General features: G+C 42.9%; 4 protein-coding genes and 1 long non-coding RNA gene across 7 annotated transcripts in view; 3 read left to right on the plus strand and 2 right to left on the minus strand.

Moving 5' to 3' along the window:
- The first annotated feature begins 2514 nt into the window (after positions 1–2514).
- Positions 2515–12142, plus strand: LOC308313272 (uncharacterized protein). The gene is made up of 7 exons (XM_080760309.1): positions 2515–2981; positions 7287–7583; positions 7752–8036; positions 8132–8287; positions 9162–9223; positions 9544–9724; positions 9871–12142. Exons 1-6 carry the CDS (start codon positions 2942–2944, stop codon positions 9682–9684), a joined length of 981 nt encoding a protein of 326 aa, XP_080616435.1. The 5' UTR covers positions 2515–2941; the 3' UTR covers positions 9685–9724; positions 9871–12142.
- A 5030-nt stretch (positions 12143–17172) lies between these two features.
- LOC308312577 lies at positions 17173–20623 on the minus strand. The gene is made up of 3 exons (XR_013963783.1): positions 20484–20623; positions 18192–18328; positions 17173–17347 (listed from the first exon to the last, which is right to left on the minus strand). It is a non-coding gene; the product is annotated as an uncharacterized lncRNA (long non-coding RNA).
- A 1660-nt stretch (positions 20624–22283) lies between these two features.
- On the minus strand, positions 22284–26287 carry LOC308310109 (uncharacterized protein). Of its 2 annotated transcripts, none has more exons than XM_080756219.1 (5): positions 26057–26287; positions 25087–25247; positions 24445–24546; positions 23613–24348; positions 22284–23389 (listed from the first exon to the last, which is right to left on the minus strand). In XM_080756219.1, the coding sequence occupies exons 2-5, from the start codon at positions 25237–25239 to the stop codon at positions 23199–23201; spliced, it is 1182 nt and encodes a 393-aa protein (XP_080612345.1). In that variant the 5' UTR covers positions 25240–25247; positions 26057–26287; the 3' UTR covers positions 22284–23198. The 2 variants fall into 2 exon arrangements, with proteins under 2 accessions (XP_080612345.1, XP_080612344.1); XM_080756218.1 differs by having other exon boundaries at positions 25087–25334.
- A 357-nt stretch (positions 26288–26644) lies between these two features.
- Positions 26645–48169, plus strand: patl1 (PAT1 homolog 1, processing body mRNA decay factor). Of its 2 annotated transcripts, XM_080794024.1 has the most exons (21): positions 26645–26780; positions 28082–28291; positions 29713–29818; positions 32171–32389; positions 33857–34102; positions 34637–34725; positions 35409–35489; positions 36087–36296; positions 36739–36843; positions 38263–38349; positions 39434–39663; positions 40494–40638; positions 40759–40876; positions 42165–42262; positions 42501–42560; positions 42697–42842; positions 43759–43918; positions 44140–44265; positions 45265–45356; positions 46314–46463; positions 47630–48169. In XM_080794024.1, exons 2-21 carry the CDS (start codon positions 28262–28264, stop codon positions 47649–47651), a joined length of 2520 nt encoding a protein of 839 aa, XP_080650150.1. In that variant the 5' UTR covers positions 26645–26780; positions 28082–28261; the 3' UTR covers positions 47652–48169. The 2 variants fall into 2 exon arrangements, with proteins under 2 accessions (XP_080650150.1, XP_080650151.1); XM_080794025.1 differs by lacking the exon at positions 28082–28291 and having other exon boundaries at positions 26652–26780.
- An 18134-nt stretch (positions 48170–66303) lies between these two features.
- LOC308309865 (uncharacterized protein) overlaps positions 66304–71845 on the plus strand; it is a 117725-nt gene continuing 112183 nt past the window's right edge. Inside the window, exon 1 of the mRNA XM_080755808.1 lies at positions 66304–66443. The gene's annotated coding sequence lies outside the window, so the exon portion shown is untranslated. The remainder of the gene's footprint in view (positions 66444–71845) is intronic.

Genomic DNA, 71845 nt, shown 5'->3' on the forward strand with positions numbered 1-71845 from the left:
CTGGCTGTTTGCACAGTCCAAATATTTCCTAATTCATCTCAAAGTTATGTAACACCACATTGACCACAACGAAAAGAAATATGCGTTCCGAACATCTGCTCTGGTCTTCAGAATATATGACATGCATTCACTGTTTACAGTGTGGCTGAACAGTTCACCCACAGCTGTAGGTGAACTCTGACCCTTTTTGTATAAATTGACTTGAATTCACTTGATGTGAATGCTCTGATGAAGGCTGCATAGCCAAAACGCCTGGTTCAAACAGCCTGGTTCAAATATTAGTTTGCATTTGGACAGCCTGGTTCAATGACAGATGTGGTGTGGTGAGGACCCATAGAGTGACAGTTTGATTATAATAAAATAAAATCTTTTGTCTCTGGGACCACTCTTATATATATTTCAGTCAAATAATGCCTGGGCTTGATCTGTTCGTGCAATGAATGAAATCAACCCCTTAACAGTCATTATTTAATTTCAATCATTTTATTGGCTATTAATTCAAATATTTTCTTGCATTTGATGGACTTTTCATTTAATTTGCGGGCCTAGCTAGCCATGGACGACTAGTAGTATGTGGACCATCGGTTGAGAAACAGTGGTATGTATAGACATGGGATGCATTGCATAGCAAGTGTTACGAAAGCAATAATCTTAGCCCATCCCTACACAACAGTGGTCCCCAGGTTCATTCATAAGCCCAAACCACATCAGTTGCAACTCCTTGGAACAAAACCGTTTTAAGGTCAACCACACCAATGAAACTCCTTGAGTTGCAAGGCGATGCATTGGTGTGGTTGACCTTAAAATGATATAACCTTAACCAATTTAAACCTTAAATTGAGTTCCTTACTATATGTTCTCTGAAAGGCCACATTCGCTGTACCTGCTGTGTTAGCACTCATTTAGCATGTGATTTGAATATACTGACTAGGGCATATAAAAAATATCTTACGCTTAGGCTACATGTAAGATAGAGGAAACCCACCACAGCTGATTTCACATAATGTGGCTGTATAACATTATTAGTTTATTTGAGAGAGAGAGAGAGAGAGAGAGAGAGAGAGAGAGAGAGAGAGAGAGAGAGAGAGAGAGAGAGAGAGAGAGAGAGAGAGACTAACATTAATGTTAGTAACAGTTCTGGGCCGTGGCTCAGCGGTGTGTGGCAGGATCAGAAATGACGCCTCAGGCGTGCTACGGGCGTAGGGCGGGGCCCTACTAGTAGCCGGCAGAGTAAAGTGAATAGGCCTACTAGTTAGTAACAGTTCATGAATTTCAGATCATGGCACCTATAGTGTGACACTTAATATAATAGTGGAGACATGCCTCTTTCTGCAGTATAAATCATTCTAGATATTGGTAGTTATGAGAACTAAAATACACTGTCATTTGCATCACAGACCTGTGTCTGTGGTCTTTGGGATCCTTTCCTCTTGAGAAAACTGTTCTTTTGAATACACTTATTAGGCCTATCATATTTGCATGTTAAAACTTCAAACTTCATGCCTCCCCTTTGACTCCCAAATATCTTGCCAAGCTATATCAGTTGTTGTACATCAGTTTATGTATACAGCATAGACATTAAGGGTTGCTCTGTTCCGTTGGCACCACTGAACCTTATATGCAAACACAACTGAACTTTATGCAAACAACAAGCTAATCTGTCTTGGTGACATCTGGCGTATAGGCCAGATGTTATCTTGTTTTTCAGCAGGTGTTTCAAACGGCAGTTTGTCAGACTGAGTCATTCCACCCTTTCCACATTAACACAGCATTATGTTAATGTGGAAAAAGGAAGTAGTTATACGGTATTTAGGCCACCCCCAGCCCCAAGCTGGAACTGCTCAAGCCCGCAAGCACAAATCAAGCAGGGGCGGAGGGGGGTTATGGGGGGTTGGGTCAAGTTCACGTGACATTTTGCCAAACCAGTGGAAGTTTCAGTTGTAAGTACATGAGTAGGCCTATTGCAGTCATATTTGTGACTATTATTACAATACATACTATTAATAACGTTTAAGATAATTCCTCAAATGATGAAGTGGCAATAAAAAGACACATGCGAGTACAGTAAATACATTTAAGCATACAGTACATGTTGAATAGAAGGGTTGTTCAATAGACTAAAATACCGTTTTCATAAACAATAGAAAATTGGATAGACGAAAAGGGAAGTTGGGACAATTTCTGACATAAAACTGAAATCTTCCACCATGTATTATTAATGTTTAAAATGCTTAGCAGATTATAGGACCATTGGCATTAATCAACACCCCACCTCTCTCTCCCCCCCCCCTCTCTCTCTCTCTCACTCTCTCTCTCTCTCTCTCTCTCTCTCTCTCTCTCTCTCCCCCCTCTCTCTCTCTCTCTCTCTCTCCCCCCCCCCTCTCTCTCTCTCTCTCTCTCTCTTGGATAAATGTTAACAACAGTGTAAACACATAATACAAACAACACATTCAGATCCTGGCTGTGTAAACATAATTATGGTGAGAGCAGGTGGAGCCTGTATAATGTCACTGTATACAAAGAAAGGCACCAGGATGGATGATCCACCATCCTGGGATAACATATAGGACTCATATTATTACACATAGCAGCAGAGCAGGTCGTCAGATTTTGAGATACCCCTACCCGAGATAGAACTATAAAGACAAGCATGTTTTCTTTAGGGTCTCCGATTAATTCAATGGATTGTTGTGACATTTTATTTTGGGAAAAATTAGTTAATTTTTTGCTATTCTTTAGACCTATACTAGGCATATTAGGTTTTTTGAGGACTTGCTGCAGTTTTTTCCAGGTGAAGAGTTGGATGACTGAAGTTGCCAGGTACCGGAGGGCTGTACCTTTCGGTATACAACATTCGAGTGGGTGGGTGTGTCACTCAACTGACACATGATGTGTAGACGTGTGTTTTTATGATTAGTTAGAATAATGTGTGAGGACTACGATGTTGATTCCAAACCTGACGATTTTGGTCTTCTTCCTAGGTAAATTACTGTTTATTCTTAACTTTCCTGTTGCATAACCTGCATGGTATCAAGTTGATTTATTAGACAGTCTTATTCTATGGGCTAGGCTATTAGACTTATTTGTCCTGGTCTTAGCAAATTGTTGATTATTGTTAACCTACACTACAGTCGATTGCCGTCTTTTTCAGAAAATAGAAAACAATAACCTGTGTTCATTGAATCCAATATGTAGTTTTTTTTGTCACAAGCTCTTGTTATATATTTTTTGGTTATATTTATAAAACTCACTGACGTAACCACTTTCACGTGTACTTTCACAGTAGGTACTTGTACAAAATGGTGAAAATACAAGATCAACAAGGTCACAATGTGATGTGATGTGATGTGATGTATTGTGAGCTTGTAGTTTGTCTATTGTCGCTACTTTTGTGCAGTTTTCTGCTCGACATCGACAGTGATGCGCTGTTAGTTCAAAAGGTTATCTGATAGTCCAATAAACAGGCTGTAAACATAAGTCATGGACTAAGAACTGGCATATTTTATTTTTATATTAAATATTTCTGTCTCTCTGTGACCTTGCTTGAGCACAGCTAGGGTGCACACTCTTAAAAGTAATGGTAACTGCTTAAAAGGTCTATTTTATACAGCAACAATATGTTAAGCAAACAGTGATCCAAACTAACAATATACTATACTGTATATCTTGGATTGAAATGGAATTGGTGGCAAAAGTATTTCATAGATAAAATACAGAAAGGTATAGCCTACTGTGGCCAAAATGGCGTGGGTAATGTTTCATTGACCCATATGTGATTTGGAAAATATGAATAAAGAAACTTTTCTTTTTTTAATAAGTTTGTACTAAAGTATTTCCACTTAGAAGACCTCTGTGTCATGAAACCTGGCACGTACTGTATGTGGCTTTCTGTTCCGTTCAACTTTCAGGAACACGGTATCGTGTGTGTGTGTGTGTGTGTGTGTGTGTGTGTGTGTGTGTGTGTGTGTGCGCGTGCGTGTGCGTGTGCGTGTGTGTGTGCGTGTGTGTGTGCGTGCGTGCGCGACCATAGCTTGCTAGGAAATACAAGCTGATGTGTTTGATTACAAAACCAACATGATGAAGCCTTTATCAGAAGTGTGATAAAGAACATGCACAATCAATCATCATGGTTCCTGTTTTCAGTGATGAAACGGGAACCAAAATGCTTCACTTCCGCTTTAGACTTCCGTAATTAGTAAATTACAGTATAGGAGCAAGAAGAGTATATTATTTCACATCCACTTTAAACTCTCAGTTCTATATATGACAGTACTCAAGTATTGTACTTAAGTACAATTTTGAGGTATTTGTACTTTACTTAACTTGGTATTTCCTATTTCCAGTACTTTTACTTATACTCCACTATACACTACGCCACTCGGAGGCAAATATTGTACTTTTACTCCACTACATTAATTTGAAAACTTGAATTTTCTTTACTTTGTAGATTGTATATCACACTAAACCCAAGCGTTTAGGTTTTAAACAGTTTTAAACACATCATTTGTAACACTTTTTAAACGTGTCACAGTGTTTAGATTATAAACAGAAGAACATGTTTAATTCCTGTAACACTTTTTAAACACATAAACGTGTTTAGTTTTTACAATCAAAGTCAGTCATATAGGTGTTTAGAATTTGAACACTAGGGGCTGTATTTTGCGTGTCTTAAGTACCAGGTCTTATTCCCTAACTTGAGTAAACTAAAGACCTGGAGGCGTGATCAATGCTCTTTGGCCACTCAGAATAGCCAAATGGCATTGAACACACCTCCAGGTCTTTAGTTTACTCAAGTTAGGGAATAAGACCTGGTACTTAAGACACGCAAAATACAGCCCTAGGTGTTCTCGTGAGGTGTTTGAGTGAACTCGTGTTCTACTGTATTGTATGAATATTAATAAACACTTGGCATTTTATTATTAAACACCTGGTGTGTTTAGGTTTAACCGCGTCACATGTTCCAGGGATTTACAGTGTATGTATTATTACAAAACATACATTAATCACTTCAGCCCTATATACATTTTGTCAATTTGAATTATTGTCTAAAGATCATTATACATTTTGAAAACTTGAAATGCATGGGACATTCTGTACATTGTACCTTTGGTACTTTAGTTCAAGTACATTTTGATACCAATATTTTTGTACTTACTATTTTGAATTCCATTTTATTTCTATTTCTGCACTATTGATACTTTTACTAAAGTAGAGAATTAGAGTACTTTTTCCACCACTGTCTTTTTATATAGTTTTATGTCATAGAAGTAGCCAGTGAAACTTACTGACCCATGACCCCCCCCCCCCCCCCCCCTAGCTCTGGTCCATAGCCTTCTACTGCTTCGATTCTGCCCTGCGCAGTAAGGCTATGGGACTATCAGTTTTAAATCTCAAATCGAAATCAGACCAGCCTCTCCTCTTTTGTGGAAATCTCCCGAACGTTTGACCTACTCACCAATACAAAGACGGGTTGTGTCAATAGAAAGACTACTTTCCTTAGTGGACGCACTCTGAGCCCCCCCACCACACGTATAAACGGTACATTTTGGCCAAAAAGGGATTTCGTTTCCACCGGGAAAAATATAGAGTTAAATTTAGTTACTCCGCTGCGCCCTCTACCGATATTGCCTCATAGAGAATATTTTTCCTCTGGTGAAAATTTCTGGCCAAAAAGTACCGTTTATACGTGTGGTGGGGGGCTCAGTGCGTCCACTAAGGAAAGTAGTCTTTCTATTGACACAACCCGTCTTTGTATTGGTGAGTAGGTCAAACGTTTGTGAGATTTCCACAAAAGAGGAGAGGCTGGTCTGATTTCGATTTGAGATTTAAAACTGATAGTCCCATAGCCTTACTGCAGGGCAAAATCGAAGCAGTAGAAGGCTATGGACCAGAGCTACCCCCCCCCCCTCCTCTTCTTTGCGTAGTGGAAGGTTAATTGTTTCCTCTGTGTCGTAAAAGATATCATTTGAATCTATGTGGTTTTCTGTTATGTTCCATTTCACTGGAACATCCATGTAAATAGGATGTTTTCTGTGATGTGTGTTTGTGGCATTTCATGTTTGTGTTAGCGACTAAACAAACATTAAACTCTGTCCATTGCCAATGGCATTTTTAATGTTTGTTTAACTAAAAACAAACATTAAACCTGTATCGGGGCTAGACGAAAGCTTGCCATCCTTAGCAACGGTTGCTAAACTATTTGGATTGGCGTTGGACAATTGCTTTTTGGGGTGGGCCGGGTTTAGCGAAGGGCATATTTCCTGGCTGGCAGTTCTTGACGTATTTGGCAGTGTGACTCCTGCTAGTCTCATTCTCCTGGCTGTTATTGTCTGGCTCACCCTTGGTGTTCCCTCATACAGAATCTACATGTACTCTACACTCTTGCTGATGTTAACTACTGCACGCATGCATTCTGGTGTAACACCCATTTAGAGACTTCTGCAGGGTTGGCTTCAGGGTCCAGCATTCAGAGAACAGACTCTGCTATACTGTTGCATAGAATAAGTTGAGTTTGATTTGACAAGAGGACAAGGCTTTCTTTTGTGTTCCATTTCACTGGAACATGCACATGTCTAAATAGGACATTTCTTATCAGGGGGTTTCATACCAGTGGGAAGTGGTTTTTAATAGGTTACTATAAATAATTCTGTAGTTACAAATCCAAGATAGGGGAAACATTTCTGTCAAGAGTGTGGGAATTAAGGTACCCTTTGTTCCAGATTGATTGCAGGTGCGGTGGTCTGAAAAACATAAAGGAAAACTGGCAGAGACTAAGAAAATATTATTTAATTCATTTTTACATGCTTCAATATAATATGAGTGGACAACAGACAGACAATTTACTCTTATAGTGCTCTAGATCAGCTCAGGTGCGGAGGGTCAGGGTTATCAAGGCCACTAAAGGACATCACCATGGCAATGGTGAGGAGTGGACATAACACTACAGAACAAAAAGGACCTAAGTCTCCTTTCACCTTATAGTCTCTGATGCTTTGACAGTGTGAGAAAGGAAATAGTGTCGGTCATGTCTTGATGTCCAGACATTTTACTCATACAGCTGTGCAAGACCTGCTGCAAGAAAACTACTAATTTACTAATCTGAAAATACAAGGCTGGAGAGGGTTCATCACATTCAAAAATTATCATTATTCATATATCCAAAGGGACAACACTTGACTTGTTAAATTGTGTGGTGTCTCATTTAATTGTCACTTTGATCTACATTGTATTATTGCATGTTTGTTGTATTAATCTTAACTGACAGTCATATCACCTCATGTTTACAGTGATGAACACATCTGATATGACGGTGGTGAAGGAGGACCTGACTGTTGGAGGATCCATCACATTACCTACCCCAGAAATTTCTATATCGGGATTTCTATATTTAAATAATTCAGTTATTGCTTTGGTGTTGGAGAGTAAAACAACGATTACCGACAAATATTTCAGAGACCAACTTCACTGGAATAAAGACTCTGGACAGTTTACAATCACAGGACTGCAGAGAAAGAATTCAGGGATTTATAGAGTACAAGATACACCTACAAAAAAAAGTACATCATATAATCTCACTGTTTATGGTAAGACAACTTTGTAACATGTTTTGTAAATAATTCTAATTAGATTTACATAGAGACGTATAAACAATATAGAACAGCCTGTTGGTATAATTCTGACTCTGCACTGAATCAAATGTGGTTTAGGGTTTACAAATAAAGATAATTCCATGTCTTGATTGTCCACTTCAGATCCTGCACCGATGCCTGTTGTGGAGGTCTCTGCCTGGAGCAGTGAGAGCTGCAGCCTGGTGTGTTTTGTAGAGAAGGTTGATGAGACCGTTCTCTACTTGTACAAAGGAGAGAGACTTCTGAACAAGACCAGCACTGTTCCCTCTCTTCCTCTCACTGTAGATAAGGAGGCATTGAACTCCTCTTACAGCTGTGTGGCTGCCAACCCTGCTAATAACAACACACTGTCACTCAACATCACAGCACTCTGCAGTGGCAACAACCTTATTATTATTACTACGGACAGTAAGGCAGTTCCACCACTGTTCATAACAACATGTTTTCTGTCATCGTGTTTTCTGTTGTTGTTTTTTATCATGTTGATTTGAAATGTTCCCCAGTCCCCACAGCCACAGGTGAAGACAGCCGGACAGGATATTGGTGGTTGTGTTTTGTGGTGCTTGCAGTTATCATCGCCCTTTTAGTGATGATGATAATAATGAAGAGGAAGAGGGACAGTTACAGAACACGTCAAGGCATCATCTCAACTTCTCGTGGTAATCCAAACAAGCTCAGTTTGAATACCGTAGTCTATTTGTTTGGCGCAAAGTCCTAAAGATACAGCACTGTTAAATTATATAAGGAAAATTATAGCCAAGTAGATGAAGTTCCTTCTGTTTAAATTCAATGTAAAAGCAACAGTTATAGAGAGACATGAAGGCAGACAGAGAGCAGGGGAAGAATGGCACACAGGAATCCACCCAGGGACACGATCAATATCCCCTAAACCCAGGGACACGATCAATATCCCCTAAAACGCCCCCATCCCCTAAAACAAGTCCCTTTAACTCTTTAACTTACTGTAACTTATGGAAATCCCCAGTCTTTCCAGACGGGGCTTTCCGTCTTTGTTTTGTTTTTAGTACTTTTCTTTGTCATTTGTAATAATAATTAACTTGAAACAGTCATTAGCCAGTGATGTCTTTTAACGTTTCACACACTTCGGCTCACTGCAGAGAGCACACTGTTTTACACAGAGCAGAGCTTGGCTTCCCCGAAAGCCAAACAGAGACATAGATAAGGTTGCCGATGAGGGTGCAATTTATCATTTTACTGTATGTACATACAGTAAATGATGTTCTGGGAAGTGTGTGTGTGTGTGTGTGTGTGTGTGTGTGTGTGTGTGTGTGTGTGTGTGTGTGACGTGTGTGTGTGTGTGTGCGTGTGCGTGTGCGCGCACAAGCGCAAGTGTACATTTATTATGTTCATTTATTCAGTGGTTTTCCTAAAATTGTGACACCTTTTAAAAATAGTAACAAGAAAAGAATTACATACTTGGCCATTAGCCATCAGGCTAATTGTAATATTCAATTACAATTATATACAGCATATTTTCCAAGTTTAGATTGTTTTTTTAACTGTCATTTCTAGATTCAACCAAAAGAGAGGAAACTATTTATACTGAAGTAACTGTTAAAAGGACTAACAGACAGGTTAGTAATATTAGTTAATAATAACTGAAGCTGATGCACGCACACACGCGCGCACACACACACACACACACACACACACACACACACACACACACACACACACACACACACACGCGCGCGCATCTCCCTAACTACCGTCATCACTGCTGTGTGTTCTATATCTATGTGTAATAAAAAAACAAACCTTGACCTTTCATGAAGCTATACAGTAGAAGACAATCTGTCATCATCTCTTATCCCCCAAGCTGCAGATTTATTTTTTATACACTTTCATTGTCCCATATGTCTTTCTTACATCCATGTTTTCTTGTCCCCCCCAGGAAAGGAATTCACTGGAATTGTCTGAAATAAGCCCTGTCTCCAATCTCACCACAGTCTCACCACCTCACCACAATCTCACCACAGTCTATGACACACTGCGTCTGAATAGAACAGATGCAGTGAGTGCAGATGATGCATGAGTTTTGAGTGTTTGTATAAACACAGACATTGAAGACAAAAGTGAGGACGCAAATTGTGATTAACTGGAATGATGTATGATGATGTATACTGTATGATGATAAGAGCTCCCTTCACACAGGAGTGATTTTTAATTTTAACATACAGCTTTTTCCCCATTCCCCCCCCCCCCCCTTTTCCTATCCTAGGTCTGTCCAATCAATGGGGCATTGGGCCTTTAGAAGGATCAGAGACATTTCAGCAGGAAAATAATCTAATAATGGGGCCCACACCACCTGAAAGGAAGCGTCGTTGCCTCTTTGCACTGCACAGAGTCTTTCATGGGGTAGCACACCGAAGATCTCTTTATACCACATTTGTACCATTGGAGGCTTATCCTTAATCCAGTTTATCCTTGATCCTTCTTTATTTCCACCTTAAAGATGTCTCTTAACTCACGTGCCACTTGACCCCAGAACCTGGATATACACTTACATTCCCAAAAGTTGTGATGTGTAATCTCTAATCTGTGAAGAATTTTATATTGTGTTTCTCTTAGTCTGTTACAGGTGCCTTTTTTAACTGAGTCAATATGTCCTCTTGCCAGTCATCCTCAATATACTCATTGTTAAAATCCCTCTCCCATTTACGGAGAGATGGTATCTCCTAGTCCAGTGAGTACAGCAGTGAGTAAAACGATGAAATTAAATGTGATACCTTTTTTTCAGTTCAGTTCAGTTCAGTTTATTTTCGGAAGGAGGACATACATTCATATGTACATTGCACACAGTTTCCAACAATTTTCATTTTCATTTTTTTCATTATTATTATAATTTTTTTACATGTTTTTTCTAGTGTCCATAGGCCCTGTCCGTTCCGAAGAAGGGTTAGGGAGAAGCCATAGGCTTGTCGGGCCCTACCCCTGGAGTCCATTAGTGCACGTGTAGCAGACCGTGCCTGCTTACACAGTGCATACATACATTCATGCTGTCCTTATGTATGTACATTTGTCTACACACATTCATATATACATATATATGTACATATACATACTCACATATATATACTAATAACAACTGTAAATAATAATAATGACAGTAGCAACAATAACGACAATAATAATAATGGTATAATATATATATAATATATATAACACACATGCAGCATATAATAATATATTATATACATAATATGTGGTGTGGTTTACCAATAGTGGTCTACCAATAATATGTAATAACTTATATAATACTAATAATACTAATAACTTATATATTTCATAATGTATGGTGTACTATAGTAATAAGAATATATAATTATACAGTACAGTACGTCATAGTTCCCCTTTTGTAATGCCATTAGTGCTCTTCGCTTCTGTATTTATCGAAGATAGTTTTTTTTAGTTTTGAATTGGTTTATGTTTCCACAGTGCTTTAGTTCATCCTCCAGCTCTTTCCACAGTGTAACTCCGTAAGAGGAGATGCTCCTTGTTTTTAAGTTTGTGCGCATCACAGGTTTCTTGAAGTTCAGTGGTCCTCTAAGGTTGTATCCCCCTTCCTTCCTAGAAATTTGTCCTGTACATTTACCGGTAGTTGTTTATATCTTGCTTTGTACATGATTTGTAGAATTTTTACATTGACCATATCTGTGAACTTCAGGAGGTGTGATTGTATGAATAGTGGGTGTGTGTGGTCCCGGTATCCTGCATTGTTTATTACTCTCAGTGCTCTCTTTTGTAATATAATCAGTGGATTTATGGTTGATTGGTACTGTAGGTGTTTCCCCATACCTCAGAGCAGTAGTTCAGGTATGGTAGGATAATTTTACCTTACTACAGTGACATAGGAAATTCTCTGTTTTACTGTAAATGGAAGCCCAGTGGCTTTGGCAGCTGTAGTGAGTTAATGAAATGTCGTATTTGCAAGAAACCAAAAAAATGTTCTCTTGGGAGGTTAAACTCTGTCTGCAATTGTTGAAACGACATCAGAACACCATCTCTAAACAGATCCCCCAATACACGAAGCCCTAGTGACTGCCAGGTCTTAAAGATGGCCTACTGTAACTGCGCCCTGGTCCAAATTCATGGTTGCTAGAGATTGGTAAAACCCATCTTAACCCATTTAGGCCTACGGCCGATTCTAAAAACGCCTTCTAAAGCCTGACCTAAGTTTTCTGAAAAACTTCAAATATGTATATAGCAGCATCAGTTTTTTGTCATTTTTGAATACTGTACATACTGTACAGAACCCAAATATGGGTTCCCGGCCTGAGGGGGTAAGACACCAAAAGGGGTTCCCGCCCAGAATGGGTTCATTTTTATTCTTTGGCTTTTATACCCTTGATTGATTTTGTACTTATTTGTAGGCTATTGTATATACATATATGTTCTCCTTGTGTTGCATTATGTTTTTATTTACTGTTATGCCTACTGTACGGTCAACATTTTTTTAATGTGCTTTATAAATAAAGTTGGATTGGATTGGATTGGAAGATTGTTCTTCTAGTTTTAGATTGGCTATTTTTGAGCGGCACTAGCCCCTCCTATATATACAGCTTTTGTCCCGGCCCACACATCTCAATATTTGCCATTGACAATGAAAAGAGAAATTAGGTCAAATGTCTGCCAAATATGATGTCAATTTGTTTCAACACAAACATGAAATGCCATTGACAATGAAGGGAAAATGTACGTCATATGTAGATCAGCAAATCAGCTAACCAATCACATACATTCAGTTGTTCATGAGATGATGTATTGTGATGTATAATGATAAGAGCGCCCCTCACTTTACACAGGTGTGATTTATATTAGTATATAGCAGCCTAATGTAGTGTCAAAGTTTATGATGATTGGCACATACAGCTTCTATTGAGCAGCTTTTTGTGAAGCGTCTAGTAGGCCTACTCAGTCAGCCACTGAGTGCAGGCGTCTTCAATTTGGCATAATCACATTTGAATTTATTTAAAATTGATGTTCAGAATAAGAGAACAGACACATTTCAAACACCTCCAATATAGGGACTGATAGGGAATAATTATATTCTCTGTCTGTTCATATACAATCCCCCTTACTTTTCATTTTAACATGTTACATTGTGAGAGGCCTGCACAGGCTTGCGCAGCTGTGTGCACTCCTCTGCTTTCCACTCCCATGCCCCACTCCCACCTTCTCCAAGGTCTCGCTATATCTTGCCACAGTCATCAAATGGGCCAGTCAACGTAACTGGTTGAAACCAGTTGCTGCCCAGTATCTCAGAACTTGCCATGTCAGGCCACACCCCCTTTGCTGATTTCATGTCTTTATATATGCAATGAAAGTCCATCTTTCCTCATGTTTCCCCGATCTCTCCTTAAGAGTGTCACATTCTCTCTCCCCCTCAGTCTGTGACTCCACCATGGCCACTCCCACATTCATTTCCACCACACTGCAGTCCCATTTACACACCTGTCTTCAACTCCCTCGTCAGCCCACCTGTGAACACTTTTCCAATCATCCTGCTCCTATAAGACTGGACTCTTCACAAACACTCATTGTCAGTTCATAGTTTGTTGTCATGGTTGCTTGTCTGTGGATTCCTGTTTTGACTGCATTGTCATTCTGCCATTCCCTGATTCCTGCCTACTACTTCCGTGTAAGATCTGCCTTATTCTTTATTAAATACTTTATTATCTACTTATCTACTACTTGTTTGTTGTTACTCTGCACTTGGGTTCGACTCTGTCTACATCCATGACAGTATGAACTGACCATAAAAATGAACCCAGCAGAGTTACAGCATTTTAAGAAGAAGGTGGTGGATTTTGAAATTGTGGTTAATCAGCTCATTGCCTCACCACCTAACCAGCGTGCTGAACTTCAATGGCAGATTTCTACCCACCAGCAGTGGTTCAAAGAGAAGCCATGGGTTAGCCATTTTGTTCCTCATTTGAATGTTGTCCGTGGGAGGCTTAATGACTTTGAGACCGGATTGCTTCCTGCTCCCCAGCCAGCTCCCCACTATACGGGTTGGAGTTGTGAGTCTGCAACCCAGCAGCCCTGTTGAGCAGAATACTGCGGAGTCTGAGTATGTGGACTTGTTTACATATTTTCGCAGCCGTGTGAAGATACCTGTTTATCCCGAGCCTGTTCATGTCAAGGAACCATTTCTGGGCACCCGCCTAGCTCTGGGAGGTCCCCGTAGTGCCAACAAATGGGGCAGGGTCTCCCTGGATCGCCAAGGCACCAAGCCCACCCGGCCAGCCATCTCCAGGCAGCCCCCAGCTTTTGCAGCCCCAGCTCCGGCCGCTGCAGACCTGTTTCCTGCAGCACCGCCTGCAGCTCCGCCTGCAGACCTGTTTCCTGCAGCACCGCCTGCAGCACCGCCTGCAGCCCCGCCTGCAGCACCGCCTGCAGCACCGCCTGCAGCACCGCCTGCAGCTCCGCCTGCAGCCCCAGCGCCTGCAGCACCGCCTGCAGCTCCGCCTGCAGCCCCAGCGCCTGCAGCACCGCCTGCAGCACCGCCTGCAGCACCGCCTGCAGCACCGCCTGCAGCCCCAGCGCCTGCAGCAGCGCCTGCAGCCCCAGCGCCTGCAGCACCGCCTGCAGCACCGCCTGCAGCTCCGCCTGCAGCACCGCCTGCAGCACCGCCTGCAGCTCCGCCTACAGCACCGCCTGCAGCTCCGCCTGCAGCCTCGTCTCCTACGCCTGCAGTTCCGCCTGCAGCCTCGTCTCCTCTGCCTGTAGTCCTGCCTGCAGCTTCGTCTCCTCCTCCTGCAGCCCTTGTTCCTGCGGCTCCGCCCGCTTCAGCCCGGCTCCTGCAGCTCCTTCTGCAGCCCCGGCTCCTGCTGCAGCCCAGCTCCAGCTCCTGCTGCGTCCCGGCTCCTGTTTCCGCTGCAGCCCTGGTTCCTGCAACATCGCCTCCCGAGCCTGCAGCACCTTCTGCGTCGCCTCTGCCTGCAGCACCTCCGGCATCGCCTCCAGAACCTGCAGCACCTCCGGCGTTACCTCTGCCTGCAGCACCTCCGGCATCGCCTCCAGAGCCTGCAGCACCTCCTGCGTCGCCTGCAGCACCTCCAGCGTCGCCTCCTGAGCCTGTGACATCCCTGCCTTCGGCCAAAGTCTCTCCTGCCTCGTCTCGGCCTCCCGCTTGTCCGCCAGACGACCACTACGCCTCGTCTCGGCCTCCCGGTCGTCCACCAGACGACCACTACGCCTCGTCTCTGCCTCCCGGTCGTCCCCCAGACAACACCTCTGCCTCGTCTCGGCCTCCAGGACGCCTTCCAGATGACGTCCTGTCAGCCTCGTCTCGACCTCCACGCCGTCCCCCTGAAGTCAGCAGCTCTGCCTCTGGCCATCGTCCCGGCCGTCCTCCAGAGGTCGCCTGTTCTGCCACGACCCGGCCTCCCGCCCGTCCTCCAGACATCACCCGCTCAGCCCTGGTCCATCATTCTGGCCGCCCCCCTGAGACCACCTGCCCGGCCCCGGTGTCCCTCCTCCAGACCCCCTCCACCCACCCTGCTCATCCCTCATTAAGGTTGTGGGACGTCTGGAATCCGTCCCTTGAGAGGGGGGTACTGTCACATTATCTCTCCCCCTCAGTCTGTGACTCCACCATGGCCACTCCCACATTCATTTCCACCACACTGCAGTCCCATTTACACACCTGTCTTCAACTCCCTCGTCAGCCCACCTGTGAACACTTTTCCAATCATCCTGCTCCTATAAGACTGGACTCTTCACAAACACTCATTGTCAGTTCATAGTTTGTTGTCATGGTTGCTTGTCTGTGGATTCCTGTTTTGACTGCATTGTCATTCTGCCATTCCCTGATTCCTGCCTACTACTTCCGTGTAAGATCTGCCTTATTCTTTATTAAATACTTTATTATCTACTTATCTACTACTTGTTTGTTGTTACTCTGCACTTGGGTTCGACTCTGTCTACATCCATGACAAAGAGAGGTCGTGATCTCATCACTCGTGCACGTTTTAATTACTTTATAATAAATTGAACATCTTCAGACCAGACTTCTCTCTTCTTGACTTTATTTCACACTGTGCTGAATAATTCTAAAACAGGACATGTTCACAATCTAGTGTCGCCAAAATGGCCTCTGGCCCTCCTATAACTAAAAATACATCGTATGGATGCACCTGGGACGTATCCTCAGTGATGTATCCTGAGGTCAACGGGGTTTCAGGTCTTCCAACATCATACCCCTCACTCAGGCGACCCAGCGGGGGTGATCAAGTCCCGATACGTCCCAGTAGCTACCCTCAATTAGTCCCACTAGGCAATAGGTCAAAACCAGGGCCACACAATCCGTTGGAACTGCTCCGCTTGCTGCTTGCATGGCCCTCCCAAAGGCCTCACCGAGGGCTGTTGGGCTTCCTCCTCACAGAGGACACAGGCTGAGGCGCTAACCCATACTGCTCACCCGGGTGCCCTCTACATTCTGGCTGCCACCCGTCTCTCCGGTGGTCACCAGAATATACCGGACTATATTTTAATTTTGTATTTTTTTTTAAACAAATTGTATTTGTGTCATATCATGTATTGTTGAATCTCATCGAGTCACTTATTGTTTGTTAGGTAACTTTGGTTGATTAACATTTCAGGCACCTAAGGCCCTTTAGTGCCCTGCATTCATATAGAGCTGGCTCTGTGTGATTTTGTACATTTTACCTAATGTATACTATTTACTATTAGGGTACTATATTTAACATGGCATTGTCTTTTCCTGGTACTGGAACATTCATTTTGAGCCTTTGAGATCTGAGATCTTTCAAGGTGATGACAGTTGACAGGTCTGCATTAAATTGTATTTGATTTAATTGTATCATGAATAAATCATTAATTTCATGTGAAATACTGATTTAAAAAAGTATTGTTTTCTTAGCTAACATAACAATGTAAACCAAGACAGAACAGGGGTCTGCTATTCAGAAATAACAGGCTGCAGAATGTCTTGATTGACCAATTAGAATCAAGTACTTTATACCACACTACATCATACCATACAACATTACATGACATTACACAACACTATGCACTGCAGTATAGCAAAGCAATGCAAAACAACGTAACACACGCAGGACATTACTTGTACTGCAGCTGTGTATATCAGTTATTTCAAATACATACAGTACTTTTTCATTACAGTACAGCAACACACCAGTGACACCACATAGTGTTTTCTTCTAAGCTCACATACTGTATCACACATACCAGGTCCAGAATTCACTGGCAAAAAAATAATAATAGTAAAAACAATCTGGATTATTTCACGGACCCACTGGCTTGACCCCACTTTGAGAACCGTAGAGCATTGTAACTGCTCTGTATCCTGTCTTTCTCTCTGACTAGAGCATTGTAACTGCTCTGTAGCCTGTCTTTCTCTCTGACTAGATAACTGCTCTGTAGCCTGTCTTTCTCTCTGACTAGAACATTGTAACTGCTCTGTAGCCTGTCTTTCTCTCTGACTAGAGCATTGTAACTGCTCTGTAGCCTGTCTTTCTCTCTGGAAACAGTGCTGTAGCTAGTCTGTAAATGGCTGTAACTGGTCTGTAACTGTCTGTAACTGTCTAGTAGCAGGTCTCTCTCTTTAGTCAGGTTGTTGTACTGGGACAGGATCTGGTCTCTCTCTTTGGACAGGTGTGGGTTCATCTCTGAGGTGTGGTTGACCCGCAAGCCAGTGTCCTCTTTATTATCTGTGAAAATTACAATTGCGTTTCAATATCAGGTTTATCCTTTTTGACAGATAGGCTTTGTACAAATGTACAAAATATGTTGCTGTGCAATTTTCAATTAATCAACCTTATTTTGGTCATTACAGGGAAGAATGACCACATGGTGATCCGACTCAGCGTATGATAGTAGCATATACAGTAAGTACTGGGACCTGATAGGTGTTACGTTCCACCCTATTTTTTACAGTCATGGTTCCACATCAGCAATCCATCTCCAGACTCATGCGCTGGCTGATACCGACAACAAGCCTCTCTGACCTACTATACAGTACTTACTGACAAGCTCGCAATGTGCTGCATGACATCATCGGCTATTTTGTTGTTGGACAGTGTAAATGAAATAGGGCTTACAGCAAGTGGTTAAAGGGACACTTCACCCTTTTTGCAAAAAAATATATGTTAATGACGTTTAGAAGCTTTAGAACACTTTCCACAATACTTTTGTGTGTGTAATATGTGGTTTTAGATATTTTAGATTGTAGCAGTGAGCCTGTTGTCTCTGATGTCATGGACACTGGGCTCACTTCCTTCCTGGACTACAGGTTTGTCTCAGTAAGACAGCTCTCCCCCCTATCCACAAGGAGGAGCAGTGCACCAAATAATTATGGGAATTGTAGTCCAGGAAGGTAGTGAGACCAGTGTCCATGACATCAGAGACAACAGGCTCACTGCTATAATCTAAAATATCTAAAACCACATATTACACACATAAATACCCCCAGGAAAGTGATCTAAAGCTTCTAAACGTCATTAACATATATTTTTTTGCAAAAAGGGTGAAGTGTCCCTTTAATGAATTACTCACAGCGTGTGGAGATTGTAATGGCTGTAATGAACAGGACAACACACACAGTGGTACGAGACACATCGTAGCCAGTTTGAATCTGTGGCTGGGTGCTGTTCCATCTGGCCCCATGGCGCTCATTCTCACTGGTTTGGTTTCTGTATGTGGACACACATACTTGCTGTTACTAATTCCAAGGACACATGTGTGCAACAGGTGACTGAAACTCTCCAAGCACTAAAATGACCACTCTCTATCTCTGCAGGTGTGTATAGGCCGGTAACCTCTGTCATTAAATGTGGACTGTCTGTCTGGCTCTGGTCAGCCTTGGTTTCTGCAGCTGTACACGTGCACAGTGGTTATTTTAGCTCACATCCTGTTGTTTCAACTTCATCGTATCTTTTTGGTTTCCGATGGCGAACTGACCCCGTAGATCAGAGCTACAGTATTCAACTTAAGATGGCTCATGAGGGGTTGTTGTATCTGGTCCATACCATACTGTTAAAACTAAAAGCTGGGGCACGGTGGCACAGTTGGTAGTGCTGTCGCCTCACAGCTAGAAGGTCCTGGGTTCGATTCCCACTGGGGACACTGTGGGCACTGGCGGCGTGTTCCCTCCTCCGTGTCATCAGTGCCCATACCCGAGGTGGGGGTTGGTGATAGGGCCTTTCTGTGTGGAGTTTGCATGTTCTCCCCGTGTCCCCTAGGGTAGATACCCTCACAAAAACATGCCGTAATCCTGGTCTCTAAAACTACCTCCCCCTGGCCAGCCGGGGCGCCTGATGGAGGGGAAAGGAACTGGTCGGAATAACGTGTCCCTTCCACGCGCTACGTCCGGCCGGGGAAATTCCCCTCTGTCAGGTGAAAAGAAGCAGCTTGGACTCCTCATGCATAGAAGGAGGCATGAGGTCAGTCCGCTGCCCCCCCAGGTTGGCAGAGGAAGTGTAGCGCCCAGGATTACATTAGATAATTGGCACTGGGTGAAAAAGAAAACTGGGTTACAAAATTGTGGGATAAAAATTATAAAAAAAAAAAAAAAAAAAAAAAACTAAAAGCTGGGAGAGCACCGAAGAAACAACTTTCATCCATCTGTCGGTCGTCGACTTCATTCTCCGTATTTTTGCCTGAGTATTTTAGTCTAAGTCTTTAAGTCTGTTCATGGGCTCTATAGAGAGAGCTTAAAAACAGTTATTTACGCTATTATGAATGTGAATTGTGGTTCCAAATACCACAGGGTCACTCAGCAAAATTCCAAAAGTCCTCCGCAAACTAAATATGCCAGTATTATTGGCATAATTATAATTATTGAGCAATGGCACTGGGCCTTAGAGATGGAACTGGTCCAGAATGGCAGCCCACTCCCTAAAAATAAATAATTTTGGAATTGCAGTGTTTTGAAATCTTTCTGTCCAACTGTCACTTTGCTTATAATAATGATATTATAAACTTTATTTGTATGGCGCTTTTGAAAACAATATGACAATTTGAAAAGTGCTTCGCTGAAATAACACAAGATTACAGCAACATAACATGGAAGACAAATAATAAATAAAGTAATCAATTAACAAGGGTATAAAATGGCAATGAGAAGACAAAATAAAGAAGCTGCTTTGGACTCCTCATGCATTGAAGGAAGCATGAGGTTAGTCCATGGCAGAGTTTATAGCGCCTATAGGATTACATTAGACAATTGACACTGGATGAAACAAATGGGTTACAAACATTGTGGGATAAAAATGTAAAAGAAAAAGAAGACTTCAACATAAATAAACATTATGAAAAGGCCTCGACATAAAGTACATTTCCATAAGTGATTTTAAATTCGACTCAATCAATCAATCAATCAATCAATCAATCAATCAATCAATTGACTTAGCTATAAGTCTTATAGACGCTCAGACAGGGCTCATATATACTGCTGTAGATCGGCTCTACAAGGGGTTACATTTTTTCTCCTGCTATGCCACCAAAATGTGGAATGCCCTACCAACAGTCATCCTTACCCTCCTACAGGTATCTGGAATTTGAAACTGGTCCCTGTAAAAAGTATGAGCTTATCACAAGAAATGACCGCCCCCTCCACCCCCCAAATGTTTACTGTTCACATTTTTCATTTGTATTAGCATAGATGACGTTTTGCTTATTATTGTAAATTATTGTTTGTTTAAATGTCTCGAGGAATTGAATACACAGGACCACAATGGAATTTTGTGTTATCCTTTTAGCACCTTTTGCATAGTTCGTATACCACTGTACCTTTTTTTTGCAAACTGTTAATAAAGTATTCAATCAATCAAAACAATCTAGACATACCAGTAGTGTCCTGGGGTCGTCTGTGTAGCGTATGGTAGATGGATGATGTGGGCCTGTCTGTCTCGACCAGCTCCTCCACGTTGGCATAGATCTCTTCCACAGGATCCATAGTGTGTCTTCAGCAGATTTGTTTCAATGGTCGGTGTGATTAGCTTTCTACTGCCTTTATCTGTTTGAGTGATCTGTCTGTCTGTCTGTCTGTCTACTGTCTGTCTGTCTGTCTGTATCTGCATGAGGACAGAGGGAGGAGGCAGAGAGTGATACCAGATTCATACTTTATATGTAGGAATAATGGCGTACAATTCATACAAATTATAGATTTTCATGTTTGTTTTTATAAATTATTAATATTTCCCATTAATAATCACCCATTAGCCCTACAAAAAAAACATAAAACAATGCCAGACCAGGCACTCCTGAGGGTGTAAAGTTAGGAAACACAAAAGGAGTATCACATATGGCCACGAACGATCCTAAATATTCAATCTACACATGATCTATTTAAAGATGGAGTGCCGTGATTTTTTCCACCCTGAAAGTTCAGGTGATCCACCTGAACTGAAGCCACACCCACAGTGTGATGCCACTATATCACAGTTTTTGTTCATTGGCACGTGTGACTGTCAAGGTTTCAGCCTCCAGGAAGAAACCCTAAATATAAAGGGAAGACATCATTGCACATAATTAACAACCACACCAAGGGGTCTAATGAAGTATACTGTCACCTCTTAAACACGTGAAAAACAGGAAGAAATACAAAAAGCACTCCATCTTTAACGACTGTAGTTCATTGACCAGGGGTCTATACTGGCCCCTCCTGTTTCCCTCTACACCAAATCTCTTGAAAATAGCCAATCGACTAGCTCACAACGCATCTTGGTAGATAATGTTTTATATTTGTTGATGTATTTTGGTGTTATTTTTATGCTACTGTATGTTGCTGAATTGAAAGAAACAAGTCAAGGTGCCCGCTGGCAAAGTGGTCCAGGCGCATACCACATGCCACAGGCTTTGGCCTGATAGCGCGCTGCATGTTCGAGTCCCGTTCATGACGACCTTTGCTGCATGTCTCTCCCCTTCTCTCTTTCCTGTCAGTCTTCACTTGATACTGTACATATTCCCCTGGGCTTTGTGTTATCCTATGTCTAACTGTATCGAATTTATTTCTAATAAAGTATTCAATCACTCAATCAAAAACAATGTGATACGTTGTGAGCTGGTTGATCGTCGATCGGCCAGAGAAAGTATAGTATTAGGCTATAATAATAATAATGAATTGCATTTTTATAGCGCTTTTCCAAGTGCTTAAAGCACTTTACAATGGTTCATTCATTCATAAATTGGGAGGTGCCCACATTCACACACCAATGGTGGCAAGCTCACACCGACCAACTCATTGGAGGCAAGGCAATGTAGGGTTCACTGTCTTGCCCAAGGACACTTGACATGTGGACAGGAGGAGCCGGGATTCAAACTGCCAACCCAGGGATCATTGGACGACCTGCTCTACCTCCTGAGCCACAGCCGTCACAGCCGCTATAGTGTTGATGTGGTTGATGACCACATTGACTCAACATCTCTCACTCCTGGTTTCATGCATTCATGTAGTTTAATTTCTGAATTCTTTACTTTCTGCGATATATGCATACACAGTATGTCTGTCCAAGTAAAAACTATCTTTGTGATCTCAGTTGATCAATCAATCAATCAATCAAACTTTGTTGTCACATCACAATTACAATTAAAAGTAGGGAGGATACAAAAATTGAAGGAACACAAAATGCATAAAAAGTTTAAAAACAGTGTCCATTAAGTCATAGATAAATGTATAATTGTCCCCAAGGGGGCAACGGAGGGTAAGAGTTAACATGTTAATTTGTCAATCGGTTTTCATAATATAAAATAAAGTGTCCAGAGCATTAGGTATGTCTAGTTTGTCAACCTGTGGATATTTATAACAGGATAATACATTTCTAAGAGTCAATAACACAATCATAATATCCTGTTCTTCCACAAATAAGGTTCATTAATAATTTCTTTACCTGGAAATACATTTTCGGTTGTTGTTGTGATGTCATCATGATGACTCTGTCTATACAGAACATAGTATACTGTACACAAACTGTATTTGCAGAGTCTACAAAAATGAGATGACATGAATGACCCCTGTGAGGCCTGGGAAAACACTGGCCTTCAAGGTGTGGATATGTTTCTTTCTCTTGTCCCCACTATAGCTAGCGTCCAGGCAAACATGCTCTGTCCCCAAAACTGTTAAAAGTATGGTCTCTGCCATGTCCAGCTTTCAGATATACTGTCCAGACTACAGCCATTAAATAGTTGAGGTTCTTTTTGGAATGTAATGTCATAGCAGTGATCTGCCATCCTGTCTCTGTCTCCTTTTTGTGAGGCTTAAATAAAAACAACTCCTGGATTTAAACCACATAAAAAAGCCTACAAGCTCACAATGCATTGTAGTGATTGGCTCCTGACCAACGAGCCTGTGTCTAAAGGTTCTACTGTACGTGTCAAGTGTAAGTTTTCCTAATATGTGTGCGTGCGTGCGTGCTTGCACGTGTGTGCATGCGTACGACGTACGTGCAAGTCCCAAATGTTTTCAAATGCTACCCACTCTTCTGTATGTGTTGTGCTGTCCTGGATCATAATTAGGCCTATGTTTTGTTGAAAATGTAGCCCACATGTTACGTCTAAAGCTCTCTAGAACACGTAAGACAGCATGATGGGAGTGTCGTGGAACACATATGGTCTTCTGGTAGGAATCACAGTCCTGACAGGTGTACTCAGCCAGCTGAAACACTTGGCACCCAGATACAGGGCCCCAGCAGCGAGGAGCACTTTTCCCAAGACCATGGCACGTTTTCTCCATTTCTTGTCGTCATCCTCAGACCCTAAGAAAACACGTTTGTAAACATTGTGTTAAAGACATTTAGCAGGCAAATACAGTACAGTACAAATACAGTACATAGTAGGTTTTGACATGACCAATTCTCTCACACACACACACGTGTGTGTGTGTGTGTGTGTGTGTGTGTGTGTGTGTGTGTGTGTGTGTGTGTGCGCGCGCGCGTGCGCTCGCACAGACAGAGAGCATTCTGTGTTCCATCTTATTACCTCTCTCAGATCCTCTCTCCCTTGCAGGAAAGCCCCATGAGAAACCTCTTCCCTTCCTCTTCCCCGCAAAGCCTCTTGTTCCCATGATGGCTGGCGATCTTATATAGTCATCATGCCGTTGGCTGTAGACTGAGGATCCGTAGATTTGTTCCAAGGCAGCGGCATGCTGGCTATTGCCCAATGACCTGATGAAGTTTGAGGTCATTATACCGCCAAGAAAGTAATTTAGTTTCTCTCTGTAACTCAAGGGACTTATGTTGGAGTTAGCTATTGGTTGCTCGTATTCAGACAAAGCTGGATAGTAGAAGTTATCTGTTTGTTGGCTTTGGATTGAGGATCCGTATATATAGTCGCTACCTATGTACGGCACTGCTGTACAGGGTTGTTGTTGGTGCAATGTTTGCACTATATTTCCACCATGACCCAGGTTGTAGTAGCCAGCCAGATTGAGAAAGACATGCAAGTCCAACTGTGTGTCCTGTAAAGTTCTGATCAGTTCAGGACTGATCATATAGGTCCTCTCAGGACTGAACTTCCCTGAGATGGCGGTGTCGTGTTCCGTGACATACACCATGTCCACAATCTTAGTTCTGGTGTCGTAACAGATGATGATGCGGTCCACATTGTTGTTGCGATGGCGACGACGCAGCCCGTGATTCTCTTTCACGTAGTCCGGTAGGTTGTCGGCAGCCGGGTAGGTCTGCGTGTTTATGTTGCCAACTCCAAAGTAGGCACTCTGGATAGAGAAATACGTGGTTGAAATTAGGAATGACAGCAAGGAAGAAAAGGAAAGTGCTAGGAATGAAAGAAAGCAAGAAAGAAAATAACTTACTTTTTTCTTTTTCTTACACCTGCCTCTCAGCAGTGTTTTCTCAATTTTCCAAAATGGATGGAAGCCAAAGTCCCCTCTCTCTGGTTGGCACTCTGCTGCCAACTATAATGAACAATCAAGACATAGATTGCATTTTTTACTTTTATACTAGAAGCACTTTTCCATTCTTGTGTGACTGTACCGACAATTACCTTTTATTGATCATGAGCTCTTTGATATTTCAGTTATAATACCCAGGACAAAGTTATTTGATAGTCAGCAATTTAATCACAGAAAAGCAAGCCGTCAACATAATTATATTATGAAACAACAGTTACCAATCAATGTTACCCTTTGTTACCCTTTATTATGTATTATCAGGACTAACTTCTATAACGAAATATATCACTTAGAAAATAAAAAATAAATGTGTGTGTGTGTGTGTTGTGATGATGATCTGTGTAATTGTTTCTCTGTTGATGATGCTTTATATTACAGTATTGAACTAATAACCAGCTAGAAGCTTAATGATGTTCCACTTGGTCAGTATTTTCGAGACACACAAGCAAACATTTTTTTGACTTTAATACATGGAAAAACACAGGAAAGTAAAACTGCTTTAATTTAGTTTTCTTCTAATTGTAATGTCATATATAGTCTTACCTCGATAACAACCCCCTGGCCCTGGTTGTCGTCATGTAATATGCACTCATTAGCGAACCAGAAGAGGAGCTGGAGGCCATGTCGTGGAGGAGGACAGCCGAAACACGAGGACTTCAGGTCGTCCAGAGTGATGAGCTCCAATTGAACGACCATAGTGAAGCCTTTTACAACATAAAAACACACTTGACATCACAGGACAGGGAAGGGCAGGACAGGGCAGGTTGGGACGGGACAGGGACAGGACCAGCCTGGGACCGAGGACAGGACAGGACAGGACAGGACAGGACAGGACAGGACAGGACAGGACAGGACAGGACAGGACAGGACAGGACAGGACAGGACAGGACAGGACATGCAGGACAGTACAGGACAGGACATGCAGGACAGGACAATTAATAAAGGCTATATTAAGACAATTGATTTTCATTAACAGCCTAGCCTCCGTCCTTCCTAGACATACTGAGACTGGCGGAGGAGTTGATCCCTAATAATTAATCAATGTCGCCCCCATCTGGCGGAGTCAGGTTTAAACACGCACTGCAAGTCTGCAACAGGAAATAAACTAAACTTCGATCCATTTCGAATGTTTACTTGTCTTTATGTTATTGCTATCATCAATATCAAGTGTGAAAAGGTCTATTTTCAACACCTTTTGCATTGACATGCTCGTCTAGGATATAAATTGAGCTTGATCTGCTAATACTTTCGCTGTTTTTATTTTCTTTTAATAGCCTAATGTCTTTCTTGACTTCATAGCTATTATGTCATGTGCCGATCGAGGATGAAGTACTGAAGTTTGACTTTGTCACTAAAAAAATAAGCGCACAAGCAAAACGGTAAATTAAACTACTGCAGCGTGCCAGCGTGTTAGATGCAACGATGATGATAGTACAAGACTACAAAGTAGGCTACTTATTATTTTATTTCGGCATGGGCTACTGACTATTATTCGGGTCATGATATCCCTCACCAGTTCTGCAGGGTCACCGGTCACATGATGGGCTGCTGGTTCCCTTTTACGAAACAATGCGCCTCATTTTGAACATCTTCTCATCTTCTTTTCCTGTTTTTGAATTAAATGTTATTCCAGTCATGGTGGTCTATAGGCCTATATGGACCGGTCGATCCAGCAGGGGCGATGCACTGAAGACAATCAGACATGAGGGTGACACTATAGGGCTGTAACGGTAGCTTATTAAAGATATTTCTGATCTCGTCGTTCAAAGTTCGCTATGCGACCTACGCCCCATTCTCCCCCGTCATAACATTGGACACAAACATGTCATAACATTGGACATGATCGGATGATCCTGTCTGTGTCCAATGTTTGTGTCCAATGTTATGACGGGAGAGGGATTTTAAGGAGCATTTTAAATTCCAAATAGCGATTTTTGTTGTTGTTGTTTGTTTGTGAATAAATAATTATAATAAAAATAATAAAATTTAAAAAAAACATCTTCTGGAAGAATCACGTAACACCTCAGTGCGTGCGTGCGTGCTCGCGTGCTCGTCCACGTATAGTTAATGACGTAGTAGTGTCGCTGCGCGTTCCCGTCAACGCTGCCCGCCAGCTCGCGCGCCGCGCCGCCGCCTCCTTGGCTTGCTCCTGTAGAGAGACCTGGGAGGAGTGGGATAGTTACAGTGGGATACCAGTGTTTTCCCTGCAAACCTAAACATAGATGTTCCGATACCAGGTGAGAGAAACGCCGTACAAAACGCCCACATATGTCTGCTATTCATCTTTCGCGTCACGTATGAGACGCGTGGGATTAAGACGAGACAAGCGAGAGTGTGGTTCGTGTGTGTGTTTTTTTACGCTGTATTGTGGCCATTGTTTATGCGTGTTTGTGTACGGCGGCCTGTGCGAAGCAGCGGGCTTTCCTGGGTCACATGGGCCGCGGAGAGTCCCCCAGTTCGCAGCTATAGTGCTCTCGCAGTGCGGCCTTCTTCTGTCTGGCGCCGTGTTTTTATTCGGAGCGGACAGACTATAGGGTCATTTTTTGGAGTGTATTGTTTGCGTTTTGTCTGGTCGGTCTCGCTGAGGCGGGACGGCTTTCTATCGACGCGGAGAGAGAGAGTCGGACACAGTGCGTGATGTAACGTCAGCATTAGCTTAGCTAGCTACTAGTAGAGAACTAGCCCGAGGAGGACGTTAGTTGATGGTGGGTCACTCACTGTAACTAATGTTACCGTAGTTGCCAGCTATCTTTAGAGTTTAGACGCTGTTTTTTGTATTACACGCCATTCAAAGCTCCTTTTTAAGAATACTGGGAGTGGGACTGAATAATATGGTGGCTATTGCTTGGCGTTAGTTGGCATCAGTAGCAACAGATTTGCAGCCAGGAAAGATGTTGTAAGCCTTGACCCCCAGGGGACCAATTGTTTTTGGTGTGATTTGAGTCCATGCATACTCATAGTTATGTGATCTTACAGTCTAATGAAAGAGGCAAGAGGCATGTTGGTAACCATGTGTGGTGACTCAGCCATTATGACACTGTTATCAAACAGTTCTAACCCATTGATTTAGAAACGCCACCAAAGTCGGTTATACCTGTTTATACTGTGAGTAAGTTGGGTGGATAATATGCTTGGCAGTGGGCATAAACCAGAGGTGCAGCCGCCCTGCTGTGTCACACAGGGTCAAAACATTTTCTATATGCAGTAGGAAAACAAAGTCCCAAACACACTGACACTGTCTGCTTTATTAATCTTTCTAGAGATGTCGGAAACTTTCTGTTTCTAAGATTAACTCAAACAACTCGCCCCTGTAGTCCACTGTGGCGTGCACTGTGCAATAATGCAAGTTTGTTCGTTCTTGTTGTATCTTCCTACATGCCCAACTTCTGTCATATGCCGCAGCCTAATTGATGCTCTGAAAATAGCAGATCTGCAAACACACAATGCATTGTTGTTGAATTTCAGTGTGCTACGAAATCTAAATCAAGCTGATGGATGAATTATGACTTTTTTTTCTCCCCCTCCTCTGATCTCTTAGCCTCACAAAGCCAGCTCACACATTTCACTTCATTCATTGTGGTGGTGTCACTGATGTGGTGATTAAAACGCATCATTCACTTTGGTTGTGAACGTCGTCAATGGAAGTAGACTACACAGATACCTTTGAGGGCGTTTGGATCAGCCGTTGACCACCAGTCAGAAAGAACTGCAGGCCATCATGATGGCGTACACCCAGCGGAGTTATTTGGTAAATAAAACCCTTGCTAAACCCATTTGGGAGAAGATCAATAACACCTCCCTGAAGAGTCTTTCCCCCCCCCCCCCTCCTTGCATCAATGTTCAAATGCTTTCTATAGCAGCGGCGCATAGACTGAACCACTTCCAAGTGCAAACATTTTTGTCAATCTCAAATTCGCCACTGCTCCTGTATTTAAACTCTAAAGTTTTGATTCTAAACCAAGCGTTCACAACCTGGGTTCCAGGGCACACTTACTGGTGGTCCGCAACGCCAGTCAGTCCACACTAAAAGTAGTTATTTTATTTTCATGACCATTATGTAGAACAGTCCAGTCCTCAGTCCAATCTCCCGCTGTTGTCTTTCACTGCTGTTTTGGGTAGCCTAGCTTACTTAACAAAACTAAAGACTGTACTTATCAACCCATTGGAATCCATTGTGTGCTGCCTGCTGCTACTAGTCAACTCCCACAGTCTGACAAGCGTCTCATTGAGATGTTAATAAATTAACATGCATGTCCACAACAAACTTGTTACAGAATGCTACGGAAAAACCGTAGTGGCATGTCAACGATGCAATTTTCTGTCTCATAGAATTACAATTTGATATATACAATCTAACCACTGCAAAAATATTGACTACATGATGGTGGTGTTCGGTGCAAAACTGACCAGGACCCTGATCTAAACCACTAGATGTGGACAGTACACTAAGGTTTGACTACCTGCCCCTGGCAGGTAAATTAAACTTTCGGCAGGTGGAGTTTATTTATTTATCTTTTCAGGTTCAAGTTCTTTGAGAGGGGACGCAGCAGTCTATATAAACACCTGAACATGGCCAGAGCGCTCTGTCTTCTAGTCTGTGGAATGTAAAATATGAGCACTGTTTACCTAATGTGCTGTTTTCACTGTTGCTACACTAAAGAATGTAAAATAACAAGTGTGAACCAATAGCCCTATATTCATAGCTACTGTATGTAGTTTTTTGGCATACAAATTGAGATGTGTCATTCTTTTATCGCAAAGCCCGAAAAAGTGTTAATTGAACGTTAATTCCATTTTATAATGGAAGATTTACATTTCGGGCAAGTGGGCATGACCTTTGGGCAAGTAGAACATGACCTGTCCTGTACTTGCCCACCTGTCAACCCCTGAAATGTCTGCTGATTGGTCCGGCTGGCTGAATCCGTCTGTGAAAAGTGAAATTGCAAGATGTAGGCTTGTTATGCAGGGTTATTTCTCTCTACTTTATGTCCTGCTGATCTCTATCTCCTATAATCCCCCTCTTCCCTATCTGTCCATCCTTTCCTCCATTCTTCCTGCCCTTATCTCTCCCTATATCTCCCTACTGCTCACTTAACATTCCTTCCCCCCTCGCTCCTTTCCATGGGGTCTTTTCATTCTTCGCTCATCCTCTCTGTCTCTTTTCTCTAGTCGCTGGATGAAGACTGTACATTGGAGGAGGAAGAGGAGGCACCGGTAGAGGAGGAAGATGACATTGATCAGTTTAATGACGACACCTTTGGAGCCGGGGCCAACGGTAAGACACTCTGGATGCAAACATAACACTACTTTAAAGGGAACGTTTTTAAGGAGCTAGTGAAATTGTTCCTAAACTCCTCAATCCAAAAGTAAACGACCCCTGCACTGCACACTTAAATACTGTGCCTGCAATTACATGATTTATTAGAGAAATGACAATCTTTCGGTTTGAAGACTTTTACCAGTCACATACTTTTTGACAGTATGACCGTCTTACATGGCTAGTACCAGTTCAGGCAGTGGCCTTGTGGTTAGAGTGTTCGACCTCAAAGACTCAACCCTTACTCGAGTCATAACAAATTCTAATTGCAAATTCCCAATGCCTCCCTGCTTGGAACTTGTCTAGTGTTGGATTGAAGTGAAAATAAGTTAAATGGTAAATGGTGCATTTATATAGTGCCTTTATCCAAGGCGCTTTACATAGATTGTGCATTACATTCACCCATTCACACACACATTCATACACCGATTGCGGTGGAAGCCATGCAAGGTACCAACCAGCACATCGCGAGCAATTTGGGGTTCAGTCAGTGTCTTGCCCAAGGACACTTCGACATGTAGATAGGAGGAGCCGGGATTCGAACCGCCGACCCATTGATCATTGGACTACCTGCTCTACCTCTTGAGCCACAGTCAATAACCTGGCCTTAATAATCCTATCATGAGGACTAATGAATGATGCATCTTATTAACGGGACCATCAACGGGAACAACTGTGTACATGAATCTGTAGAGTGGAGTGAAGTTGGATTTGGGGGTTGGATTTAGGGTTATCCATCACTGTAACATACTAGCATCATGTCCAGGCGGTGTACTTCTACATCAAGCTGCCGTCATGCTAAGAAAATCGGGAGATATTGTCTCCTGACCTAATGGGACCACATGGCTTGAGATCCATTGGATCCCAAGGTAATTGTATACTAGGGATTGGCTCCCGATGAATAACAAATTATATAGTATAGTCGGGCATCTCCCAAGTTTACCGGTATTTAGTGTTCTACCAGGCCCTCTCTTATGTAACTTGGATGCTATAATGCTACTATGTGCATATTTGTTGCAATACCGTCCCTTGACAGCTGACAGTCTGATTCTAATAAACGACAATAAACTCCTCAATATTACACCTGTACGTACAGCTTGGGTTTTCTTTCCATAAAAATCCTGACAACTTTTTGCCTATAAATTCCATGCAGTGATTATTTTTTACGGAAGCACTGTTGTAAATCACTCATCGTCCTGCATAGTTTGTACTTTGTACACCACCTGCTTCAAAATTTCACATATGCAGGAGGCAGCAGGATGTTATTAAAAACTAGTGCTTTCAAACTTTAACATTCCTTCAGAATACTGATTGGCTCAGCTGGCCATCAATAAATGAAAACCTACTTACAGGTCATGGTGACATAATATTCAGTGGTGAGTGCCATCCATGTGCATGTGATTGGAGGTAAAAGGTCCACAAACATGGAACTTGTAATGCAGCTTGGCAATGCTGTGTGTTGCCCTCTTGTGTGGAAGTGTCCGTGACACGTGCATGTGTGAGAGCGAGAGTGGCTGTGCTACAGTGCCCTCTCTTCCAGTTTGTATTCAATATCCAAAATCTGGCGGTTGGAGAACAATAAATCAGTGGCCATTTACTGTACAGTAGTATTGCCCTAAATTGTAAACTTGGGCAGCTGTGGCTCAGGAGGTAGAGCAGGTCGTCCAATGATCCATGGGTCGGCGGTTCGAATCCCGGCTCCTCCTGTCTACATGTCGAAGTGTCCTTGGGCTAGACACTGAACCCTACATTGCCTCCAATGAGTTGGTCGGTGTGAGCTTGCCGGTCGGTGTGAGCTTGCCGGTCGGTGTGAGCTTGCCATTGGTGTGTGAACTGTGAATGTGGGAAGTGAGGACGCTGGCGGCAACTGTTCGCCGCTTCACCTCCCAATGTATGAATGAATGAATCATTGTAAGCACTTTGAGTAGGCACGTAGTGCATAGAAAAGCGCTATAAAAATTCAATTCATTATTATTATTATTAAACTGTTAAATAAATAGCCTTTATAACAGGCAGAGTTAAATATAACTTGTGTGTATATAAGCACACTGTACACAGTTTTTGGATAAAAAGCAGTCTGGCTCTAGAGCAAAGTTTGTCAGTGGCTAAACATCCCCAAAGATGCCTGGGAGATTCTCGTGACAGCCGCAGACAAAACCAATATAAATACTGGGCTTTTTGGTCTTCATAGTGAGAGCAAAACTGTGTACAGTTCCAGCTGAAAATGATTATAGTAGTTAAAATAAAATGGACGATACATCGCCATGACAAATCCATATTTGGGTGTGTGTTTTCTCTCTTTCCCATTAGATGATGACTGGCAGGAGGAGCATAAACGACTGGCCGGGCTCGGGCTCGGGCTCGATGTGTTGGGACCATTAATACCAGGCCTGGGGTTCGGAGGAGGAGGTTTGGGTGGTGATGCAGACTTGTTAGGCCCTATCGATGCATCCTCCATCCAGCTCCCTCCTCCCGCCAGCCGCCTCCCTCCACACATCATCTCCTCCTCAGCTGGTCTACCTCCACCAGGTACAATTACAGCATAAAACATGTTGAAGATGTTTCCGCTGGCTGAAATGGCAATGACTGTGATGTTTGTCTTTTTATATAGGTACCAGACTTTCTTAGATTATCAGAACTAATTTAAGGAGCATTCCAGTGCGGTTAAGTGATTTCCGTTTCCTATTCAAACTCCGGTGTTTACATTTCTCAGGGAAACGGCAAGGAGTGAAAGTCAAACAAAAACTAGTATTGTCTCTACACTTCCTGTTGACATATCGATTGACAACTTGACAGTTCAATGATTAGTATGCCAGGACGGGTGGATGTTACTAGTTCGCTCCCTATTGACACAGGAATAAAATACCTTGTTCTAACTTCTGGCCTCATATGAGAAATCCTTTGAAAACGTTGGCATGTGAGGCAAACGCATACATCACATCCCCTCCCAGTTTCACTGAAATTATGTAGAACCCTGGTGGACCCCAGTCAACAAAGTTCATGTGGTTAAACAAGAGGTACAATGATCAGATGTCACCCAGACAGGGTGTCAGCCAGAATCGGATAAGAAATGGCAACATCCTTCAGATTATGCTGCTGATTCACGAATCAGCAGGGGTTTTTTTGCGAAATATTGGTGGGACCTGTTCCGCAGAACTGTGCTAGCAATGACAATTGAGAATAAAAAATAAGGTACTACTAGATAGAAATAAAAGTTAGGATCTTGTCTTGTCATATCTTTTTAGCAGCCGGCACAGTGTCAAAAATTTGGGAAAAAAGGGCATAAAAAGTCCTGTATCTTTCTATCACAGGAGATTGTGTGTGTTTATTTTCACTTGGAAGAATATTTTAAAATGACACACAGTCAATAATAATGTGAAGGAGAATGCCTAAATATTTATCCAGGAATATTTGTACATTCTTAGGATAAAAACTACTTTTTAATTTAAATGTAATATGCAGATCTATTACAAATAAAGCATTAGACATTATCATAAAGAGATAGGGGGGGAAAAAGAAAACAATATAACAAGAAAAGAAAACGGCAGAACAAATCACAATAGTAAGAGTCAAGCCACAAAACGGTAAACGAGGGAAAATATTGAATGGACCCAGGTTCATTTGGCAGACCATATGGGAAGTATTTGGTGGTTGAGAGAAGTGATAAAATGAAGAAATGCCAGCAAACGCTGAGGAAGGCCAACCAGGCCTTGTCTGCTCGTCAGAGGTAAATAAATCATGTGAAAAGGACATATATTGAGTACTGGCATTTCTTCATTTGATCATGTATCATCGAGCCTTGCACCTAGAAGCATTGCTTCTCTAACCTGGAGTGTTGCGGGTTGTCTGCTTCGGCAGTACCACTGCCACAGAAATGCAACAGATTTATCATGCATAGGATTATTTTAATATAAAGTTATATAAGCCGTAATTACATTGTTAGCCATATCCAAGATGTGCCCTAATACTGCGACGTCACTCTTGATTCACTCATAGGTCTGGACGAGCGAGGAGCAGGAGGCGACCTGGCAGAGTCCCTGGCCCGACTCATCCTGGGGGCAGACCCGGCCATCGCGGGGGTCGGGGCAGCCGAGACCCCCATTCCATGCCCCGGCATGCCAGGCTCCAGTTTGTCTGTGCTGGAGCGTCCCAGAGGCCTTCATCCACCCTCCTCCATGTCCCATCCTCCTCCTCACCACCACCTCCTCCACCACCAGCTGCCTGCTGGGCTTTCTGCCTCCGGTGAGTCAAGCCCATATAATAAATGCCCATGACTTTGTTTCTGTTTAGACACTGGGGGCTGTATTTTGCGTGTCTTAAGTACCAGATCTTATTACCTAACTTGAGTAAACTAAAGACCTGGAGGCGTGATCAATGCTCTTTGGACACTCAGAATAGCCAAATGGCATTGATCACGCCTCCAGGTCTTTAGTTTACTCAAGTTAGGGAATAAGACCTGGTACTTAAGACACGCAAAATACAGCCCAAGACCTTGAAGTCAGAAGCCTGGCTTGCATTTGGTGTTCCAATTGTTTCCAAAGGTGTTTGATGGAGTTATTTTGGTCAAGCGTTGTGCAGGCCAGCCAAGTTTCTTTGTCTTTCTTGGCTGAAAGAATATATTTTATAACTGCAAGGGCACTTGTCCATGTACAGATTCAGGTCTGTCCATAAACAATTTACCTGTCAGATTTGATAACCGATTCAGATTAAGATTCATATCCACAACCTTGGTACCCCAAAACTTACTGATACTTTTTGTGTGATGTTTTTCTCCAGGCCTCCCCCCCGGCCCTCCTCCCCCGTCCATGCTAAGCTACCAGCAGCAGCAACATTTACTGCGTAGAGGCACTAATCCCATGGGACAGGTTGGTGTTCTGTTTCCTACGTTATTTTTTTTTTTTTAATATACGTTTATTGGTAGTAGTTTTCAACAGTGTAGTACAGTTTGAACATACCATATTTTTTTTTCTCCCTCACCCCATCCCTCCCCCCACAGTTATCGTCATCATTAAACAATATAAAAAATAACAATTGAGTACAGACATACAAAAAACAACCATGTATATTTGACATATAATATGAACAGTAGGAAACAAAAATAATAATTTAAGCACAGATAACAAAAACAATATAAATAACAAAAAATTAAATAAAACAAAACAATTATGAGTCGGGTTAGAACATGAAAATGTTTGAGAACGACTGACGTAGAAACATGAGGTTTTTCATAAAACTGTCATTTGTAGAATCGTCCTCAGGCCTAAATGGGTTAATACAAATGTGTAGACTCATGTAGGTCATTGCCGGTCTTATTGACTGCAATAGGAAATCCATTTCCCTTGCTCACTTGACGCTGGTGCATCCTAGGCTAAATGCAAGCAAATGGTGATGCACCGTCATAATAACGTTGACCCATATTGGTTGATGAACAAGGATGTTCTCACTCAGTTTCCAAGGAGGTCTGCCATGACTAAAGCACTGCTGAAACGCTTCCTCTGTCCTTCTGCATACATTACATACCCGTTCTGTCTCTCTCTGTTTCTGTCAGATGAACTCTCACAGTATCTGGGAGAACAACATGGGTTTTGGGCCCGTCTGCCTCACCCCTGGACTAGTCACTCACCTGGAGGTGAGGATCGCACTTTAATTCTACAGAACCGGGACTCAGACATTAGACGTTGACTGCTTGTTGTGCTCATATCTTCATAATTAGAGATGCCAGGTTGAAAGTGGTTAATTAATTCCCTTTTACATATATATTTTTGAATACACTACGGGTATATTGTTTTAGTAGGCTCTTTCTTTTGCAACTGCCCATAGTGTAGCTGTGAGGTCAAAAGTAATGACCTAATATCAATCATGAGGTTTAACTCATTTTGTGCGGGAACCCCTTTTGGTGTTTTAAGCATAATGTTAAACTTTAGCTATTGAAAAATAGCAGATCTACAAGCTCATAGCGAAAAATCGTGATTTTTAACTGCTTAGTTTTTTGCTTCTGGGGGGGTGCCTGGAACTACATATTTTCAGACGGGGATCCATTACATAAAATTCTGGGGGTCCTTGACATGAAAATGTTTGAGAACCACTGACACAGAAACATGGGTTTTTCAGAAAACCCACAACATTTGTAGAATCGTCCTCGGGTCTAAATGGGTTAAATGTAAGTCTTGTTGATGTTGGACAGTATGTTTATTATCGGTGTCTCTGGGGCTTTTCTCTCCCTCAGGACAGTTCACTGATGTCCATCGTCAAGGAGGTGGGCCTTCCCAAGCGGCCTCCTCCCATGAGGGGGGAGGAGTGCCGGGACTTATCGGAGAGGGACCAGAGGGTCCCCCCTCCACGTTCTTCCTCTCCCGTGATCGGCTCCCCTCCCGTGAGGGCAGTGCCTATCGGGACTCCGCCCAAACAGCCATTGAGCCACGCCCTCAATCATCAGGTGAATTTGAAGGAATTCCTTTTTTATTTTCCACTGCTCTCGCTGTACACTTTGTTTGCGCCGTTCACTTCTCCTGCAAATACTGAGTTGGCGTAGTTGGAGCTGAAGTGTGTTGTATTGATTGTAATTCTTACGGGTCTATTTGGTTTAATTTTACACTTGAGAGTTCACAATTATAGAGAATGTAGAATAATTGTTACCGTACTTTGATCAACGTTTGCCTGTTTCATCTCTCCTAGTGGTACCATCATCAATACAGCATGGAATTGTGGACACAATCTTATCCGATAACACAATATTCTAAGAATTGAATTGGGTCTGAGTCAGGCTAAATGTCAAAGAATGGTGGTCCATCATGGCTCAAATGCTGAATAGAAACAGTTGACAATGTGGCTGTTCTGGTTGTGTATGTGTTTTTATATATGTGTGTTTGTGTGCGTAGATCCACCACCCCACAGCGGTTCACGTGAGAGCCCCAGTCCACCAGCACAGATATCCTCCTCCCTTCCCCGACCGCCTGTCACCCAACACCCTCCTCAATATAGCTGTGAGTCTCTCCTCTCCTCCGCTTCATCCATCCCTCATTCCTTCTTTTCTTCCACAGGTCCCTTAAAGCACATTAACGCTATCCTCCCTATTCCGGGCTTTGTCATAATAGGCTATTTTTGGTGTGGAGGGGGAAAAAAGGAGGGGGACAAGTATATACTCCTGAGGGCAACGAAGTATATGTGGGGTTTAAGTGGTTCGTTTTCTACAACCAATGACAAGTCAAAGCTGTAACGCACCCAGGCACTTACATCACACACAAGTTAAGCTGAACAGCAAAAGGAAAGAAAAAAATGTTTCATCCTCTCAAAGTGGAAATTTGATTTGCAATAAAGTTGCACCATTTTATCTGTCGTCATGAATACTCTGACCCTGTTTGTGTGGAAAGGTTGTCGACATTTTACTGTTGCCAATTTACAATTTAGGCATTTAGCAGACGCTCTTAATCCAGAGCGACTTACATTAAGCAAGAACAAAAAAGCATGGGAATACATCACATGAAAAGCATTTATCATGAAACATGCGTGAGCTAAGAACCTAACAGTGGAATATCTCCATTCATTCTTCTAACCTACAGCCCAAACCCAAACTTTTTTTTAAAGGTCAACCACAACAATGCAACTCAATGAGTTGCATTGGTGTGGTTTATCTTAAAGAAACGTTTTGTCCCGAGTCCCGACCCTTTGGTGTGGTTTGAGCTTACCCGTAATTGGCTGCTTGGTCACAGTTTGTGCTACCAAAATCCCTGAAACCCTTGAAGGAAAATAAAAATGTTTTATTGTTAAGTCAGTATTTATAAAACACTATTTAGGTTTTCATATTTTGTATGTCCAGGTTGGATGATATATATGCACAATATATATGTTGTGTGATATGATATGCTAGCGTAAACGCATGTATTAACAGTAAGCTAGTTCAAACCTTACTGAGCACTGTGAGCAGTGATATGTAAATACAGTCACACGAGTGACAAGAGTCCTCCATACCCGTCTCCTTACCCACCACCTCTATCCTTCCCTTAAACGGTACGTGTGGCAAATTTAGGTCTATTTGTCTCTTACAATACTGTGGTCCCTGGACGTGCAGAAAGCCAAGTCTGCTGGAACAGGGAGGCAGCATTCTCTGCAGGTCAGAGTACTGCAAGTATGTAAGAGATACATTATATTATACATAGGTCTAAATCAGCTGAACATCTCGTTAATTTGAGCCTCTGTAAATAGAGCCTGTCCCATCTTGTTCTTTTCTGTCCCTCTGTCTCTCCATCTCTGTTTGCTCTCATATGTATTCTTTACTTTTGATCCACAGCTGTTGATGAATAGCCTCCTGAATGGCATAATACAACAGTCAGGGGTTCTTTTGAATATTCCTTCTCGCTTGCGGTTCTAACTGTGTGTGTGTGTGTGTGTGTGTGTGTTTTCAGAACTCTCCACTGTGTCGTGGTCCGTTCCCTCCCGGTGTTGGTCCCGTTCTGTCACAGATCCAGCGGGCCCAGCTGCTCAACTCTCAGGTCAGTATGCGACAGCACAGTGATCGCATAAAAACACACGTTCTAAGAATTACAGAGTGAATGCATTGTTGTTCTTTTGAACATGGCTGCAAAAAAACACACAGGGCTCCATTTTCGTCACAGCTAAAACCCTTATCCCTAAACTTCTTTGCCTTTTTTTTTTTACTATTTTGAAAAACATTTTTGAATAGTTCAACTAGCCAATCAACATTGACACGTTGTGAGCTTGTAGACTGGCCATTTTAACTATTCAAAAATGTTTTGCAAAATAGTAAAAAGCGGTGATGAAAATGGAGCCCAAACTGTGCAAGATAGTGCAACATATAGCTGGATTAGCAACCTTACTAGATATCCACTGCGCTTATAAAAGTCGCCCAGCCATTTGCACAAACTGTTCTTTATTAAGAATCAGCTACTCCAGAATTCCATAAATTCTATTTCTGTGTAAGTGGTAAAAATGAATATACAGAAAGTGTTCTGTAACAACAAAAGGAATAAGATCATTTTGCATAGTGCTACAACCGGAAAATGTACAAATGTCATAATACCTTTCAACCACAAGGTGGCAGTCTAAGATCACAAATGGACAAAGTGATTAAAAGTGCAGTGCTCAATGCTCATGAGAGTTCAACATAATTTGTCATCTGCTTAAGTTTAACAAGGAATTTAGTTTCGCACTAAATTATTTTGTGAGGTCATTTAAATCTCAACACGCACTGTTGTACAAACAGAAATATACTAAAATTTTAATTTACAGAAGTCGACTGACATGATCTTCAAAGTGCAAGAGGTGCACCCTGTGGGATCTCTTGTTCTCTATCTGTTCAGTTGTATCATTTTAACTGACCTGAGATCAGATTCTAAAAATGTCTTCTACATCCTGACAGTTTTTCTGAAAAAGCTATGTTTCTATGTCAGTCGTTCTTCGATTTTTCAAAATCTACAAGCTCGAGTGGTGCGCTATGAGCTTGTAGATCTGCTATTTTTCAATAGCTAAAGCATAGCATAATGCTAACACCAAAAGGGGTTCCCGCCCCAAAATCGGTCACAGATGCATCTCAACTCTCTCTCTTCCCCTCTGCAGGTGCAAGGGTTTCCCCGGTGCGGTCCAGCCCCTCCTCTGTTACCGGGCGGCGGAGGCTTCAGGCCGTTCTTCGCGGGCCCTCCGCCCCCCCATGGCCACCGCATGGGCCCCCCGCCTCCCCTCGGCCCCCCCAACCACAACCACATCCCTCCCATCCGTCACAACACGACCCACCTCCACCCGCAGCACAGACGCATGCTCACGCAGCGCATGCAGAGCCGAGGAGCGTGGTGAGTGCCTCCAATAATCAACATGAGCAGCTTTTCAAAACGTGACATCCAATGCTTGATAACTATATATATATATATATATATATATATCTGTGCAGATAATGTACGTCAATTAAACCCTATATACGTTGTTGACCGGAGACACCTAGGGGTCTATATTACTAACTAGTAACCAAACCTCCTTTTTTGAGTGGTGCAACTACTCCAAGGAACAGCAATGTCCGTGTTCACCTATGTGTTGGTTCACCTATGTATGTGTTCATGAGCACAGTATGACTGACTACCAGTAGGGGTGCTGTTGTGCAGAGAGAGATAGTAATAGTGCTGCACTGTTGCCTGCTAATGAGAGAGGAGAGGGGGGGAGAGGGGAGTTGCAACACTCAGTTCACACAGGTGTGATTTTTTTCTTTCTAGACCAAATATCTTCTGTGCAAATAGCCAATCAACGACTCTTTGTGAGCTTGTAGATTGGCCACCCCAGAATGTGGAACTGTAGGGTTCATATGGTTAAAACTGGCCCAATTCCAATGTCCACCCGTCTGTGACTTTGTCCAAAACTCAAGCACTACTGTTGACATTCTAACGACAATGCAATAGTTGCATTTGAATACTTAAATGATTGACGTTTTGGCACATTCCCTTCATTCCCCTGGTAATGCTATGAACTGTGGGTAATTCCCTTAGCCAACGTCATCATCGATGATGAGTCTTCACTGACTTACCGATTTCAAGTGGGACAAGTCAGTGAGTCAGTAAGGGAGCGGATCGGAAATTGGGCCACTAAGAGTTATGTTGCAGTTTAGTTATAACTTGAAGTCTCCTCTGTCCAGTGACCGGGGCAGGGTCGGAGGGGACAGGAGGAACAGAGACCCATACAGCAACCTGATGACGCAGAGAGAGAAGGAGTGGGTGGCCAAGATCCAAATGATGCAGCTGCAAAGTACCGACCCCTATCTGGACGACTACTACTACCAGGTCAGTGGACTGCTGGGCATCAAGACAAGTGGATGTCTGTAGTGATTGAGCAAATTACTTAACTCTGTGTGTGTGTGTGTGTGTGTGTGTGTGTGTGTGTGTGTGTGTGTGTTCTCGTAGAACTACTATGAGAAAATGGAGAAGCGCCAGGAGAGGGAAAGAGACAGCAGCAAGAAAGAACATACCACCAGACTTATCACGCCACAGGTTCCAAAGGTGGAACATACCTACAGACCAGGTAGCCCACACACTCACGCACGCACACACACACACACACACACACACACACACACACACACACACGTTTAGGTGGTCTTTACACACCAGATAACACTATATTGACAGAATAAAGTTATGTTTTTGGTTATGGTCATAATGGGCGAAACATTCAGCGAAAACATCTTTGAACTTGTGTCTGTAGAGGGGGAAGAGAAAGAGACTTAAGAATGTACCCACGGGAATCCCAGTTATCCTAGTACATTTCAAAATGGTTGTTTGGGTTTAAATTAGGGTTTCTCCAATACCTATCAACATGTTTTGTTTGTAGGGAAAATAATGTCTAGTTGCAGCACTAATATTTAAAAATGTACATGTGTGTAATGAACAGGTGATAATGACATATTCCTGTGTGTCTGTAGTTCAGTTTTCAGGCTCTCTGGGTAATGAACAGGTGATAATGACACATTCCTGTGTGTCTGTAGTTCAGTTTGCAGGCTCTCTGGGTAATGAACAGGTGATAATGACACATTCCTGTCTGTCCGTAGTTCAGTTTGCAGGCTCTCTGGGTAATGAACAGGTGATAATGACACATTCCTGTGTCTGTAGTTCAGTTTGCAGGCTCTCTGGGTAATGAACAGGTGATAATGACACATTCCTGTGTCTGTAGTTCAGTTTGCAGGCTCTCTGGGTAATGAACAGGTGATAATGACACATTCCTGTGTGTCTGTAGTTCAGTTTGCAGGCTCTCTGGGTGTAATGAACAGGTGATAATGACACATTCCTGTGTGTCTGTAGTTCAGTTTGCAGGCTCTCTGTGGGTAATGAACAGGTGATAATGACACATTCCTGTGTGTCTGTAGTTCAGTTTGCAGGCTCTCTGTGTGTAATGAACAGGTGATAATGACACATTCCTGTGTGTCTGTAGTTAAGTTTGCAGGCTCTCTGGGGTAATGAACAGGTGATAATGACACATTCCTGTCTGTCCGTAGTTCAGTTTGCAGGCTCTCTGTGTGTAATGAACAGGTGATAATGACACATTCCTGTGTCTGTAGTTCAGTTTGCAGGCTCTCTGGGGTAATGAACAGGTGATAATGACACATTCCTGTGTGTCTGTAGTTCAGTTTGCAGGCTCTCTGTGTGTAATGAACAGGTGATAATGACACATTCCTGTGTCCGTAGTTCAGTTTGCAGGCTCTCTGTGTGTAATGAACATGTGATAATGACACATTCCTGTGTCTCTGTAGTTCAGTTTGCAGGCTCTCTGGGTAATGAACAGGTGATAATGACACATTCCTGTGTGTCTGTAGTTCAGTTTGCAGGCTCTCTGGGTAAGCTGACGGTGTCGAGTGTCAACAACCCACGCAAGATGATCGACGCCGTGGTGACGTCTCGCTCTGATGATGAGGTTCCTCTCTCTTTCCTTTTGCTCCCATTTCCATCTGTCTGTCTCTGTTCTCGTCCAGTCATGTCTCATGACTCTACCTAGTGTTTAGTGAACCGGTAATCATGAATAGAAAATGTTTTATTTCATTGCATACCGGTTAGTTGGCACCGTTAGTTGTAAATAATTGATATCCGCTGGCACATGAGTTGTGTGTCACGTGACATTACCCAGGAGTAACTGTGTCTTTGTCTGCCTGCAGGAGAAGCGAGAGAAGCAGGTGTGGAACAAGAGGAGACAGATTCTCTACACCGTGGAGAAGGTAACGCCTTGGTCCTCAACTCTGTCTTTAATAAAAACAAATAAAACCTCGGCAGCCCAGCAAGCCAATAAGTACACAACGGCAACATGAGAGAGAATACACCAATACTCACTCTGTTCCATTTCCGTCCGATCAGATGTACAGTCTGCTGCTGGAGGTGCAGGACTTTGAGAAGAGGTTCGTCCACTCGCCCGACGAGGAGAGAGATGCGCTTGTGGAGCGGCATCGATCCAACACCCTGCAGCTCTGCAGCTCCCTACGGGAGAAGGAGTGGGATGACCGGTAGGGACAGGACTAACAACCAAGACTTTAACCCATTCTGACCTGAGATCAGATTCATACGAGGTTTCCGCTGGACACACACTGGTCTGATTAACAAATTCTGACCTGAGATCAGATTCTAAAAATGTCAGTCGTTCTTTGATTTTTCAAAAATAGCAGACCTACAAGCTCGTAGCGCGCCACTCGGTGGCGCGCTATGAGCTTGTAGATCTGCTATTTTTAAATAGCTAAAGCACGACATGATGCTAACACCAAAATGAGTTCCCGTTCAGAATGTGTTAAGTTCCTTCATGACACACCTTCAACGCACACTAAGCAAAACATTGTTGTGTAAATACAGATGTGGGTTGAAGGAATAACTGAAGTTTGCGGAATATAGCTGCCACAATAATGTATCGGTATCGTACTTTGGAAATGGCAAATCTATGTGAGCTTGTTAATCTGGTATTTTTGGTGTACTGTGCAAAATGTTTGTTTGTTTTTCTCCCCCTGATTTGGTCAAGGGCCACATTCCAGGCTATTTTCTTGGAGCCTGTCTTGTTAACATAAGCTAAGCTACCTATGTTGAGGCACTAACCTAGCATTTGCCACAGTATTGGTACAAAGAAAACAAACCCCCATGGAAAATACTATGTAGCACACAAGCTAAATGGTGCATTTATATAGCGCCTTTATCCAAGGCGCTTTTACATAGATTGTGCATTACATTCACCCATTCACACAGCGATGGCTGGAGGAAACCATGAAGCAAGGCACCAAAGTGCACATCTGGAGCAGTTACAGGGGTTCAGTGTCTTGCTCAAGCACACTTTGACTCTGGGGGAGCCCGTGATGGAACTGGTAACCTCACGGTTTCCAATCGGCTACCGGCCACTCTACCCCTGAGCCACGTCCTCACGCTGTCCTCTCTCTGCAGGGTGAGTGACGAGCAGTGTGTGATGATCATGTCTGTGAGGAAGGGGAAACGACTCATCTCCAGGCTCCTCCCCTTCCTGCCACCCACCCAGGCTGCCGCCGTTGTCATGGCGATTGCCCGGAACCTGCCCAACCTGGCCAAGAAGGACAAGCAAGACCAGGTATACACACACACACACACACACACTTTGACTCACATACCTGGCCTAGAATGACAAGTAAGAGCAGGTATCTAACACACACACATGCGTCTGAGAAAACTCATTTCAGCCGCTTGTATTTGCGGCTTGACCATAGGTGAGAGACTGAGAACAGAGAGCAGTCGGTTATTATCATATCAGTGACTGTTGGTGTTTATAACGTCCTGCTCACATCCATCCAGGTGCTCTGCTGGTTGGTGGAACCCGTTGCTGGGGTGATCCAGTCCTTGTCAAGCTCCGCCCTCACAGACCTGCTGCAGGAGTTGCAGGGCAGCGAGGGTCAACTGGCCACAATACTGCACAACAAGGTACACACGCACCACAGTACTCCACCCCACACACACACTCACACACACACACCACAGTACTGCACAACAAGGCGCACACATTTGGAAACACCCGGCCTGGGCCGTGGCTCAGCGGTCCAGGCACCTTGGCTGGTAGCCTGAATCTGGCAGTGTGCCGCTGGCTCGACTCCCGATCCCGACGGCCTTTACTGCATGTCACTCCCCCATGTCCTGTCAGCCTACTGTCTGTCTCTCTATAAAAAAATATAGAGAGACAATATGGAGCTTAAACTTTGAACTCTGTGTACTCTGTTGTACAACAGAAAGATTCTTACTCGCTTCTTAATTGCATTTTATAAAAGACGCCACAGAGCCATAGCATCGACTATGTCACTTTATACTTCATATTACTGACGACCATTTTCCAAAGCATAACATGGTTTGTTTCATCCACGAGGAAACCAGTGGATTAATTTTAATTTCGGTATGATGTGAAAACCATTTTGCAGGGACTTGTTTGATATAAAGACGTTCTTTATTGAGAATTCTGACAACGTTTCCATCTATTTGATCTTCATCAGGTCATGTAGATTAACCAACAATGTTGCTTGTTTTAATCAATTTAAAAGGGCAGATCATCTTGAGTGATTTGATTTGAAAAGTTTGTATTCTAATCCCTGTAAGCCGGGGATCTTGGATCGCCTCCTAAGAACTGTGTTTGAAAAATAAACAAATCATCCCGGCGGTTTCACTTATATGGATATGAAGAATCAACGCTAATGTTATACAGAGACACCTCCCCCGACAATATCACAGAGACGGTTTATTTTTGGGCCACAATTCTTATATGAGACTATTTCATGATGCCCCGATGTTGTTCTCCATAGAGAGAAACCAGGGGATGAGCGCATGACGACAGGACTTTGGCACTAGTCTATATGTGAAGATGGTCTGTTTAGCTGTGATATAAGTTCGTTTGGTGCTTTGATCCAACAACCCTTCCACCTGCCCTCTCTCTAGTTTGGTGTGACACTGCTATACCTGATCCTGAGTGAAGGAGAGAGGATGCAGAGCTCTGATCCCAACTGTCAACTTATGGACGACAATCGATGGTGAGTGTGAGCATGGTGCAAGTGTCAGTTAATGATGGTATGAGTGAGTGAGATAAAGAAGACTGCATCAAACTAATCTCACAGTTCTTGTATACAGGCTGACTGATACGGTTAAAACACAGATATTTATATTAACGTGGTAATAAAGCAGCTTGATGTAGATCTAAAATGAGCTGTCTAACTAATTATTGGCTCCCCATCCTCAGTTGACTGCAGAATGTGTAGCTTTACTGTTTAGCAACTATCCAGACCATGATAAACATCAGCAATTCACTATTTTGTCCTAAAATCACAGTGAATTACAGCACTTTGTAAAGTGGGAGATGATGGGATCTTAGCATAATCATTACCTTTCTTGTAAAAAGGACTAGAATAATTATTTTTTTGTGAGGTGAGGTCATATATAGGTTATATATAAGCAGTGCTTGTTTTCTAGACTGTCTGGCTTGTCGGGTGTTGCTGGTAAGTGGGCCATGCCATAAACGGGATAATTAACTCCATAGATAGTTCGTTAAGGATTCTAAGGCGCAATGGAGGCAAAGCACTATGCTTGGTTTCCCCACATTTGTTGCTCAGCCTCCCTGTTTGACTGCAATCTCTCCCTGTGTGTCCTCCAGGACTGAGCTGGGGTTCTCTCCCTGTTTGACTGCATTTGATACAGACTTATAGCATGTTATGTAAACAGCATAAGTGCACTGTATGTAGTCATATCACGTCATAGTACATAATGTATATCATAGTAGTATAGATGTATAGCTTATATGTATAGTTTCATTATAGATATTCCACTGTTACTTTCTTAGCTTACGCATGTTTCATGATAAATGTTTTTATGTGATGTATTCCCCATGCTTTTTGTTCTTGCTTAATGTAAGTCGCTCTGGATTAAGAGCGTCTGCTAAATGCCTAAATTGTAAATTGTAAATTGACTGCCATCTCTCCCTGTGTGTCTTCCAGGACTGAGCTGGTGTTCTCCGTGACGAGGGAGCTGCTGAGCGTTCCCTCCTCCTCCCTGTCGCCTCCCCTCTTCACCCCTCCCAACCTGCTGTCCCTCTTCTCACGCTATGTGGACCGCCAGAGGCTGGAGCTGCTGCAGGACAAACTACAGTACGTCCATCTGCCTTTTAACCCGTTCAGGCCTGACGTCGAAATTAAAAAAGAAAAAAACGTTTTCTAAATCATGACAATTTTCTGAAATTATTTGAGGCACATTTTAACGATTGTTCAAAAATAGCAGACCTACAAGCAGATCTACAAGCTCATGAGCTTGTAGATCTGCTATTTTTCAATAGCTAAATTATAACATAATGTTTAAAACACCAAAAGGGGTTCCCGCCCCAAATTGGGTTTTAAGCAGTTCAATAATGTTGCTTCTTAATGTATATATCTCCATAATAGCTGTTTTTTCCCCGTAAATGAAGGATCAAATAGGGCCTACTTGATCATACTACAGTGTCGCACAAAGTTGTCAATCAGCTACTTTTTAAGTTTTGGACACCCGGCTCTGATAATGAGCAAAGTAAATGGCCGTCTAGAACTATATGGTTCATTGCTGTTACAGTTGTGCTGTGGACTATTGGACTCTGCCATCAGGTCATGACTGTTAGCATGATTTTCTTAAACATCTTTATATTTTTAGTTCTATAGTGCTTGGTGTGGACGTCCCATAACACTGAACCCTCGGTTCACACTCCACTCCATATCAGATTCGCAACTAAATTTGGGTGTCAATTCATTAGGAAGTGTGAACCGGACCCATTTAACCCGTCACTATGACTCAGACATAACTCTGTCCTATGACATCAGTTATCTCCATATAGGGGAATATCGGTCTGACATAGATGTGAGGTCCTTAGCAGCTCAGTGGCCTTGTGGTTAGAGTGTTTGCCCTGAGAATGGGAGGTCGGAGTTCAATCCCTGGTCGGGTCATACCAAAGACTTAAATGGGACCCAATGCTTGGCACTCAAACGTCGGATTGAGGCCCAGGTAAGTCCCTGCAACATACTAGCGTCATGTCCAGGGGTGTACTTGTATTTCAAGCTACCTCATGCTTCAGAAACAGAATCGTCTCTTGCCCTATGGGCCTCATGGCTCGACAAGGCCTACCGCATAGTGGTCTTAAAGCTCTTTATTTATTTTTTACTATTTTGAAGCCTTTGTAAGAGACCCACATCTGGGTCGTGTACTGCTGGTTGAGAAATACTGGTGTGTGAGACAAGCTTTACACGTTTGTAGATCACTGCTCATTGTCTTCTTTGTCTTCTTTCTTCAGGATTACAGCCCTGTCCAGGTAGAAGTTACTGCAGACATTGTGACAACCCCCACACCACCATCCCACAGCTGACGCACCCCTCCCCCCCTGTTTTCTGTGTATGTGTGTCCATGTGAGTGTGACTGTGTGTGTATGTATGTGTGCGCGTGTGTTTGCACGCGTATGTCTGAGACGCGTCTATGGTGGATAAAGCCTGCGTTATACATACTTGCGTGCAGGTGGTGTGCAGTGAAAATAGATGTACAAATTCATAGATGTGCTGTTTTCAGTGCGCAACACCGGCGCACAACTAAGTATAAATCAGGTATAATGGTTTTAATCCAGCAGAATCTCTAGTCACTTTGTTTTTGTTTTGTTTTTCTCTGTCTGTTCTGGTGTGTTTGGGAGAGAGGGAGTGTGTGAATGATTGGGAGAGAGCAAGAGATGAATTGTATGAGCTGAGAGAGAAATGAAACCTGCATTTTTAAGTATCTTGTTAACGACGATGCCTGTGATAAACCATCAAAAATTAAAAAGTATTTCTATTGTATACAAATGTAAGTATGTGCTTTGTCAATTATTGAACACCAAGGCCGACAGTTCAAGACCCGCTTCGTCCAAAAGTAACCTGATTTTGTAGGCCATTCTGTAGCTCATTAAATGTGCCAATTGTTATTGACTTGAGTCATGACAAATCTTTCAAATATCACTTAATCAAATTCAAGAACCACCATTATGACTTACACTAAAATACAGGAGGCAAATCAATTCTAATTACTATATATGAAGTTATGAACCATGTTATATTTATTATTAATGAAAGTAAATATAACTGCTCCCAAACCATATTTATCCGTGGCAGAAATATGACAACGCTCCAACTGATTTCACTGAGGGGTTTTTATTTGTCCCAAGTGGCAACCGTGAAAAACGTATGCGCCTTCTGCACCGATTATTCAGGAGTTCAGTTAAGTTCTTTCATATTATATTATTTTCTCTCTTGTCTTTCTCTTATCTTATGTTATGTCATGTCATGTCATGTCAGACTCTGACATGAGAGAGCTCCTCTCTGCAGCTCTGTTCTTTTGTTCTGATCTGACATGCCCAAGACCCACAGGTGCTTTAAATAGGTAATCGGAGCAGGTGAGCCCAATCAACCTGCCCAGGAACCAGACATCCATATCACCATGCATTTACCATTATGTACCCAAATAAACCTACAAAATGTTCACATATACATTTGCCGAAAGGTAAGTAATAAAATAGAATAGAAAATAGAAATAGAAAAGTACAAAATACCCGTTGCGGGGACAGTTACAGTAAACTTTATATGGACAAGGTTTGAGCCACTGCAATTTCCTGACATTTGGATATTATATATCACCCTCTAGATTGCTGCCCTTCCAGTCAGTGGGGCTATTCCATTGGCCTGTTAATGAAGCCGGGATCTCTGTGAATGGTCAGTTAATGAAGCCCTCCTTCTGTGAATGGTCAGTTAATGAAGCTCTCCTTCTGTGAATGGTCAGTTAATGAAGCCCTACTTCTGTGACTGGTCAGTTAATGAAGCCCTCCTTCTGTGAATGGTCAGTTAATGAAGCCCTCCTGTGAATGGTCAGTTAATGAAGCCCTCCTGTGAATTGTCAGTTAATGAAGCCCTCCTGTGAATGGTCAGTTAATGAAGCCCTCCTGTGAATGGTCAGTTAATGAAGCCCTCCTGTGACTGGTCAGTTAATGAAGGCTCCTTACAGTCCGTCAGGGGCTAGGTAAAGTAGCACTGATCACTAAAGAACCATACTGACAAAATGTAATCTGTAAAAAGCACAATTTCTTAAGAGTAATATTAACTTTGAAATGTCAGATTCATTCTTTATTGTCCATCCATAGAGGAAGTTTGTTTTAAGTATGTACACATTACACATACACAAACACTCAAAGCAGGTAACGGGTAAAAAATAAAACAAGGTAAAGCCAAAACATGACAAATATGTTACAGAAATTCCCAAAGCTGAGTAGCTGTCATATCACAAATGTGTAAAAGAACAGGTGTTTTTTTCCTTTTCTTTTTCTGTACAAGCTCTAAGTATTTGACCGTTTCAAGAATATGTCAGATAGTACAAACTTTGCTGTTGAAGAGAAGCAGCTGGCTCCATGTAGATTTGGAGCTTGAAGCTTAATTAGTTTCCGAAAGTGGCACAGCCTTGGAAGTACATTATTGCAATCTGCTCACTTTCAAACAAACTTCTGTCAAATCATGGTATCATGCATCCCATCATGCAAAACATACACCTGGCGGACTTGGTTCGATTCCCATCTGAGCAAAAACTTTGTTCAACTTAAATCTGTACAACATACAAATCGATACTTCTACTCTACATCAGGGGTCACATGTGCTTCTACAAATCCGCATTTATTAATCAGGTAGGGAACCGCAAGCCAGGTTCCGAGTTCGATCACGGGGTCCCGCTCCCTCCACTGGCTCCCGGTCGCTGCCCGCACAGAATACAAAACTCTGATGCTGGCATTCAAAGCAACCAAAGGTATGGCTCCCCCATATCTTGCAAGTATGATTGAACCCTACAAACCCTCCCGCGCACTCAGATCAGCTAACGCAGGGAAGCTGGAAGTACCCTCACTAAAAACGCCGGGACAACGCTCCACACGTCCCAAACTCTTCTCCCTTCTGGCTCCAAAACTGTGGAATGCACTTCCCATGGCAGTCAGAACTGCAGCATCACTCCCAATCTTCCGCCGTAGTCTGAAAACCCACCTTTTCAGACTCCATCATGGCCCATAGCACTTACTCTACCCTAGATAGCACTTCTGTAGACTTAGATAGCATTTGAAACAGACTTATAGCATGTTATGTAGACAGCACTAGAATTGCATTGTATATAGTCATAGCACGCCATAGTACATATGTATAGCATAGTAGTATATATGTAAAGTTTATACGTATAAATTTCATTATATAGATATTCCACTGTTACTTTCTTAGCTTACGCATGTTTCATGATGAATGTTTTTATGTGATGTATTCCCATGCTTTTGTTCTTGCTTAATGTAAGTCGCTCTGGATTAAGAGCGTCTGCTAAATGCCTAAATTGTAAATTGTAAATTGTCCCAGTTGGTGTCGAAGTGTCGTTGAGCAAGACTCTGAACCCCTAATTGCTCACAATGTGCAGGTTGGTGCCCTGCATGGTTTCCTCTGCATTGGTGTGTGATTGTAATGCACAATCTATGTGTAACCAGAGGCTATACATACTAGACGGACAACAGACTTATTCAATTATACAATCTTTATTAGAAAATGCAAAATATAAAATCTGCAGCAGTAATTTCCTCTGTCTAGAGTGTTGTAGTACTATAGTCCTCCATACCAGTATTTGGGGATGTGTTCACCATCGGTTTGCTCCCAAGAAGCACATACCACCTTTAACAGCTGCTTGACAGCTGGTTGTCTGCTCCTGTGGAAGCAGGCAATAAAAAATGACATAAAATAGCATTAAAACAAGGAAAAACACAAATTAATGTTAAACAATAGCAAAAAACATAAAACGGCAGCAAATCAGGCAGAACATAGATAGTCTACACAGAGATTCATAAAACTGTCTAAGGTTTAGTGCGAGTTGGCCTGGAATACTAGTATTACCGTTGTCACCGTTTGTCACCGAGACGGCAAGCTTGGATTTATTTATTTATTTAAAATCCAAAAAAAGTATCGCCCGAACAGGGACTTGAACCCTGGACCCTCAGATTAAAAGTCTGATGCTCTACCGACTGAGCTATCCGGGCTCTGCTCATGCACGCTCCAGAGCTTTATTTAACTGTACAAGCGAAGCAACGACACGTCTTTATTTCACTGTATGTCAAAAACTAGGTATTTTGTTATTTGTTTCACATCATATTCAGCCAAACTAATACATCATAGTCAGCCAAACAAATAACAGTACTACCGATGGCGGCACGTTAATGACGCTTTTAAGAGCAGAACACGTACGGGTTAGCGACGCCGCTCACGTAACGTTGACAAAACCGCAGCAGGAGAGCGTCGCTCGCCGACAAAAACAGATCTACAAGCTGACGTCAGCGAGTAGCAACGTCGTAAATACGGCGTTATTACAGTTATTTACCATGCTTCAAACCGTATCAACAGGTGGCTCCGTGGCGCAATGGATAGCGCATTGGACTTCTAGTCAAGCACTTGAGAGGTGATTCAAAGGTTGTGGGTTCGAGTCCCACCGGAGTCGAATTTTTGTATTCCTCGCACCCGTCTTTTTTCTGTATTGTCACAACACAGATTTATCATAACCAACGTCTATCACTCAATGTTTCACTTCGGGGCTATAAAATCTAATAATACGCCCACAGTTCAATTAGCTTCTAAATCGACTATTAGCAGGTAAACATGTCCACATCTTATAACTGCATCTCCTGTCCAGTAGTGAGAGAACTCGCTAACGCTCTGGACCAAAGCTAGTTGGACAACACCTACCAGTACCAACACATAACCTAATGTCTAATTATTTAAATTAGTATGAAGGTTTAGTCTTGTAACTTCTGCTCCCAATGCCTACCATGCTGTACTGTAGGTCCACATCGCCCTCTACTGTCTGTTACCTCATGGTTCCAATCTACAGTAATTACACCATTACACCAAAGTGGTTCAGTCTAATTATGCCACAATTATGTCCAAAACAAATCATGTTTTGATATCCATCTTAGCGGTCTTTTGTAGAATACAAATACAGAAACTGTAGGCCTATTAAAGAACAAAATCACAACACACCAACCAATAACTTCCTCCTGATTATTTTAAGATTTTATCTCTCGAATAAAAGTTGTCATCGATGATCAACCTGTCGTGTCCACAGTCCATAAAAGAAAAGAAACGCTTTTTTCTTCAGGCTACTTATTTGTCCACACGAGTTTGCTACAATCCGAAGAATTATAAAAACATATAGCTTACCGTTACCTGACTATAAAGGTTCGAAATTCTGTAGAAGCTCATGGCGATGCTGAGGAGAGAGGCACGCAATGGCGTCTCCAGTTCACGAGCTACTTTGTAGACCGTCCATCACTAAGAAGATTCCAGTTCACTAAAACAAAACAAAACAAAAACAATGCAATGATGTCCAAACTATAGTATGTCCTTCTTGTAGCATATTCTAGCAACATTCCAGTTATGGGCTCCTTACAATGAACTTGCGGTCAAAATCACCAATGCACACAACATGATCGTCCCATTTCCATCCTGCTCAATCGGCCAACTAATTCACTGCACCTGCACACACACACACACACACACACACACACACACACACACACACACACACACACACACACACACGCACACACACACACACACACACACACACACACACACACACACACACACACACACACACACAGTATCCCGATGTCCTGGTCAGTGGTCAATCCTGGTCAATATCCTGATCAGTGCTGCTTAATATCCTGGACATTGATTGATTGTTTGAAAATGTTATTAACAGATTGCTGAATGGGTAGCCTACTGTCCAAGGAAGGTAACAGGTCAATACAAAAACTGCTAAGAAAAACTGCCATTAGTCAGTGGTCAGTCCCGGTGTCAGTATCTGCAGGTCAGTGGTGCAGTATATAGGTCAATATCCTGGTCAGTGTGTTGTTTGCTGCTCATAATGATAGTGATGATGGTGATGGTGATGAAACTGTGTCATGCTGCCTGTCACCCAACCAATAACCATGTGAGGGAAAAGGAGAAGAGATGTTATGGCTATCAGAATAGAATAGATGGCACCAACCCTAGCTAGCTGGTATACAGAGGTTTTACAATTACTGAAGGACAGTACTTAACTACAAATGTTATTTATTTATTTATCCATTTATTATAAGGACCACCACATAGAAAGAAAGAAAGAAAGAAAGAACATTCTGTTATTTACCCACTAGATGGCAGCGTTGGCACTGAAATGGCCACAAGTGCAACCTACCAACCATGCATCTGATGCATGCTGTGCTGCTCGATAGAGTGCTTGCGTTGCATACCTGTCCTACACAACCGCTAGGATTAATCTTTCAATCTTCGAACAGTATCCATCGAAATACACACAGGAAGTATGTGTACAACTACAATGCCCAATTCAGAGTCCATACCTCAGACCCTTCAGACATTGGCCTCATTAAATTAATGATTCCCTTGAAAAAAGATTACAGTTTAAAAACGTTTCCGCGTAGACCGGATGGTTAAAAAAAAAAGACAGATGGGACACGCAGGTGGAAAGGCAGTCTATAATTGCAAAATTAAGGCCCGTGTAAATTACATTAATTCATTGTCCTCCCAATTAAAATGTATTTTGGAGTTTTGCCAGGCCTATGTGTTGACTGTCGACGTCACTGTGCTGCGGCTGCAGCCTGCAGGCCATGCCCGCCACTGATGGAGGGAGGGTTGTATTGGATCTTCTGACAAGTCGACAACAAGCAAGTTCAACAAACCGCAGGTAATGTTTCAGCATAACTCGACGCTCTTGTGCGTTTACTGTTCTATTGAATGTATAATACTAGTTATTCATATAAATAGGCCTACCTGCCATGCGTCTATGATAGTGTTTCTGACTTTCTGTTGACATTGTTTGAAAACAAACGGTCGCCGGCTGGAAACTATACTTCATTGTTTATGTTTGGATGCTAAAGGCGCCAGATGGGCAGATATATGGCAGATATACAAGCTCACAATTAGGTCTACACATTAATTGCATTGCTATTGTGAAATTGTACGTAGTTTGGCTATTTCTGACTGTCAGAGATTTAGTGTAGACTCTGATAGAAAAAAAATCACACCCGTGACTCAAAGCTGGGCATTCATTGTCAATGGCATGCAATTAACACATTAATGTTTGTGTTTACTAAATTCGTTGACATTAAGGAAGTATTTAGACAGGTACATGGGTATCTTGGTGTATCTTGTGGACCAGGCCCATTGCAAGATGCTGGACTCTGTCGTCAACTCTAAGCCATTCCAGCATGTCAAAGTGGGCAGGGGTGAGGCCCAGTAGTAGCCATAGGAGACATAAGAGGGACTCCTCAAAAAGTGTCCCAAGTACAGAGCTCAAGAGTCCAGTTTAACAAGTCTAGAGCGGTTTTAACAACCTTTATTAGTAGTTTATTGAACTTGTAAGATATACGTGTCATTGATTGATTCCCAGCTCCCCTAAATAAGTCTGTCCCTTTATAAGTTAAGAGACACATTTTTTAAATAAGAGATGGTTCTGTATTTCAAAAGGGACAGTTGGCGCTACTGTGGTCTGTCCATACAACTAGTCTGTGACCATGTGTGTGTAAATATTGCATTGTCTGCATTTTGATTTTGTTTCACTGAATGGCCAGGACATATTATTTTAATGATTCAGGGCTGGAGCCAGGCTAGGCCAGGCCTGCCCGAGAGCTTAAATGGCTGCATTTATCCCAACGTCACATTCTGTTCTTGCCAATGTGTCACAGTATTTGACAGGTACTGTTTAACCCCAGGACATGAGGTGTGTGTGTGAGTGTGAGTGTGAGTGTGAGTGTGAGTGTGAGTGTGAGTGTGAGTGTGAGTGTGAGTGTGAGTGTGCATTGCACATGTGCGGGTTCTGTGCCAAACGCGTACTGTACTATAATGTGCTGCATCTCATAGGCTGCACATCACTCTGATATTGCTGTGTGTGTGTGTGTGTGTGTGTGTGTGTGTGTGTGTGTGTGTGTGTGTGGGGGGGGGGGGGGGCATGCACGTGCGAATGGTTGGTTGGTTGGTGTCTGTTAAGACTATCTGCAGACTATCTGACTATCTGCATCTCTCGGCCTAGGATTAAGTAAGGACTTGGTGTGTGTGTGTGTGTGTGTGTGTGTGTGTGTGTGTGTGTGTGTGTGGCCTGTTAAATCGTCAGGGGAAATCAAGTTGATAATGGGACAAAGGAAGGCTGAAGCAGGCTATTGGATTGTATTGCAAATTAAGTCCTGTCTGAACATGCCATGCCATTTGGCCTCATTAGGCAGTACAATTTACAGACAGACAGACAGACAGACAGACAGACAGGGTTTGAACAAGGGTTCATGACATGGAGTAAAGGTTCAGATTCATACCCATTCATTTCATGTCAGAAATTGGTGACAAGTTTGAGTCACTCTCTTTTTGAGCCTCCAACGTCTGACTTCCGGACGCGAAGTCTTGCAACGCACACTGTCCCGGGCAGCGCACCCCTCCGCCTCCCAGTTATTCTGCCCCTTGTTCCATACGGTTGTCACGTTTTCCTTTTACTTTATACCTGATGTAAAGAAGCCTTAGTGCTTTTCTGGTTTCATCCTTGTAGCAGTTTTTGTATTGACCTATTTACAAATGTCAATCAAGCTTGTTTGTTAAATGTATAGGCTATATAATTGTACATATGCGGTAGACAATATTAATGTCTGTAGTTACTAATGCCTGTAGTTTTAGCCACAGCGATAATTTAAGCAATAATAACACTATCATTTGAAAATGTATAGATGTCTCTTCAACAAATACATGGGAGCATTGAGACACACACAGAAGAACTGTGAGGCGGGGGTGTGCATTCCGGGACAGTGTGCATTGCAAGTCTTCGCCTTTCAGACATGATGTCATGTGACAGCCAAGTCTATGGACTTTTAAGCAGCCCCCCACCCCTTTCCAGCATGCCCCCGTTTTCCCCATGTCCCCACCTGACGTGACGTCATCTGGCAGCCACAGCGGGAGCGCCTCACTTCACGCAAGTGTGATTTTGTGTCTTTTCAGAAGACAAGGTTCTAATCTAAATGTTAAGCATTCAGGACATAGGAATAGCATGTATGGCTGACAGTGGAGTGAGCTACAATATTCAAGGTGCGTGAGTGCGTGCAGAAGCATTGTTACAATCTTCTGTCCAGGCTTGTCCTGTTGAGTATGCAGCCATTATCCATAGGTGGGGTTTAACAGAACAACAACTCACCTACTTACCCACCCAACTGTAAATCAGATCACAACAATAATTACCTAACAGCCCGATTAAGTTGAATCATGACCGTTCAAACCAGTTCACGATGTGAACACAAAGATTGGGATTTATGGAACGGGACATTCATTCCCAATCTGTAAATCTCACTCAAAACCAAAGGCAATACAATTTTTCTATATGCCAGCCTAACAATACGTTTATCTGTTTGCAAAACCTTTTTACTGTTTAGTTTTGCATTAGTGTTTTGCTTAGGCATAATTTTACCTGTCTAAGTAAAACACTGAAATGGCCACCACGAATAAATTTGACCCTTTCTTTGGCTGAAATGTGAAAAGTAGAGACTGTTTGGAGCAAAGTTATACATTGGTGGAAGAAAAACTAAGCCATTCTGTTTTATTTAAACTGTTTTATTTAAAGCGTATTATTGTGATATTCTTCAACATCAGGCAGTTCCTCCAATATACTGGACATACTATAACACACATAAAAAACCTACCTTACAAAATGTTCACCATTTTATTGCCCTTGCTTGTAAATCACTCTCTGTACAGAGTTAAAGCGACATGTTTTAAATCTCTTTAAAACACAATGTGACCAGTAAGCAGTGCTGGTTAGTTGTCATTTCCCTTGTGGCTGATGGTCCCTCCCTTCTGTGGTTTAGGGCAGTGCCAAAAGTAGCCAAAGTGGGGTCCGGGGACCCCCAGGGCTTCTTGAGGGAGTTCCAGGGGGTCCCCAGCTACAGTAAATGATCTGACCCTCGAGTCCCCTCCTGCTCAAATCCGTTGAAGAAAAGAGCTTTGATCTCGCCGCAAAGCGGGGTGCTATGGGCTATAGTTCCAAACATTGGAACTATCCCATTGAGATAGAATGAGCACTTCTGCATTCCATTGTTAAAAATAATCACACTGCTCCTTCCCTCCTTGTTAAAATGCAAATGGTTTAGTTTAGTCTGCAGGTGCACAAGGATTCAATCATAATATAAAAAGTAATAATTGCTGTAAATGCTAGAGGCAATGCTGCAAGGAGACAAACGTGTCTTGTTCTCCAAGATTAAAGAAAGCTTATTATAATTTTTTCCACAAAACCAAAGGAGAAAGAACTAGAAAGTGTTCCTCGGAGCACAGCGGGTATCCGCCAGGTCAAGTAGGTTATTGTGGCGGCGTGGCCTCCTGGTGGCGTGTTAATAGGCCAATGTGAAAATGGTGACATTTCTTGATTTTCTTCCTAGGCCTTTCATTCCAAAGAGTGAAAAGGGTGGCATTTCGTCCTCGTCCTAGTGGGAATGTGCGTGTAATGTTTCACAGAATTAGGGATGCTAGGGCTCAAGTTAAAGTTGTTCAGCTGGCTTTTATTAGGGATTACAGAAAGTATACATCGTTTCTCAGATGTGATTTCTTTGTTTAAATATTTGCAGGCCCTATAGAGACTGCATTTGTCAGGGCCCATGCATTTTGCTACACACCCGTCCCCTGTGCTTACTATACCTCCTACAATGTTTTGACTAAATCTGTGTGTGCACTAGTACTACTGTAACATTGCTATTTGGATCTCTGGCTGAAAACATTTAAAACGCTCCACTTGAAATGTCAAGTGGAATGCACTCATGAATAAGGCACCCCCTTCTCTCCCACTGAGCGTGGCACACACACACACACACACGCTACCTCAAACCACCGCACCGCCTATTTGCAATGTGTCCAACTCCAACTCTAGTGGGAATAGATGCAATTAGACTTACATTAACCACTTACTGTACAACTATACAACAAGCTCTCTTATAGGCTCCAGGTTGTTGTGGTTGGGCTCAATCTGTACTCACAGGGGATCTGAAATTACTATTGTAGGTGGTCCCAATAGTAATTTGTGTGTTTGTCATGCCCTTTGCACGTGGGTCCTTGTACTTAGTTACTTTGTACTTACTATAAAGTCATTTATGCCCACCCACCAGACAGTCAGGAATGTACGGTGGGCCTGTTCCTTGTAGCTTTACTTAGCAATCTTTCTTTAAAATAGAGATTTCTAACTGAAATATGTAGCCTATATCACATGTCTTTTATCCTATGTGTTGACAAAATAAATCATGGCTCATTTTCATCTTCAGTTTAAACGGCTTTCTAGCCGTGCTTAAACCACTATATTGGAATCAAAAGAAATAAATCACCTGCTCTCTCTCCCAGTACGGTGTAATAATGCTTCAGTGTAATCTTGCTCTCCTATCCACAAACCACAACAACATGCAGGCTAAAACTGACAGGCTTAGCACCTTCGCCAGACAGGTCGGACTCGGTATTAACACCTCAAAAACACAAGTGTTGTGTGTGAACTCCACCCCCACACAACCCATCCTTGTCGATGAAAAACCACTCGAGTTTGTGGACGATTTCACCTATCTGGGCAGCCTTATCAGTAAGGACAGTGGGGCATCAAAAGACATCAGAGCAAGGCTGGGAAAGGCTCAGGGTGCCTTCTCCCAACTCCGATCCATCTGGAAATCCAAAAAATATAGCCTCAAAACGAAGATGCTCATATACAACAGCAATGTCAAGTCTGTTCTGCTGTATGGATCTGAGAGCTGGAGAGTGGTCAAGACAGACACAAGGAAAATAGAAGTGTTCCACAACAGATGCCTAAGACGTATATGCCAGATCTTTTGGCCAAATAAAATATCCAACAATGAACTGTACAAACAAACAGGGAGCCGGAACATTACCAAGGACATTACACACAGACGACTGAGATGGCTAGGCCATGTATTGAGGATGGAGCAGGACTGCATCACAAAGGTGGCCTTAAGATGGACACCACCAGGAAAAAGAAAACCTGGGAGGCCCAAGACCACCTGGCGCAGAACTGTGACACAGGAGCTGGAACAGATGAATCTGTCCTGGGGAGAGGCGCAACATGCTGCCAGGGATCGAATGAAATGGAGAGTGCTCATTGAAGCCTTATGTCCCATTGGGGACGAAGAGGAGTAAGTAAGTAAGTAATCTTGTGTAGTGTCTTCCAACCTGAAGCTGAAGGTTATGAAAACACAAAGAGTTTAGGAGGCGAGTCACATATACGACTTGTACGTACAGTATTTAGTAGTCTGAATATATTTCACTTACTAAATATAACTCCATTGTGTCTCTCTTGGCCAATGGCCATGCATGACTAATTTACACACTTGACGTTTGGAGGATATTCCCCATGTTTAACATTACAACGCTATGCATTGTGGGAAATTCCCGTAGGCAAAGTCTGCATGAATGCTGACTTTCAGAAAGGGAGCACAAAGGGCTCTACGAGAGCCCTCACTGACTTAACAATTTGAAACGGGACAGACAGCCCTCAAGCCCTCACGGACTTCCTGTGAACGGGCATCTATGTCAGTGAGTCTGTAAGGGCGGACATTGGAACTGGGCCATTCCTTCACTGGGCTAAACTTGATTGCTCCGATAATCGGCCAGCGATCGGAGATTGGCCATATCGGCCGATATTAACTCTGATCGGTAATCGGCGTTTACCCTATCTATGATCTGCAATTTACCCTATCTGGAGAATCTGATCTTTTACACCATTTAAGTGGTAAAAATGTCAATCAGATAATTATATAGTATAATATTTTTGAGACAGGCCTAAACATTCTCCCCTTCCTCCCCACACACAGGCACAGTTTTGATGTGGGTTTTGATATATAATCATTTTGGAAATTTTGGATTGATTTCCTATCGGTATCGGACCTATATCGGTATCTTTGCTTTGGCTTTTAACACAGCATGAGACCTCTGTTCCTGAACTAGCCTCCCCCACCCTCCTTCCCTTGTTTTGTGTTTTGTTTTGTGTGTTGTCTTTGTATTCTGTGTTTTTAGTCTATGCGTTTACTTACTGTTTTACCTATGTACTGTACAGCACTTTGTGGCAGCTATGGTTGTTTTAAATGTGCTTTATAAATAAAGTTGAGTTGAGGTATTTGGCCGATCATGAGAAAAACAATCGGTGAACGTATCGGTCCCAAAAAACCTGATCGGAGCATCCCTAATAACAAAACATAAAATGTAACTTGATTCCAGGCATACTCATGCTCAGCAGAGTTGTAGGCATCAGTTCATTTTCAAGGGTGCACAGTCATTAGGATGACAAGTTCAACTACTGTTGTAGACAGTCTGAAAACATGCAGCTATACAGTAGTTGAGGTGTCGCCTGTCAGGCTGTCACAGGAACACTTTGCGGGTAAAAGAGATTTGACTTGTTCTAATTGATGGTCTGTGGCAGCTGTAAAACTGTAACTGTAACCCTGCAGTCCCTATATCATTATAGGTGGGGGGAAAAAGGAAATCTTTCAAAATTAACAGATCTACAAGCTCACACCACATCTGCAACACGACGTGTGCTGGTTGATGAGCTATTTTCAAAATAATTTAGAAAATCCTTGTGGATAAGCAAGTTCACATTTGTGGAAAAACTTTGCTCTTTGCCAACCGTCTGTGTGTCTGAGAGGAGCTGTAGGAGATAGCTGTTTATCAGACCGCTGCCTAAACACACTTCCAAAGGTCATTCCATGGCACACACACACACACACACACACACACACACACACACACACACACACACACATGCACATGTCTTTTTTCAGACAAGTCTTGATAAGAACTTCTATTTTAGCTTGGTGGTTTCCTGAGCTACAGAGGGATGTGCGCCAAAGAATAGATTAGATGTTGTTCTATTGGCGTCGCCACCAATTATAATCAGCCATCAATATCAATTGTATTCATAGTATTCACAATATCAATTGTATTCATAGTTCAAAGTCATATAATCCATTTATATGACTTTGAACTATGAATACAATTGATATTGATGATTGCCTATACAGTGTTACAACGGTCTGTTAAAAACAAACGGTTGTGAAAAAGAAAACTATTTATTTTGATTGACGGTCATGCAATGTCTTAACGTAATATCAATGTCATTGGTTGCAAAAGACACCTGGTGCCCGTCAGCATTTTCTCTCTCTCTCTCTCTCTCTCTCTCTCTCTCTCTGCCTATCACTTGGTCTCACAGATAGATATCCCTCTGCTTGGTCTTTCCTTGTCAGGAATAACGTAACGTAACACTACAGTAATCTCCTCGTCCTCATTGTCCTCTTCAGGACGTTAGATAAATTACTCTATGGGTCTATCACATCCACTCCACCGTTTCCTCTCTGTCAGCCTTGAGCAAACAGCTCCTGCACATGATGACACTGTGTAAAGCGTGTGTACATTTGGTGGGAGGGGTCGTTGAGGGTCATTTACTGTATGTGTGTATTTAGTTTAGACTAGTCATTGGTTAGACATGGGTTAAGGTTAGGTTTAGGTGTGCTGCCCCTTGGGAGGTTAGGTTTAGGGTGAGGGTTTGAGATGGGGTGCATACTTAGTTTAGACTAGTCATTGGTTAGACATGGGTTAAGGTTAGGTTTAGGTGTGCTGCCCCGTGGGAGGTTAGGTTTAGGGTGAGGGTTTGAGATAGGTTGTAGTTGTAGGCTGACTAGGTGTCAATGACTGGTCTTACCAATGACTAGTCTAAACCAAAAACTGGCTAAACTAAGTACTGCTGTATACTGTAGTATACATGCCTGTTTTTCTTCCTGGTACTCTGCAACTGATTGTGTTCTCTTAATCTATTAACTACTTAAAAATAAACTTATAATTGTTTATATATCGAGGAATCTGCTTGAAAAAATTCGAATGGATGTCTTTAAATAATAGACTGAATCAATTGGTGTGATTAACACCACTTAAGCTCCATTTTATACTTTGTCGTACAACGTGTCGCAAAAAAATAATAGATTCTCATAATTGATTCATCTATTAGGTCAATTAACTGTTGCACCCCTAAATGTACATGAGTTTACAGTGATGCAAATAGCCTGCCTCCTGCATCCATGTCACCCTCCGGGGGTCCTGAGATGCAAAACTGTACTCAGTACAGTAGTGTAATCGACGTTGGAAACAAATGGACCCTAACGGTTCCATTTGGTTCCATTTGCCCATGTTTTGGCATTGTTAGGTATGCCCATATGATGACCACGGATATGGTCTAAACGTGTGAAAACATATTTTTCATTTCACTACGCCTTTAAGGGACGCAATAAAACAACGACCTCTGCATCCACGGGATGCACTACTGTACTGTTTTTATTCTAGTTTATTTTGCTAGCTTTAGTTATAATAATAATTTCTTCTTCTGTTTTCTACATGAATTTAACCACATTATAACCATATAAAATGAAATGGGAGTTAAATGCTGCAATTTGTAAAAAATGGCAAAATATGACTCCTAACGTGGTTGAAGTGGGACTTATAAAATGTCCCTGGGACTCCTCTAAAAGACCATCTCTGTATCCCGGGACTCATTACATTGAAAACCTATTTACATCACTGGTGTTTACTGTGTCAGCGTGCATGTTGGCATTCACACAAGTTGTCCTTTGACTTTGAGAGCCTTGGCTCTCTCTGCCTCACCCAGTTGACTCTGCACAAAGAGCTCAGTAGAACATTGAACACTATAAGCTCGCCTTGTAAAAACTCTGCACTGCCTCCTTGATGTAGATGAGAAGTTAATCAGATTATTATTGCACGGTTGAATGAAATCCCTTTGACACTGCCAATGTGTTTGTACGGTCGGGAACCAAGGCTTTTCATCTGGGATTTGTAATTGTTTGGTTACAGGTTATATAGCCCACACACACACACATTTATTGTGGCAGTGTGTATTGCTTAATCATCTTAGACTACAGTAGATTAGCCAATGCAAAGCAAACATTAATGATTTATTAGTCTAACCACTTTCAACTTGGCGGCGTGACGGCGTCCCTATTTTTTTCATGAATCATTATATGCGAAAATGTACAAAAACTTAAAAAGCAATGTGAAAAAAAATAAGTCAATCTACAAGCTCACACCACGTGGCATCCTGACATGTTGTGAGCTTGTTGATCTTGTTGAGCTATTTTTGCATAACACCATTGTACGCCGAAGTACCACTCATTAAGTGAACTATGCCATTAATATACTTTAGAGTTGTGTGAAAATAATTAAAAGAAAGGTCCCCCAGTTCTGTTTCGCCTAGAACTGGATGTCTAGAACTTGGGGTTATGTGATCACAAAGATGTACTCTGACTGCAGGCCAAAAAGTACACCTTTTGGTGCGTTCACACGGGCAGATGTAACGATGCAAAGACACGTTGTGAGTTGATTTGGAGCAGCTACCGTACATGCATCGTTGACTCCAGACCTCCAGTTCTAGGCTAAACAGGAGGAGGGGACTTATTTTGGATTTATTTCCACACAACAGCTCTTACTCTTAACGTATGAATGGCATAGTTCAATGTTGAAAATGAGTGGTATTCCCCTTTTTAAGTGTTTCAAATGTTTGTTATTGCCCTCAATGGTATTGTATTGCACACTATAGTGCATTGCTCATTCAACCATGCATCTCTGGATAGTTAGATAGCGTTGCTAGAAGTGCCATTTGCTGTGACAACGTGCCATGTTGTCCTATAAGTGTGAGTTTGTGTGTATGTGTGCATTATGCAATATGATATCTTATCTTAGTCATCCACCTTGTAAATTCAGGGTTGATAGTGTAGTGTAGTAGTTGATGGAAGTAACTTGACGTGTTTTCTTTTGTCATATTTGTGACACGAGGAGGGATTTCCCCCTAAGCCACCCGTGGTCAAGTCTTCGCACCCATTGGTTGCAGTTTCGTGGTTGGACAAAAATCCTCTCTCTCCAATCCACTACCATTGAAATAACATGTTTTTCCAGTTGCTTCATATTGATATTCTGTGCAGTGTGCACTCAACTCGATTGTTATTTAAACTTGTTATATAAACTTGGTGTCAGTAAAAAAGGAACATCACAGGTGCCGCATGGTGACTGGGCATATCATGTTTTGTTTTTAGTTTTTCCCAAAAATGACGTTTTAGCAAATTCAACATAAACAAGGCGGAACCAGGGGGTGGAACAAGGCAGAAAGAGCCTGCTGGTTTGGTCAGTCAGGGACCAATCAGAAGGCTGACAAAGGGTTGAGAGTTGAGACCTTGTCGTGTTTCCGCAGCCTGTGTGTGTGTGTGGGCTGAGTTTGACCCTGTCGTGTGCCGGGGTCAAAGGCCAAGGCTACGTAGCTGCTAGCACTGTTGATTGAAGAACACCTGGTAATAGAGCAGGCTCTGTTCTCTTTTTTTGGAGCCAAGCGTCATTGAAGAGTGTCAGAATTAGTGCAGGAAACTTGTGTGTGTGTGTGTGTGTGTGTGTGTGTGTGTGTGTGTGTGTGTGTGTGGGGGTCTTCTTTTCCAAGTCATCCTCTTTGTTTTGTTATTCTCTTCTCCTTTTTCCCGTTCTCTCCGTCGCTTTTCATCTTTCATTTATTCTCCTGTTCTCTTTTTCTTCCCCCACAACCCAACTAGTCTCCATCTGTTTCTCTTCCATGACTTGTATTTCTCTCTCTCTCTCTCTCTCTCTCTCTCTCTCTCTCTCTCTCTCTCTCTCTCTCCCTTGTCCAAAATCTCTTTACCCCCTCACTCTTCTGCTACCAATAACAGGGGGGTGCCTCTGGCTGCTTAGCAACATCCAATCCCAGTCTCGTCTGGCCCCCTCCCCGTCTCAATTTCTGAGTCTACACTTTGTGTGTGTGTGTGTGTGTGTGTGGGGGGGGGGGGGGGGGGGGGGGGGCTAGGGGAGGTCCGGGGTCCGACGTAGAGTAAGGTTACCTGACGTGTGCACATAGCCCCCCCCCCCACACACACACACACCAGCTCCCTGAACTCCACACACACACGCACACACACACACACACACACACACACAACCCCCCCGCACTAGACCTTGAGTATGGGTATATGTATATGTGCATGTGTGAGTGAACTGTGGAATGTGTTTTCCCCCAATATCATAGAAGCTGCAGCTTACTCTATATGTGATACACACACACACACACACACACACACACACACACACACACACACACACACACACACACACACACACACACACACAGTCACACACACACACAGTCACACACTCACGCAGGTTCTCGTTACTGCAGTACTGGCTCGGGTAAACGGCTCGCTCATGTTTCAGAACCGAAAGGGAGGTGCATCTCTCTCTCTCTCTCTGTCCCTCGATCTCTCTCTCTCTCTCTCTCTCTCTCTCTCCTCCCTCTGTCTCTCTCTCTCTCTCTCTCTGTCCCTCGATCCCTCCCTCCCATCTCCCTCTCTCTCTCTATCTCTGTCTCTCTGTCGCTCCCTCTCTCTCCCCCTCCCTCCTCCCTCTGTCTCTCCCCTCCCTCCCCTACTCTCTCTCTCTCTCTCTCTCTCTGTCTCTCTCTCTCTCTCTCTCTCTCTCTGTCCCTCGATCCCTCCCTCCCATCTCCCTCTCTCTCTCTATCTCTGTCTCTCTGTCGCTCCCTCTCTCTCCCCCTCCCTCCTCCCTCTGTCTCTCCCTCCCTCCTCCTTCTCTCTCACTCTCTCTCTCTCTCTCTCTCTCTCCTCTCTCTCTCTCTCTCTCTCTACCAGCGTCACAGACTGCGTAGTCTCTCTCCCCGCACAGGACAGTGATGGGATAATGTACAACACACGTGAAGGTCTCAGCAGCCAGAGCAGCCCGTGTGTGTGTGTGTGTGTGTGTGTGTGTGTGTGTGTGAGAATGCTATTAGATCGAGTGTATGTCAGCGTGTGCGACAGTGCGTGGGGGCGGAGCGGTACTGAGAGGCCAGTGCAGTGCATGCCAGTCCAGAGAGGGAAGGAGAGGAGCGTGGGTGTCTTGTGGTGAATAGAGAGATTCCATTATTCTGCTGGACACGGCGCTCAGAAAGAGGGACACAGTCTGGTAAGTTATGGCTGTAGGAGCGCTGCATGGGGTGCATGGTGCATTTAACTCTGGGGGAGTTACACTCCCTGAGTCGGTAAGTTAGTTACTTCTGTGAGCGTGTTTGTGCGTGTGTGTGTGTGTGTACACACACGTGTGTGTGTGTGTGTGTGTGTGTGTACACACGTGTGTGTGTGTGTGTGTGTGTGCACCTGGGCAGTAGGGTTCATGGCTCATGCATATCAACCACTGCGTGCACTTTGAGATCTTTGCTGGTGGCGTTTCGTAGAAAAACTAAATTAATCATTAAGCTCTTTAAATGGTTTTTTTTCCTCCTCCTCTGAACGTGTTGGTAATAGATTGTTTCCAGCCGCTCGGCCCAACATGGTAGCGTTGGACTCGGTTACTTTTGTGCCAAAAAAGCTGGCATCATTTGGGTTTATCTGTGCATGAAATTGAAAGCTTTGACTAATCATGATCTAATCACTATTTAAGTGCTGCCCTGAGCGTGGCATTTATTCCAGTAACTCTCTGAAGTATCCAAAAATAACTAATGTCCATAGTACAGTAAGTACACACTGTCCATTTGTGCAACTTTTTGGAGTCTGCGTTGTTTTGTCCACACGTGGGTCAGTAATATGTGCAAATGGATTCAGACTAGGACACATTCCTCCACATGGTCGCTCGGTGGTACTGCATGTGCCCCCAACCCAACTGAGAGGCTCCAGTCTCTCCAGACAGACTGTTGACTGGCGCTGTCTTCCTTTGTTTTGCCAATGGGTTCCCAGATTGGAGAGACTCTCGAAAATCTCGAGTGTCTGAAAATGGCCTCGTAAGGGTCCTTTTTTTGGTACACTCTTCGAGTGTATAACAGACACTTGGAACACTCTTTACTTGGCAGTGAAGAAACAAAGGCGTTCGTTTTGTAGTGAATGAACTGTAGTGCTTTGTAGCAAAGGTGGTCGATCATTTCCAGATGTGTGCTGGAGATGATTGCCACAAAAGTCCCTTTACAGTACTACACACACACACACACACACACGCACGCACGCACGCACACACAGAGAGAGAGCTGAAGCCCCTTTGTTGTGGAACTTGTGGTTGTCACTGTTTTACCATTGTGTCACATCAACTGTAAAATCTTGTTAATTTAACTCCGGGAGTGAACAAATGTAACCAAATGGAGGGTCCATTTGGTTAAAATTGCACGCTTCCGGAGTTAAAAAATGCATAAATAAATGGCCTTTTCTTTCCACTCATTTTTCATTGTTCATTACATTTTGTATTTATTTATATCGACTCCAAATACAACGTCACGGCATCAAAACACCAGCTGCCCTGTCACACCATAACTTGAGATTTGCGACTCAAGTAAATGCAGTCAGTCCCATAAACATGAATGGATCTATGTGAAGTTTTTACAGTAAACATTGACACCCACCCCTGGGCCCTGCCCTGCATGGGCAACCCACCGACGGTAAACACCGGATCTCGTAGCTATTATTGGTTCAAATGGCTTTTTTCCTTATAAAAAGGCCTGGATTCATTTCATACCATAGAATGATGACCTAAACCACAAAGTGATGATCTGCAGCAGTCCCATGCATTCCTGTTATGGGGGGGGGGTGGCGGGGGAAAGGGGGGGGGGGGGGTCTTAGCCTGCATAAACAGGACCACGTAGCGGCGTAGAGCACAGCACCGCATCACACAGAGAAGTACTGTGGCTACACAGCCTTATATGAGCATATCGGGGAGCTTTGGCGGCGAAGAATCTATTCTCCAGTGTGCCATTAATTTGTTTTCGAGGCTGTAGAAAATGTAGAACCTGTCCTGAACCACTGGACTGGAGATAGTCTGGGTAGTAGTACAGGTTGAGAATGAATCGGAAGTCACTGATCCCGTGCTGGGAGGGGATGCGTTGCATTACATGCATCCGCATGTTCAATGTTCATTGATCGTCTGCGATCGAAAAGCGCTTTGTACCTTCCAACGCGCGGAGCATTCGGGGACACGAGGGGGATGTTTTCCCAAGCTGCAGATCATGAGCAACACCTCGGAGCCGGTGCTGCCTGTGCCTTCATTCACGTTGCGTCCCCCCCATGTACTTCTACCACGCTCCACTGATGATAACGTTGTTTCATTCCATGCGCTTCGTTGCCTGAACTGGAGATACTAATACAATACTCAAACCGATTTTTAAGGATAATAATGTTCCGCCTGTCCTGTTTCTCCATATAGGAATAAGTGGTAGTTGTAGAGATGAGATGCTGTGTTGGTGTTGGTAGGATAAAGAGGTTGAGACATTAAAGTAAAAACGTTACGGTGGGGGCTGCCAGGAATAGGAAGTTATGTAACAGGCTGCATATCTGACTGCAGTACAGTACAACCTCTGGACCAGACCTGATACGACTGGAAGCCAGCCAACTCTCTCTCTCTCTCTCTCTCTCTCTCTCTCTCTCTCTCTCTCTCTGATCATTTATCAATCCCCCCTCGATCGTAACTACTTCATTCTGTCCTTTGTTTCTCCCCTCTCACTCTCGCTCGCCGCATTTTCGTTCTATCACCCCTGCATTGTAGTTGGAATTGCTGTATCTGTCAGGCACACACACACACACACACGCACACACACTGTTTTTAAATGACACTGCAGCTTTGTGATCACACTGCATAACCCTCGTTACAAACATCGTCTGCTGGCACATGCATGCCCGCAAACACGCAACCTAGCAACCGAACACACACACACACACACACACAGGCATCATCAATAACTCACCCTCTGCCTCCACTGGGGAATGACGAAGCATCTTATCTCATTAGAGGGTTATCTCTTGTGTGTGTGTGTGTGTGTGTGTGTGTGTGTGTGTGTGTGTGTGTGTGTGTGTGTGTGTGTGTGTGTGTGTGTGTGTGTGTGTGTGTGTGTGTGTGTGTGTGTGTGTGTGTGTGTGTGTGTGTGTGTGTGTGTGTGTGTGTGTGTGTGTGTGTGTGTGTGTGTGTGTGCGCGCATGCGTGAAGAGAAAGACATGGATGGGTAGATATATCTCTATGGCCAATGATACAAGCAGTTGCATTGGTGTGACATGTCCTTAAAACTGTTTTGTTGCAGGGAGCTGCATTGGTGTGACATGTCCTTAAAACTGTTTTGTTGCAGGGAGTTGCGACTAGTAGCATTGGTGTGGTTTTGTGATAGATGCAGTGTGTGTGATAGAGCATGTGAGTCAACAGACGTCACGCCTGGCGGGACACAGACTGAACATTCATAGTTCATACACGGCAACACCTTTTATTCACACCATGCAGTCACACAGTGCTTTATCATCCACTGCAAACTTCAGCACTGACATCCACTTGACATGGAGGCCTTTCACATCCGACCTTTTTAGAGTGAACTTTCTGTCATTATAGAAATGAACGGGTTCGATTCCCGCTCGGGGCACTGTGGGTGCTGGCGGCGTGTTTCCTCCTCCGCGTCATCAGTGCCCATACCCGAAGGCGGGGGTTGGCGAAAGGGCCTTTCTGTGTGGAGTTTGCATGTTCTCCCCGTGTCCCCTAGGGTAGGTACCCTCACAAAAACATGCAGTAATCCTGGTCACTAAACTGCCTCCCCCTGGCCAATCGGGGCGCCTGGTGGAGGGGAAAGGAACTGGTTGGAATAACGTGTTCCTTTCACGCGCTACGTCCAACCAGGGAAACTCCCCCCTGTCAGGCGTAAAGGAGCAACTTGGACACTCAAGCATGAAGGAAGCATGAGTTAAGTCCGTTGCTCTCCCCAGGTTGGCGGAGGGTGTGTAGAGCCCAGGATCACAGTAGATGATTGACACAGGGGTGAAAAATGGGTTACAAAATCGTGGGATGAAAAATATATATATAAAAAAAAAAAAAAAAAAAAAAATGAACGGATGACATTATTATTATTATTATAATTATTTTGAACAACAAAAGTGAAAAATCTAAACCTAAAATGCTTTACCCGAAAGACACATTTAATGGTTGAACCAGGTGTGCAGTTACTCCTGCTGTGCGCAAACAAAACAAAAACGCATTTCCATGATCTGTCTGTCGGACACAAGTCAACACGGAAACATAATGCATATCCATAATCCCCCCAAAAAACATTCTGTGCTCAAAAACCACAGAAATGGCTCAACCCCAGACCCAGTACGATGAGGATGGGATGTTTTTTTGGGGGGGAAGGGGTTATGAAATGTGTTCAGGTTTCAGTGTAACTGGAAAGCATAGCTATAAGGAACTGTTTGCCTAGTGGGGAGAACACAACCTCGACACAATAGAACAACCACGTATCCTGTCTAACACTTAGCTATTTTTTCATGGCAGTGGGGGGAAAGTATCTCCTGGAAACTGCATGAAAGGTGTGACCACGAAAGTAATGCATATCAGTTTCTGACCATGTTCCCTGCTGGCTGTATTCCGACTCAAGCTGAGCTGGCCTTGACTGAATTGTCGCTGTTCTACAGAAGGGTTTTGTGTCTGTGTTTTCTGTAAATACTATAACATGGTGCTGTCGAGGGCTGACATTTGGATTGCAAAGTGCAAAAGAAAGCACACGATTCCATTCCATGTTTTCATGTCATGAGTTTTACACAGACATTCAACAGTATATACCCTGATCCGTCCCTTTCTATTTTTGATGGCTTGGAAAATGTCATTAAGACATTTGAGCCAGTGCATAATGTCTGACTTATGCAAGGTTGTGCACCATGCCACATAAGATGTAGTAGCTATATAAGTCAGGTTGAAGATGCTGTACTGACATGAGTATTGCAGTTCCATTTCACAAGACGGTATCTTATCTGATGACGCGAAGACTGTTGTGGAATCCATCACTTACCGCTAGACTGAGACATACATTTATGTCTTGAGTGTAATAAAGTGGTAGTGGTAGTGGTAATAAAATTGATAGTGGTTTTGAAACATTGTTGCTATGGGTGGGGAATCGGGATACGAGTCACACAACGTTCTTGAATGAAGCTTTAGGGCTGGAGATCCATATCTGATCCTTTCAATTCTTATCAGGCCTGTATTATGTGCATGTCTTGGCACCAATCCTGTGTCCTTCTTTGAGTTGCACAGTGACCTATTCCAAAGTTATGGGTTTGTGTGTGTTTACATAATAGTATAGTGTGTGCGCACGTTCATGTCAGGCAGTGAACAGTAGCTGGACTGGATGAATACATGAACACTGCTTTCCTGGAACACCTTGCAGTAGAGCCAAACCATACCACGTTGTTTTTGGCCTGATCCCAATGTTGGAGAATCCTACACCACCAAACTTAACATTTTATTAAAAAGTAGCTTGCAATCAGGTTGACACACTCGGCTTGTAGATCTGCTATTTGTGTACTGACTACAGACAAAATAAATATAATAAAAAATAATGGCTGATATATCAGCCAAAGAGATGT

The sequence above is a fragment of the Protomyctophum bolini genome (assembly GCF_963924005.1).
Source record: "Protomyctophum bolini genome assembly, chromosome: 3".
In the NCBI taxonomy this organism is placed as follows: Eukaryota; Metazoa; Chordata; class Actinopteri; order Myctophiformes; family Myctophidae; genus Protomyctophum; species Protomyctophum bolini.

What these genes read in the sequence shown, in the direction of transcription:
- patl1 (XM_080794024.1), top strand. Translation starts at nt 28,262, where the DNA reads ATGATGGCGTACACCCAGCGGAGTTATTTG. An exon ending in GCACTAATCCCATGGGACAG is followed by an intron (nt 34,726 to 35,408) that starts GTTGGTGTTCTG and finishes TGTTTCTGTCAG; the next exon opens with ATGAACTCTCACAGTATCTG. An exon ending in ACACCCTCCTCAATATAGCT is followed by an intron (nt 36,844 to 38,262) that starts GTGAGTCTCTCC and finishes GTGTGTTTTCAG; the next exon opens with AACTCTCCACTGTGTCGTGG.
- LOC308310109 (XM_080756219.1), bottom strand. Translation starts at nt 25,239, where the DNA reads ATGGTCGTTCAATTGGAGCTCATCACTCTGGACGACCTGAAGTCCTCG. An exon ending in GCCAGGGGGTTGTTATCGAG is followed by an intron (nt 24,547 to 25,086) that starts GTAAGACTATAT and finishes TGTTCATTATAG; the next exon opens with TTGGCAGCAGAGTGCCAACC. An exon ending in GGTGTAAGAAAAAGAAAAAA is followed by an intron (nt 24,349 to 24,444) that starts GTAAGTTATTTT and finishes TTCTCTATCCAG; the next exon opens with AGTGCCTACTTTGGAGTTGG.
- LOC308313272 (XM_080760309.1), top strand. Translation starts at nt 2,942, where the DNA reads ATGTTGATTCCAAACCTGACGATTTTGGTCTTCTTCCTAG. An exon ending in GATTTTGGTCTTCTTCCTAG is followed by an intron (nt 2,982 to 7,286) that starts GTAAATTACTGT and finishes TCATGTTTACAG; the next exon opens with TGATGAACACATCTGATATG. An exon ending in ATATAATCTCACTGTTTATG is followed by an intron (nt 7,584 to 7,751) that starts GTAAGACAACTT and finishes TGTCCACTTCAG; the next exon opens with ATCCTGCACCGATGCCTGTT.